This window comes from Mytilus edulis, chromosome 9 (genome assembly GCF_963676685.1).
Source record: "Mytilus edulis chromosome 9, xbMytEdul2.2, whole genome shotgun sequence".
Taxonomy (NCBI): Eukaryota; Metazoa; Mollusca; class Bivalvia; order Mytilida; family Mytilidae; genus Mytilus; species Mytilus edulis.
The window spans coordinates 65,209,749-65,281,837 of record NC_092352.1 but is presented as its reverse complement, the minus strand read 5'-3'; the positions used below and the strand labels follow the sequence as shown (position 1 = coordinate 65,281,837).

At 33.0% G+C, this 72,089-nt stretch overlaps 1 protein-coding gene across 3 annotated transcripts; it reads left to right on the top strand.

The window, feature by feature from the left end:
- Positions 1-15,067: 15,067 nt before the first annotated feature.
- LOC139488818 (prostaglandin reductase-3-like) lies at positions 15,068-64,663 on the top strand. Of its 3 annotated transcripts, none has more exons than XM_071274750.1 (13): positions 15,068-15,476; positions 20,447-20,582; positions 27,728-27,815; positions 44,424-44,519; positions 45,509-45,607; positions 50,020-50,059; positions 54,420-54,448; positions 56,895-56,969; positions 57,636-57,707; positions 58,218-58,279; positions 60,256-60,358; positions 63,335-63,520; positions 64,251-64,663. In XM_071274750.1, exons 2-13 carry the CDS (start codon positions 20,452-20,454, stop codon positions 64,299-64,301), a joined length of 1,032 nt encoding a protein of 343 aa, XP_071130851.1. In that variant the 5' UTR covers positions 15,068-15,476; positions 20,447-20,451; the 3' UTR covers positions 64,302-64,663. The 3 variants fall into 3 exon arrangements, with proteins under 3 accessions (XP_071130851.1, XP_071130850.1, XP_071130852.1); XM_071274749.1 differs by having other exon boundaries at positions 15,373-15,480; XM_071274751.1 differs by having other exon boundaries at positions 15,389-15,476; positions 27,728-27,864; positions 44,403-44,519.
- Positions 64,664-72,089: the final 7,426 nt, after the last annotated feature.

Below are 72,089 nucleotides of genomic sequence, written 5' to 3'. Positions count from 1 at the left end.
ATATGATATCGAACAGTTTATGCGCTTTTGAAACTGACACTGCGAAACCCAATACTTTCCCATATAAGAGTTATCTCCCCGAACACTGTTTTTTTTGTTATCGCTTAATCTTCACAACCGTTTAAGAAACCGACAAATTTATTTTTCCAAATGGCGCGTTACATCCTCAGAACGTTCTGGTTTTTTTTTACCGAAGCCTTATAGAGATTCCATATGAGAGTTAATTCCCCTTTTGTTTTTGAAATTTTGAAATGTATTTTAAACTGGAAAACCATAAGTGATAGAGACCTCGGGTCTTTTGATTTGAGATCCTTGGTCCAAAAAAACGAAAATTAGGTCAAGGTCAAAGGTCAAGGTCGTATTTTTGATTTTTATTGGTCTTTGATTTCCCTATAACTTTTGAATGGTTATAGATACAGAAAATTTTCATAGTGAAAAATGTTTGGTACCTCAAGGGGCAACTTTGTTACATTTCGACTGCATTGGTTTTACCATTGTGTAAGGGACATAATCCCCATTGATGGTTTATATAAAGCCTGCCAACCAACCAACCAACCAACCAACCAACCAACCAACCAATCAATCAATCAATCAATCAATCAATCAATCAATCATGATCAATCAACCAATCATGATCAAACAATCAATCATGATCAATCAATCATGTTTCCGTCTCATATGTTTAATATAGGGTTCAAGATCTTCTTTGCTTCTTTTTCGCTGTTTCAATTGACCCTATCCAACGTGTTTAACCAACCAACCAACCAACCAACCAACCAACCAACCAACCAATCAATCAATCAATCATGATCATGATCAATCAATCAATCAATCATGTTTCCGTTTCATGTGTTTAATATAGGGTCCAAGATCTTCTGTTTCTTTTTCGCAGTTTCAATTGACCCTATCCAACGTGTTTAACCAACCAACCAACCAACCAACCAATCAATCAATCAATCAATCAATCAATCATGATCATGATCAAGCAATCATGATCATGATCAATCAATCATGATCGTGATCAATCAATCATGATCGTGATCAATCAATCATAATTCCGTCTTATGTGTTTAATAAAGGGGTTCAAGATCTTCTTTGTTTCTTCTTCGCAGTTTCAATTGACCCTATCCAACGTGTTTAACGAACCAACGAACCAACCAACCAACCAACCAACCAACCAACCAACCAACCAACCAACCAATCAATCAATCAATCAATCAATCAATCAATCAATCAATCAATCAATCAATCATGTGTCCGTCTCATGTGTTTAATATAGGGTCCAAGATCTTTGTTTCTTTTTCGCTGTTTCAATTGACCCTATCCAACCAACCAACCAACCAACCGACCAACCAACTAATCAACCAACCAATCAATCAATCAATCAATCAACCAACCAACTAACCAACCAACCAACCAAACAATCAATCAATCAATCAATCAATCAATCAATCAATCATGATCATGATCAATCAATCAATCATGTTTCATGAAAAATCGAAATTCAATATTGTTCTTGCGTCACTTCTGAAAAAAAAATCCACATGTACTCTGAAACTACAAGTACAATCGACCTCAAAATTTGCAGTCAGCAGGGCATACATGTACTAAAGGTTTATAAAAAACTTGTTGCAGATATCTCTCAAAGCTTTTCCTAGAGAACATAAATGGCAATGCCGTAAAAATCGCTTGCTAGGTCCGTAAATCTCAGTAAAAACCTACAATAAAATGTCCGCTCCGAGATTGAAATACTAATCTGTGTTACAAACAGGTGCTGAAAAATGTACATTATCAGAAAATAATCATTAAATGTGTTTTAAAGTTACACCGGATCGATTAAATCCAAAACATGCACTGCCCGTGACCTGTGATCAAAATGTCAATTTCCTACAATGACAAAAGAAATTACATTGTGTACATTCCATCTCTACACATGTTGTCTGTTTAACGTCCCGACCTAAAAAGAAATAAAAAGACTAAGTTTTCGTTATTATAAACCCGTGTCACGTGATGTCGCGCGCGCTGTACCTAAAATAAAAGAAACACTTTCCAAACTAAACATGAAACTTCTCCGGTAACACAATACTATAGACCCCTTACACAAACAAACAAACAAACAAACAAACAAACACAAACAAACAAACAAACAAACACACACACACACACACACACACACACACACACACACACACACACACACACACACACATCAATCAATTATCTTTTTAAGGGGGTGAAAGACCGTTCACAATTGCTTTTTAAAAGCAATTGATTTATATTTAAGGTCTTTCCTTTTACTAAAGGGAAAGACCTTACTGTATTTCTTCTGATTATTATTATTATTAAGGTCTTTCCTTTTACAAAAGGGAAAGACCTTACTGTATTTCTTCTGTTTATTAAGGTCTTTCCTTTTACAAAAGGGAAAGACCTTACTGTATTTCTTCTGTTTATTATTAAGGTCTTTCCTTTTACAAAAGGGAAAGACCTTACTGTATTTCTTCTGTTTATTATTATTATTATTATTATTATTATTATTATTATTATTCTTTTTCCGCCAAACTTTGACAAATTTAGCCGCGTTAACCGTAAGACGTGTCGCTTTCACGTTCACACTTTGTATCGGTGTCATGAATACCTATCTGGAACTCACCCTGTTAGTCGAAATATTTTGTCGGTTCGGAGTAATCCCTCCGAAACCCAAAAACCTTGTTATCGTTCCAACACCGTAACCGTAATAGGTAGAAAAAAAATGAAGGGTGAAATTTGTTCAGGACCAGACCCCGGTTCTTCGTTACACTTGGATCGAAAAGATTCAACGACTCATTGGTAGGGTTATGCCCCTATGAAAATTAACCGGTGTCGGTTGGCCACCAAAACTCAAAAACCGTAAGTCGTAGACACATAGGATCCTCACCAATCATCATCATTTCATGTATCTTTAAAAAATACCTCAAGGTCAAATTTGTATGTTGACCTTGACCTTTGACCTAACACCTTGTTATGGGATAATCTCAGAAACCATTATACTTACAGAAGTTTTAAATGGTGGAAAATGTTTGGGCCATTATGGCACAACTTTGTTACATTTTGACCAAAGAGATTTGACCTTTCTATAAGGGGCATAACCCCTGTTTTAGGTTTTTGAAAAGACAAAATCAGCTTTTACTGTATAACCAAAGGTCCTAGACCCTTGGGGTCTTCAGTAATGGCATTGGGGACCAATGACCTTGACAAAGGTCAAAAGGTCAAAGGTCAAGGTCATGTCCCAGATAGCGAATTTAGTGTTTTTAACCTTATTTAAAGGATTTTTAGTGTGTTTTCAAGCTTTTTAAGGTTGACCTTGACCTTTTCAATACATTCTACGTCTGTTGGAACATGTATTTTACATTAAAAAAGGAAAGACCTCTCAATTGTTCAAGAACAATTGACAGTTTAATTATTATTATTATTCTTCCGCCAAACTTTGACGAAGTTAGCAGCCTAAACCGTAAGACGTGTCGCTTTCATGTTCACACTTTGTATCGGTGTCATGAATACCTATCTGGAACTCACCCTGTTAGTCGAAATATTTTGTCGGTTCGGAGTAATCCCTCCGAAACCAAAAAACCTTGTTATCGTTCCAACACCGTAACCATAATAGGTAGAAAAAAAACAAAGGGTGAAATTTGTTCAGGACCAGACCTTGGTTCTTCGTTACATTTGGATCGAAAAGATTCAACGACTCATTGGTAGGGTTATGCCCCTATGAAAATTAACCGGTGTCGGTGGACCACCAAAACTCAGAAACCGTAAGTCGTAGAGACCTAGGATCTTCACCATTCATCATCAATTCATGTATCTTTGAAAAATATCTCAAGGTCAAATTTGTATGTTGACCTTGACCTTTGACCTAACACCTTGTTATGGAAAAATCTCAGAAACCATTATACTTACAGAAGTTTTAAATAGTGGAAAATGTTTGGGTAATTATGGCGCAACTTTGTTACATTTTGACCAAAGAGATTTGACCTTTCTATAAGGGGCATAACCCCTGTTTTAGGTTTCTGAAAAGACAAAATCAGCTTTTACTATATAACCAAAGGTCCTAGACCCCTGGGGTCTTCAGTAATGGCATTGGGGACTAATGACCTTGACAAACGTCAAAAGGTCAAAGGTCAAGGTCATGTCCCAGATAGCGAATTTAGTGTTTTTAACCTTATTTAAAGGATTTTTAGTGTGTTTTCGAGCTTTTTAAGGTTGACCTTGACGTTTTAAAATCATTCTACGTCTGTTGGAACATGTATTTTACATTACAAAAGGAAAGACCTCTCAATTGTTCAAGAACAATTGACAGTTTAATTATTTTTATTATTTTTTTTAACATGATTTCAAAATGGCCACCCAGAGCCGCCATTTTGATTTTCTGAATTGGGTCCATAGCTAAAAGTGTTAGTTATGACCTTAACTAACACTCTGCAAAGTTTGATGCTTTTACCACAATCTGAGCAATTGTTTCACAATTTGACTGGACTATTTGAAACTACTAGACTAGTACGAACTAATTTGGCAATAATCTTCTTTCTGATATCTAGTGTAAAAGATATGCCCGATGATCCCATCTGTCACCGAAATGGCTGACATGCTAAAATTAGAACAAAAGAGTAAAATGCAAATTGTAGACTTGAAATCTGAATTCGTCGTATAGGAGTTATTGTTCGTCAATGAATTTAATCATTTTGTCCATTTTTACCTATTATCTTAAAAATCATAATAGATCAGGAAAACTCTGATAGCATAAATGATCAGTAAGACAACGCCAACAATGAAAAATAATTAATTCAAATTGCTGTAATCAGCAGACGATTCCTTGTAGTAGATATTGACTGTCCTTAAATGACGATTTTTACATTTTTCTTCATCTATTCTATTATCTTAACAAGCATAAAAGATCGATATAAACTTTATTAGCAAAATTAGTCAGTAAGACACAACTTATCTTGAAAACTTGAAAAGATTTAGAAAAAATTTAAGAGCAAAAATTACCAGCAAGACAAAGACAAGACAAATACTTTATTAGAGTCCCACCTTAAAATTGACATACATTTATACATTAATAAAATAACAATAAAATTTAAAACAACATGAGCCTTTCTAAAAAGAGTTATGAGAGACTATAAAAAAACATTTCTACAAAGCACATTATATAAAATACCTTTTCTTTTTAATAATACATCATAGCAGATTTTGGCTAAAAAGTAACACACATTTTCATCAGTGAATAAAAATTTGAATTTATTATCATCAGACAAATTAACAAAATCACAATTAAAAGAGCTAGCATGTCTAAATAAAATAGCTCGTAAATCTGCATATACCGGGCAGTTAATTAACACATGTTTCTCATCTTCAATAATGTTATTTTTCTTACATTGCTCATTAAAACATAATCTATTGTTAACCATAATGACTTCATATCGACCAGTTTCTATTTTCAGAGGTGCAACACCACATCTAAATTTAGCATAATGCACTCTTATATTTTCCAGGCATATTAATACATAAATATTTTTCTCTATTAAAACAAGATCTTTACAAATAAGTCAACAAGGGCAAACTAACTTTCAGTAACACCGAGTACTCTTATATCGGTGCTTATTTTCATATTTATTGTTTTTATGCTTCGTGCCGATCTTTTGAGTTAAGCCTTATTTGAATATACTTGTTCTTGTGTTGTGCTGTTACACCACTGTTCCCGCCTACATGACGTTTGTAGTTTATTTTCGACTACTGGGTTGAAATATACCTTTAGTGTCTTTTGCCTTTATTTCACAAACATGTTTATCGCCGTCAAATTCGTTATGCGTATGTTGTTGGCTCATATCTGTGACTTTTTTTTAGTAAATTGTTTTGTTATAAATAATGCCGTTAGTTTTCTTGTTTGAATGGTTTCACATGTTTCATGTCGATGCCTTTTACAGCCTAGTATACGGTATGGATTTTCTCGTTGTTGAAGGACGTATGGTGAAAGTTGTGAACATTTAGTTTGAGATACCAAAATTGGTAACGGTATAACCACAACATATAATCAAACATATATGTATGTAATTAACTTTTAAAATAAAACTAAAAAGAAATACCTTTATAAGTCAAATTTTCGAACCAGTATTTGCAGTTCTGAGGTCATTGTTATTATTATCTTTAATACTTTTGCTTTGTTTACTTTGTATATTGTTGCTAAAATAAAGAATATAATGTCCACACTTCATTTGTTATTGTAATCGATAAAACAAAGGAGGTGAAAGAATCATTTAAAAGAAATCATTGTTATTGATGAAATATTATCAAGTCAGTAATACGATCCTATTGTGGCATATATTGTTACAGAGGATGCGTTTACAAAAAGTAAAGACGGTTAACAAATTTAATTAAATTTACGATAAGGAAGAAGAAAGTAATTAATTATATCTGCATGTGTGAATTGTCTTTGGTTTTTGTCAACTATTTTATGAAAATTTGAGATAATGTAAAAACAAAAGAGATAAAATAATTTATTCATGCATTCGTATGTAATTTGTAAGCATTGATAATTTTATGAAATAAATACCATATCAGGGAAATCCATATACAGAAGGTTGTGATATATCTATTTGCTAAAATATGTGACAGTTAATCATCGAATGTGATAGGTGACTAGCCACGAGATTTCTAGGCGTATGGGGTACTTTGTCATGTTAAAATATAACCTATTTGTTGTGATAAAAACGAAACGAGCCTTTTTAAGAATGTCAGCATAATGCAACTATTCTATAACGACTCTTTATTATTTGTGTATCTTAGTGAATAATTTCTTTCAAATCATCTGGAATACATAAACTCTAAGCAGTCCACTATGACGACCTTTATTATCGAACGTACTAGTTTATAAAACACAAAACTAATCTATTTTATTGGTGCTTAAAAATCTCCAAAATCGTATTTGAATACAAATTTCAAGTGCATTAAATTTACTACATTGCAAACAGATCTCTTTCAGAAAATGTTATTCTTGTTGTAAAAAATTAAAGTTGGTATACAATTTGTCAAAGAAAGAGTACGATGAAAGTTAAACTTAGAAGTTTTATGACCGAACACCTCACGGCTAATTTTGGTCTTTTAAAACTTGAAAAATAAATAAAATACTCTCTGATTTAGGCATTTCGCACAGAACCAAAGTGTTGCAGATTTTTGTAAGCTGTCGTCAAGGTCAAAAGGGAGATTTTGAAAAATCATAAACTTTGGAAGTTTTGGACAATTTCTCGGTGGTTTCTCATGATAACTGTAAATACAATTGTATGGCATCCTGCTCTGGGAATGTGGCCAATTCAGCTTGCCATATTTATGGCTGATTGTTTGACAGAGATTAGTGACGTTTATAACATGTAAGAGAATTACCAAAATCTACGGAAAGTATGGACAAAAATATTTACATTCAATAATAAGCTGTGTAATAATATATGACAACACGTTTATAAATATTTTGGAAAGTTTAGATAACATTCCATAAAGAACCAATGAGAAATAAGTACTATTAAGTTAACACCCGGTCCATGATTCAATGACAACATAATGAATTTCATTATTAATTATCTACATGTATACCCAAACGAAAGTTGGAAACATAAATATAGTCTTGATGAAAAATTGTCAGCATTAACGCGATAGTATACTTTTTTTTTTAATTGTTAATTGGTCAATTAGCACAAGAGCAATATCATATTGAAAACGTCTGTGCCCCTTTTCTATAGAACAATGAACAACACACACAGTGGAATGTATAGAACTTTACCAAAACTGACAAACAAACACGATTCCTTACAATCTATTTTTATCGCTTTCAATCAGATTGTACTTGTTAAATGTCAAATCAATCATGTTAATCAGCTGGTGCCCCGTTACGATGTTGATGCAGGTGTCTCAGTTGACGTCAGTTTCGATTGACCTTAGCTCCGGGTTCCGGGCTCCTGTAATTTAGCTCCTGTAGAATATTTATTTGTTCAGAGTCATTTAACCATATTGTAACAGGTTATTAGAGTAGTATAAAAGAGAGAAATAGTTGTAGATACGATATACGATATACGAGGAGATTTAGGATTATGTCACCGTATTGTTGAGCCTGCAGTTAAGATGTTGTAAACTTGTATTACTGTTACATGTACTTTGGATTTTTAATAATACAGTATTGAACTTTTAATCGACTTTGTGTTTATGTAAACTTACAAGACTTCGTTCAGAATACACCAGGATCCATTTATTTATTTATGTGACCAGGATTCCCTTAATCACGCTACCAGAGATTTTTAGGGTTACCCTGTTAAAGAGTATACTTGGCATTTGTCGTCCGTGGACGTGTGAAACGTAGACACCAAACAACAAAGCACAAACACAAGAATACACACTCTAGTTTAAGTCCTCAAACTTAAACACTTTTTCGTCACATTACACAAGAACCAGACATCAATTTGCACGTTCATTCGAAAAGGAAATGCAGCGTTCACTCAATGCCTATATCGTTAGTGAAAAAGTCGGATTACTATCCTCAATGATCTGTAATGTCTAATCATTGTCTGAACGCAGTCGTTTACGTTCGTAATAGATTCGTACGGATCGGGGATGTCCCGGAGAGATAGGCCAAGCAATTGGCACTCCCGACAGTTAAGATAGGTACACACTGCCGATCAGATCATGTCGATCAAACCCGATCAAGACAGATTAAGTGATCAAGAGACGGGCCTGAATCAACCGACAAGAATGTTCGGGGTTGTCGACCGTGCTCGTCATCGATCTGACTATATACCCGAGAATTTTTGACATGTCAAAATAATTCGAGTAAGGATCAAGAACCCAGTTATACGAGAAGAGATATGGAATTCGAAGAGTAGCGGTCGAGATCGTGTACAGATCGAAGTTGGTCGGAATCCAAATATTTTACCGATCAGTACTCGATCATCTGGACCTTTGCTCGAGTAATATCCGATCATTTCCCGATCAAGGTGAACCTGTTTGATCTGTGGTCCACATGAACTCGAACAATGCCTATCGCATCCAGATCACGGCGACTTCTATTATTATTTTTTTTTTTAATTTATCCAAGACCAACTCGGCAATGTACCCAACCTCATCATGACCACATTAGATCTGTCTTCGATCTCTACTCGGTCATATACGAGAACACATGATTGCTATACGATTCTTAAACGGTGTGCAGATCTTCTCATACCTTAAAGGCTTTGCGTCCGAAAAAGAATATTGTCACTGTTTATTTTTAACTGTACAAAAGATTAACTCCGCAAAAATTCCTCCATGTTTGTTCTTTTGCAAGGAGGTTTAAAATTTTAAAAGAGAATCAAAAGATAGCAAAGGAACAATCAAACTCAAAGGTCGAAAACAAACCGACACAGCCATGTCGAAAAACGAAAACCTACGATAAGACAAACAGCACTCTACTAACACAACATAGAAAACTAAAAACTTAGCAACACGAAACACAACAAAAAAACGGGATGATCTCAGGTGCTCTGGAAGGACAGTATCCTGCATTTTGGCCATTGAGGATTCTTCAAATACTAGTTTGAAAGTAATAGTCTATTAGCCAATTATCGATTTGATTATGTTATTACACACCTTTTACTTCCCTTTGTAAATCGTAGACTGGTTCTATGCCGGACAAAATTGGCGTTTACCCACTCAAAGTGTGATAAGTTGAAAGTGATAAGATATCAGCGTTTAACTGTGACAAATTTTTATAGAAAAATAACTCCTGGTATCAAAAGTATTTAGCTAAGGTGGCAGGTACCAGTTTTGGTGTACCAGAACATGTGTCACACGCAGAATTTTTTTTATAGTTAAGAATTGAGGTATATAATTGCGTCATGTGGACTGAAAAAAATAAATGAATGTAAATTCTAGGCTATTGTACTACACAAGTAAGTAGTTGCATACACAGGTTGGGGATTTCCTTCACATATGGGTCCAATCAGATGTCAAAATTGTGGTCTCCTCGCTTGACGGCATCCAATCAAAGTGGGGGAAAAATTCAGTTTTATGTAAACAAAAATATCTTGAGATTTTGATGGTAAGGATAGGTTCGGACAAGGCTCTAATTCACTGAATATCCTTTATCTCTTGAATTTTGCCTAAATTCTTGTCGGCTTTTATTCAGGATTCCGCAGGTTAGGATTAGATTGGTATCCGAGCATCACATTTTTTGCCTATTTGCAATGCATTTATAAATTTTAAAATCTCCATGCTGGACAGACACCCAAATTTAAAGGTTTTCTATATATTTACATAAGCACGCACACATCTTAGTTCCTTGAAACCATATATTTTATTTGTATATAAGCTTAAATGAATTTTCAAGAAAATAAAATCATAAATCCATAAAATTCTAAAGATTTATTGTAAAATAACTGGTTTCTGCCACCTTAACAGAAAATTAAATGTTATAAAATGATTTGAAAAACTTCAAGGTAACGCACATTACATTTGCTCTTTCCGTTAGTTCTCCATTGTCAATAAAAATTAATGTCCCTCCTAAGGGAGACAACCAAAAAAGGGTCTCTAATTATAGGATCAATTACGAGAATTGGCAAAAAGACTATTGTACGATAAATTATTCATTTTAAGAAAGTTGATGACTGATTTAGCCTTCAATGCTGGTTGATAAGAACATCAAGCTTATTTTTTACCCATTGTATTTTACCCACTGTTTGTCTGTCCGTACTTATCGTAGGTTCAGACATTTTTGTAGTATCAAAATAAGAAAGTGTGGTATAAATGCCCATGGGACAACTCTCCACAAGACATTTTCATTATCATTATCTATCCACGTCTCAATCATTACAATAGTCCGAGATTACTCAGAGTAATCTCGGACTATCATTATCATTACAACTGAAAGGACGTGCCGGGTTTTCGGGATACGAGATTCGGTGACTGGGTCATTAAATACACGTGCAATTGTCGGTACTAATCAGTTTAGATATGTTTATATTGAGCAATATCATTTGTCGCGAAAGGAGTAGGTCCGGTAAGACCCCTTTTTGGCCCCAAAATATAACAGTTTTACAAAATTGTTCAAATGTAAACTTTAAGTTATTTATTGGACAGTTGAATGCTTCTGCTACATAAATATGGGCTGTTTTTGACAATACAATGCACATATATCGGGTTGTAGCACCATTAAGTCATGCGAAATTACTGAAATCTTCAAAATTCTATCATTTTAGTTAAATTTTAGACAGTTTCCGTGTAAAACGAAAGTGGCCGCATTCGTGTTCATCCTTAATATTGAAATGTAAGTTGTATTTTATGATAATACATAACATATATAAAGGTTGTGGATGAACACGGATGCGGCCACTTTCATTTTTGACAAAAATCATCTGAAAAGTGACGTTTTTTGGAATATTTTAGAGATTTCTCATATTTGAGCTTGAATCGGATCGTTTTTAATGACTAAATTAGTTAAAATCTTTCACAAAAATTGAATCAAGTGAAATAGACACTTAAGTGTTTAAAAAGTGGTCAAAATCTTTCGTCAGATGAAACTGAAATTTGAGGCCAAAATGAGTCCTTACCGGACCTACTCCTTTGAAAATATGTCATAGTTCTTATATGCAATATGTATGTGTTTACTTTCTAACGTTTTACTGCTTTATTAAGCCAAAGAACTACTGGTTTCAACAAAAAAAGAAAAACTTAGAATATGACAAGGTATTTTGGCATGGTGACAGTGAGAATTTTTCTTATCATATTTGATTTTTTTCTGTTGTTTTTTTTATTCATTTGATTTCAGTGAGAGCAAATGATATTGCTCAATATAAACATATCTAAACTGATTAGTACCGACAATTGCACGTGTATTTAATGACCCAGTCACCGAATCCCGGACCCCGAAAACCCGGCACGTCCTTTCAGTTGTAATGATAGTCCGAGATTACTCTGAGAGCCCGTAAATCTAAAGGGAACCAGCTTTAAGATATTACAAAATAAGATGAACCGATGCAAACATATTTAATTTTGCATAGAAACGATTTAAATGAGAAAAAGAAAATGACACGTCCTTATGTCTACAGCAGTCCACTCGGAGATACGGTAGACTGTGACTTTTTGGTGGTTTTCTATAAAAAAAAAAAAAAAAAAAAGTATCGCACCGGTCGCAACTGGAACGGTCACTTTCACAAATGTATCTCGCATAGTCCTTGTGAGTATATAGCCTACCATTTCCCATTTCCAGGAACCAACATGAGAGGTGAAAAAATAAACGTTATGTGTATATCTACACCCTAACACCATCGTATTCAAACTTTTCGATAAAGTGGTCTTCATTTCAATCACAAATATTCGCTCCGGTCGCAACCGTCACCGTAATTTACTATAAAAACAAAAATAAAAATGCTTTTTGTTCAATATCTCGATTTTCATATCTCATGATATGTATGGAAAATAGTTATCTTAACCCCCCCCCCCCCCCCCATATAGGATGAAAGTCAAATATGCGGAATTCAGGGTGTTTTTAGGTGGGGAAAATATGGAGAACATCGCTAAATTGTAACTATAAATAGCTGCTTAATAACAGATGGCTCCATCGGTAGTGTATAGAACTTAAGAGAACTGATAATGAAAGATTGTTTTGAAGAGAGCCTCAGGGTTAATTTTCACACAGATGTCTTACATTTCTTGTGTTGAAATATTAAATTTTAAAATTTCTATCATATTTTTTTTAATTCATAGAGTCATTACGGATCGATTTTTCATGATCATAGCGAAAAAATGTAATTATAAGTATTGAATGCTTCTTTTAGTAATTTCATAGGGTTGTAAAAGCGTTGACGCACACTTTAGAATGAAACGCTTCCGCACCTTATAAAAAATGTACTTCGGTCAACGCTTTTACACCCCAATGAATTTACAAAAAGAAGCATTCAATTTTTAAATGAAGCCCAAATGTTGCGTGTGTAATATACACATAACGAAAAAAGCCATTGTAGAAAAATTTCAGAACAACACAAACAATTTTTGGAAACCTTGAACAAGAAAGTTTAAAGTTGAAGATGGTATTATATTATGTAACAATTGCATACAGCAATTTTGTCGCCAATCCACAAACTGTGTAGGTACTTGTACTGACATTGTTACCTACGTCACTGCAAAAGGTACATAAGACATCAGAAAATAAAACAACACCACAGAACAAATCAATAACACTACAAATCGTGACTCAGTGTAGGTAAAGGTTAAACATCAAAGTACTGAAGTACTGAACATCGGATGACCGCAAGTTCTTATGGATGGTCCGACAAGCAGCTTGTCTCAGAAAAAAATCACATCTCTATACCCGACAGTTAAGTTAATGTACAGATATACATTTTTTCTGGGACAAGTTCGTGCGTGGATTATAAATTAATGGCAGGGAATTCAACCTCTCTGTAATGACTATTATATTGAAGTGATACAAATCAGTATACTCTTGTTTCTTGTTATATATTATATTCATACTTGTATATTACAGTTGCATGTATATACAATTTTCATGCATTTGTATATCATTCTATTCTACTACATCAATGATAGTGCAGTGCAAGTGCATGTTTGACACTCTTCTGTAATAATTCGATTTTTCTATTAGAATAGATTTGAGTAGGCATTCGTATTTTCCCGCAAAAACGTTTAATCATCCATGCAGAGTTATTGTTCCTCGAGATTGCAAACGTTCTTAAGATATTCCTCCGCGTGCGTGTGCATAGATATTAATGAGTTTTTACTTATATGTATATACATACAACAAAACATTTTGATATTATTAATTTATCTTCTTTAAAAAGTATTTGATGAATATTCATTGAAGAAATGTATTTATAACAAGCGATAAGGAATGTTAGTTTGCACTTGATGATATCTGTGTATTCATCGTGTTTATAGATCGGCTACAAACCCTAAACTAATATTACGTAATAATTTAATTTTGGATGTAACGCATCTTCTGATTGGCTGACGTTATTTTGTTATGAGCACATAGACATAATTTTGTCATGTGACCGTGACGTCATCAACGTTTTTTCATGGTTTTCTACGGTTTAAGGAGGTAGACCTAGGTTAAGGGAAATAACTCTTAAAATCATCAATATGTTTGTGTCAACCATTTTTAAAAATATATTCTAAGCTTCTAGGTTACATAGATTATTTTCAATCTGTTTCAGGTAAATGCTTAAAATACATTGATGAACTTGACTTTTACAAACGTACTGATGATTTAAAGAGTTATCTCCCTGAACCAAGGTCTACCCCCTTAAAATGGAATTTAGAATTAAATTATAAGAAATGACTGTATTATTTTTTCTGTCTATTCGAAATAACATAAAAAATGTGGTGCACACTGTTAAATAACCCGCTACGCGCGTTATTCAGTGTGCACCACATTTTTTATGTTATTTCTTCATAGACAGAAAAAATATTACAGTCATTCCTTAAATGGAAATCTAGGCGATAGCAATACTCCGGAATGCACTCACGGTCATCCGATGTAAAAATCAATATTAGTTTTGATAAATCAAAAAATCAATAATCTTGGCCTTGTTTTTTGTAGGAATACCTGTTCAAGGTATGAAAATTGATGATGTGACGTATTTTCATTTACTAAATATATATATGTAACATCTATCGGGCTATTTAAAACATGATTTACCTACCTAATCAAATGAAAAGAACTCCGGGGGAAATGGCCCTACCTCTTTCTTTCAGCCCTCATAACTTTGTCATTTCTTTGTCGTTTTTCATCGTAGTTATTGACGACGATATGCTTTCAAATTTCGAGTCAAATGATATTGTACAATAAAACCATATTTTAACTGATTTTTTTTTTTCTATGGAAGTTTTTCACGATCTTGACTGGCTATACAGCCCTTGAACGGTCGGTATTGATTAGTACATGAAACTGATTCGTAACAATAATTACAGCTGTATTTTGATGACCGAGTCACCGATTACAATCACGTGACATTAGAGATTCTGCATATCACATGGACTGTTCGCGATATCAACCTGGTACACCAGAGGGCCATATCAAGTGAGGGATAAACATGTCGGTTTCTTTATACTTTGATAATTTTCCTCAGATCGAATTGCTATCCTGAGAAGGCTTATTTTATATCGAGCAGAGTTCACTCTTTTTCTCATATAACCTCCTTGCTACGACCAAGTCGATCTCAACTAATCAACACACACTTACAGAAAAGGCGGTAACATTTTATGTATAATTATCGTCTTTCGTCCTCTCTCCTTTTCATATAACCTCCTTGGTTATACTATTCAAAATATTTAGAACAAGGAAGGATACCACACCGACATTCAAGTGCTTGACAAAGAAGATAATTTGTTTCCGGGTAAACGATAATTAAAGTATGTAACGTTTATAGTACAATGATCCTAGTGGATTGTCAAATAGCGGTCATTTCATGGTAAGTAAGTATTACAAGAATTCGAATTCAGAAACTGTAACGCATTATTATATGACGTTCTATGTTTGTTTGTTTTCTTTCGTGGTGACGACGCTGAATTGTGTTAAAAATGATGTGGATATTTTGATCTCTTAAATTGATGTCAAATTAATATTTACGTTTTGACTTTATATTCAGTGATCATTCCCTAGGCATTGAATTAGGAAGGTACAGAAACATTCCAAGAGCACAAAGATTATGTAAAAAATGTGAAGTCCTAGATGATGAATATCATTTCTTTTTGTATTGTGACATTAACATATCTTTGCGTTCTAATCTTTTTGCTTATCTAAAAGACTATGTACCATTATTTCAGCATCTTGATGCATTCAATAAACTTAAACACATTCTAAACCCCATCCCTGAACTTGTTTGTCATATTGGAGTCTTCATTAAACAGTCTTTAGAACTGAGGGAGTCAGACCCGTGTCAGGCAAGGTTATGATGGTGTTTTTTACATACATTTATAATTGAACTCTAATGTTCTTTTATTCCATATATTGTATTGTATTATTTTGTATTTATACATTGTATTTCATTGTATTACATTGTATTTCATTGTATTGCATTGTATAGTATAAAATTATTGTTTCATTGTATTGCTTGACCCTCATGGGTGTAATTTTGCAATAAAGATATTATTATTATATTAAATACAAATAATAATTTTCAGGACTTTGGGTTATATTTTTATAAGACATGACTCACAATATAAGTATGTACTTTGACTTATTATTTGTTTTGACTAAAGGTGCATCATAACTTTTTCGCAAATATGGCCGTATTTACACTACAAATCTCACTCTGAATACAGACAAACCAGTGTATCTAGAAAAGCATTTTCTAAAAGCTATCATATCGCATTTTATCTTTCATAATTCTATCCTTTAATTTCGAATGATGTTTTTTACTGTATAATCTATGCAAAATGTGTCATTTTGTCACAACTTGAGAAAATACTCGGTGACCTATCATTGTTTATTATATTTTTGAACATATCACAATATGAACTACGCTTTGGCAAAGAAAAAGTATGAACACATTTTAATTAAAGTTTATCACGGACGACACTCGGCTAACCGAGGGATTGGTCGGTTAATCTATATTGAGTATGCGGCTATATGGGCGATTGGTCTGTTAATCGGGTTGGTTATACGTCTGTTAAGAGTAAAACGCTTAATTTAATGTTAAACTCTATTAATATACAGATTTTTGGCATGTTATAAGAACCAAATCAAAAAAAAAAGAAAAGTGTCTGACAAAATGATATCTATCAAAGAACATTTTGCACTTGTAAAAACATTTCTTAGTCTGCGCAGTTTTCAGTAAAACTAAAAGGCGTCGCGCAAGTATGTAGTATTAATGCTTATACGCATAGCAATTTTTTAATAAAAGGCGAAACAAACAAATTTATATATCATTTAAAGTACAAAAAATAGTACTGTGGTTCTAAAAAATAAAATGACATTAGTAAATATTTCATAATTGTAAAATAAGTGAATAATACCACGTTTTAGTGAAAATTATGGGAATAGTCTGTTAATGGGTTGGACAATTGAATTTGTGTCAGTTAAGAGTTATTTAGCCACGACAATAATTTTGCTACCTTTATATTTTCCCCTTGAAAAATTAAAGAATGAGATGTTCCTGAATAAACAAAAAAGAAAATTAATACGGTGCCACAGTATCCTAGAAAGAGCATTTTTATTTTGACTTTCTTTGCATTTTATTGAAGGGTGTGTCACTTCAATACAGCGTGATATGGATTGGCCTCTGGAATATGCATGAATTTTTTATTGACGTTTTCAATCAGCCTTAATTTTTGTGTCTGTTCGAAGTAGCACGTTCTCAATTCCGACTGAAAGTGTCTTTCTAATACAACACAGGGTACATATAACGTGTTCTCGTTCTCATATGAACATGATATTTGTCACTGGACGTTAAACCCTAATACGTCAGTATCATCCAATTGGTTCTTTTCTTCTATTACTTAATCATATGTTAATTGACATTAGTAAATATTTCATAATTGTAAAATAAATGAATAATACCACGTTTTAGTGAAAATTATGGGAATAAAGTCTGTTAATGGGTTGGACAAATGAATTTGTGTCAGTTAAGAGTTATTTAGCCAAGACAATAATTTTGCTACCTTTATATTTTCCCCTTGAAAAATTTAAGAATGAGATGTTCCTGAGTAAACAAAAATGACAATTAATACCGTGCCACAGTATCCTAGAAAGAGCGTTTTTATTTTGACTTTCTTTGCATTTTATTGAAGGGTGTGTCACTTCAATACAGCGTGATATGGATTGGCCTCTGCAATATGCATGAATTTTTTATTGACGTTTTCAATCAGCCTTAATTTTTGTGTCTGTTCGAAGTAGCACGTTCTCAATTCCGACTGAAAGTGTCTTTCTAATACAACACAGGGTACATATAACGTGTTCTCGTTCTCATATGAACATGATATTTGTCACTGGACGTTAAACCCTAATACGTCAGTATCATCCAATTGGTTCTTTTCTTCTATTACTTAATCATATGTTAATTGACATTAGTAAATATTTCATAATTGTAAAATAAATGAATAATACCACGTTTTAGTGAAAATTATGGGAATAAAGTCTGTTAATGGGTTGGACAAATGAATTTGTGTCAGTTAAGAGTTATTTAGCCAAGACAATAATTTTGCTACCTTTATATTTTCCCCTTGAAAAATTTAAGAATGAGATGTTCCTGAGTAAACAAAAATGACAATTAATACCGTGCCACAGTATCCTAGAAAGAGCGTTTTTATTTTGACTTTCTTTGTATTTTATTGAAGGGTGTGTCACTTCAATACAGCGTGATATGGATTGGCCTCTGCAATATGCATGAATTTTTTATTGACGTTTTCAATCAGCCTTAATTTTTGTGTCTGTTTGAAGTAGCACGTTCTCAATTCCGACTGAAAGTGTCTTTCTAATACAACACAGGGTACATATAACGTGTTCTCGTTCTCATATGAACATGATATTTGTCACCGGACGTTAAACCCTAATACGTCAGTATCATCCAATTGGTTCTTCTATTACTTAATCATATATTGTTTACAAATCATTCTAAAGAAGTAAACGCAAAGGAGCGAATGCAGCTACATTTGGTTATTTTAAGTTTCAATTCATTTTATTACGTTTAGTTGCTTTTTTCATAAGTGCGAGGAGAACTACAGTTGTCTATGGTGGCCGGTGAATTCCATTCACGTTTTCGCGTTTTCACTTTTCATATTCTATAGGGCGAAAACACGAAAACACGACATCGCGAAGTGGAAAAGGCGAAAACGCGAAAATGCGAAATCGCAAAAAGGCAAAATCGGTTTTGCGTTTTCACCATATAGAATATGAAAGGCGAAAACGCTAAAGCGCGAAAACGCAAAATGGCATTAACCTGCCACCATAGTTGTCCGCATGTAAACTTCTAGAATTTGTCACTAATATAAGTACATCGCAATCCGTTACTGTATCAACAGTCATCGGTGTTTAATGTGAGTATTCTTAAACAAGTATTATTTTTCTCTCGTTTTTAGCAATGTATCACTCTCTACTGTTCTTATCTATTATTCTATATTTTGCGTTTCCATCCAGATTCTCGTGTATACCAAGAGGGTCCGGATTGGGGGTATTGTTTATTTCTGTATTCTTTAAATTGTTATGTCATGTTTTTCTACATTTTATTTATCTTACTCATTATTGTTTCTTTATTTTACATATTTTGTCATCCCAATATATTTTACTTACTTATGTTTATTTACATTACGACGTTTATCTCTGATTTATATACTGGTTACCAATGTAGGTTACAAATGTGTGTCATTCATGACAGTTAAACAGAATCAACATGATATATGCCATCATTCTTGGATGAAATTAATAGTACTTTAATATTACACTTTTTGAAACCATTTTTATCAATATTCAATTTCATGTGTTGTTTCCGTATATGTTATGTTTCGTCGCTCATGTGTTGTTTTCGTATATTTTAGCCGCTTGTCTTGAGCCTACCCATTTGGTCCGATAACACCCCATATAGCAATAAAATTATACTTTCATTAACTTTTAATATGCCATTCATAACTCTTAACAGACCAATTAACAGACCAGGTTTTATACATCCGACCCATTAACAGACCAGGTTTTAAATAAAGATTGATTTATGTCACCAAAATACAGATTTTCGTGTAGATTTTTCACACAATGATATCAATATGGTTAACAAACATAATGCCTTTCTTTTTTCGATGTTCAAAATATTGAATGCAAGTACATTTAACCAATGTGTCATTTTGTGTATATTTTATGTGTGTAAAATGTGTATAAATTTATTGATGAGTAACCCGCCTTTTCATTTTATAGATCGTACATCGAAGCTAGAAAAATAATAATGACACCACTGAATTCAGTACTTTGAATTGTTTTGTTAGACATGAATACTTTTTATGATGAAAATATATTTAGAAAGTTATACAATGAAACATGCTGAACTTTCAATGATTTTCTCGATAACACCTGATTAACAGACTTTAGCCAACCCGATTAACAGACCAACCGCCGATATATCCGCATACTCAATATAGATTAACCGACCAATCTCTCGGTTAGCCGAGTGTCGGCCGTGTTTATGCCCTTTTAAACTAATGCCAACTAACTTGAATAATATTGAATAGTTGATAAACGTAGTGATATTTTTTAGATGAGTCGACATAACGCGGTTATCTTGTCTCATTTACTATCAAGGTTTAAATATATACACATGCTTACGTTATCAGACAACCAAGTAATTCACCTTCTTCTAAAAGGTCGATGAATTGACAAAAACACCGTCATATCATTTTTCTAATTGAATTTTAAAACTTCAATAGTTAACCACATTTTGAAAATCGCATTTTGTAGGTAGCATGGCGGACTTACCAAGTACTTACAAAAAGATTGTTGCTGTCAAGTTTGGGACAAATTTCCGAGATGTGACAAAGGTAGTTGATGCGCCAATGCCAGTTCCAGAAGAAGGTCAAGTCCTGGTTAAAAATAGGTAAGAAATGTAAAAGAATATTGCACTGAATTTATATTTATCTGTGGATTCATTATTATTCGTTGGATACCAATTTTCGTGGGTTTCTTGGGTACATGGGTTCATGTGAACCACGAATTTAAATGTTCAACGAATTACAAATTTATAATAGGCTTTGTATGCAGAGGTTGGCAAACCACGAAATCAAATATCCACGAAAATGCAAGTTTTCCTCAATCCACGAAAATTGATACCCACGAAAATAAATAAATCCACAGTATTCAAAATCTATAAAAACTGTTATACTTTTACATCTTAGTTCTAGATTCAGGTGTGTGGGTGAAGTTACGATTTTTTCAAATTGAATTATCTTTTTTCTGCTTAAATTATTTGTGTACTCGACTTAACTAATATATAGATATATTTTTAAATGATATACGAAAAGAGTAAATATTATAATTTCTGTATTTGCTCTACTTGTCGTATTGTCAAATGATATTTCAAACGGATGGTATGGAATATTTCATGTATACCTTTCGTTGCTATTTGTCGGTAAATGATATAATCACGAACATCACTTATTTGACTTAATATCATTTACAATACTTGCAAATGATAGTTGTGTGTGTACTCGGTTTGTAATTAAACAAAAACACGGCCGACACTCGGCTAACCGAGAGATAGGTCGGTTAATCTATATTGAGTATGCGGCTATATCGGCGGTTGGTCTGTTAATAGGGTTGGTTATACGTCTGTTAAGAGTAAAACGCACAATTTTAATATTAAAATCTCTTTAATATACAGATTTTAGGTACATTATAAGAATCAAATCAGAAAAAGAAAAGTGTCTGACAAAATGATATATATCATAGAACATTTTCCAACTGTAAAAACATTTCATAGTCTGCACAGTTTTCAGTAAAACTAAAAGGCGTCGCGCAAGTATGTAGTATTTATGCTTATACGCATAGCAATTTTTGTAATGAAAGGCGAAAAAAACAATTTTAGATATCATTTAAAGGACACAAAATCGTACTTTGGTTCTAAAATATAAATTGAAATTAGTAAATATTTCATAATTGTAATATAACGTGAGTAATACCACGTTTTAGTGATTATTATGGGAATAAAGTCTGTTAATGGGTTGGACAATTGAAATTGTGTCAGTTAAGAGTTATTTAGCCACGACAATAGTTGTGCTACCTTTAAATTTTCCCTTTGAAAAAGTTAAGAATCAGATGCTCTTAAGTAAAAAAAAATGACAATACGGTGCATGAGTATCCTTCTAGTAAGATCATTTTTATTTTGACTTCCTTTGCATTTTATTAAGGGGTGTGTCACTTCAATATATGGATATGGATTGCCTGCTGGAATATGCATGAATCTATTATTAACGTTTTCTTCGGCCTTAATTTTTGTGTCTGTTCAAAGTAGCACGTTCTCAAATCCGTCCGAAAGTGTCTTTCTAATACAACACAGGGTACATATAACGTGTTGTCGTTCTCATATGCACATGACATTTGTCACTGGACGTTAAACTCTAAATCGTCAACATCATCCGATTGGTTCTTTTCTTCTATTACTGAATCATCTGTTGTTTACAAATCAGTCTAAAGAAGTAAATGGAAAGGAGCGAATGCAGCTACATTTGGTTATCTTAAGTTTTAATTCATTTTATTCCGTTTAGTTCCTTTCTACATAAGTGCAGAGGAGAACTGCAGTTGTCCGCATGTAAACTTTTAGCATTTATTACCAATATGAGTACATAGCAATCCGTTACTGTTTCAACACCCAGGGGTGTTTCATGTCTTTATTCTCAAACAGTTATTATTTTTTTCTATCTTTTTTTTTTAATGCATCACTTCCTACTGTCCTTATCTATTATTCTATATATTCTGTGTTTCCATCCAGATTCTCATGTATACAATGAGGGTCCGGATTGGGGGTGTTGTTTATTTCTATATTCTTTAAATTGTCTGTTACTTTTCTCTACATTTTATTTTATCTTACTCATTATTATTTCTTTATTCTTTCTATCTTCTAGCATCCCAATATATTTTACTTACTGATGTTCAGTTACATTACGACGTTATCTCTGATTTATATACTGGTTAATACCAATTTAGATACAAATTAGTGTCATTCATGACAACCTAAACAGAATCCACATGATATATGCGACCATTCTTGGATGAAATCAATATGTATAGATTATAACATGCCCTTTTTTTTTATATTAGCCCTGGTATCATCCCGAGACTCTTATATCGGCCTCGAGGCTTTAGCCGAGGGCCGATATGGGTCGAGGGATGATACCAGGGTAAATATGGAAAAACATGTTATAATCTTTAAGCTATTTATCACATATTTAAGTGTTGCAGAAAAGAGGGGAAAAAAGTTCAATTATAACAATTTAATGAAACATAACAGGTAAATCTTAAAAATTTATCCGTATCCGTAACAAATATGTGATAAGATATAAATAACACATAGCTGAGAGGGTGATAGAGCAGATTGGGTCCCGAGAAAACATTGTCAACCGCGGCGAAGCCAAGGTTGACAATGTTTTTTCGAGAGATACCGATCTGCTCTATCACCCTCTCAGCTATGTGATATTTGATTTATTATAATGAATGTCCTATCATCATTTTATTTAACAGATGAGTTTTATTATAAAGTATTTTCTATGTAGTCACGTACCTGACAGCGTAACGGGTATTTGAAAAATCATCAGAAGTGAAGTAAATAGACAATAGTAGTGCATTGCCTTGACATATAAACGATACAAGGATTAGGCCCGAAACGGGAAAAAAACTCTGCTATCAAGAAAAAAAATATTTTCAATTGTTGTTATTTTGTTATTGTTATTTATTTTATTTAAATTTTGGGTAAATACCCCTTTCAAAAGGCCTCATATCTGGCTGAGAAATATACATCACAATGAACATGATGAAATGTACATCACCAGTTGAAACCCATCGATTGTGAACGAATGCGTTTAATATCAACAATAAGCATAACACACAATGATTTATAGGTTTTAAAGTAAAAATATTAACAAGTGAAATACGTTTTTCCAACAATTGTAAAAGAAATAAGTTTGAGTCGTTCCACGCTTCGTTGTATTCTAAATTAGAACTTTAAGCATTGTCTATAAAATAACTTGATGTAGATTCAATTCATTGTCGTTTAAACTGCCGATTTTTGATATGTCTAGCCGAGAGGGTGACATTCCAAAAAATTGTCACCCGCTCAGCCATGTGATAGAGTAAATTAACACCTTCGTATTAGGCAATCAAAACGTATGGCATTTTAACATGATGTATAATAATACTTTAATATTACACTTTTTTATATCAGTTTTCAATATTCATGGCCTAAATTCATTGTTCATGTCAGTGTTTCCGTATATATTATGTTTCATTGCTCATGTGTTGTTTCCGTATATTTTAGCCACTCGCCTTGAGCCTACCCATTTGATCCGATAACACCCCATACAGCAATAAAATTATACTTTTATTGCCATTCATAACTCTTAACAGACCAATTAACAGACCGGGTTTTATACATCCGACCCATTAACAGACCAGGTTTTAAATAAAGATTGATTTATGTCACCAAAATACAGATTTTTGTGTAGATTTTTCACACAATGATAATCAATTTGGTTGACAAACATAATGCCTGTCTTTGTTCGATGTTCAAAATATCGCATGCAAGTAAATTCAACCAATGTGTTTTTTTGTGTACATTTTGTGTGTGTAAAATGTGTATAAATTTATTGATGAGTAACACGCCTTTTCATTTTATAGATCGTACATCGAAGCTAGAAAAATAATAATTACACCACTGGATTCAGTACATTGAATTGTTTTGTTAGACATGAATTTTTTTTATGATAAACATATATTTAAAAAGTTATACAATGAAACATGCAGAATTTCCAATGATTTCCTCGATAACACCCGATTAACAGACTTTAGCCAACCCGATTAACAGACCCACCGCCGATATAGCCACATACTCAATATAGATTAACCGACCAATCTCTCGGTTAGCCGAGTGTCGGCCGTGAAAAAGACATTTAAAATCATCAGCAATTATAACAATCACTCTAATTGGGCGTATTGCATTTGCGCCTATTTTTGAAGAAAAAACCCGCAGTGATTCATTTGCGCCCGAGGGTTGTATTTCATTCGCGCTACTAAATAAATGCATATCAAATTAATCGCTATATGGCAGTCAGCAGGGTTTTCAGAACATCTGAGTTGTTCGACCTGCATGTCAGTTAACTGCTAGTAGTCTGATGTTATGTATTATTGTCATTTTGTTTATTTTCTTTTGTTACATCTTCTGACATCAGACTCGGACTTCTCTCGAACTGAATTTTAATGTGCGTATTGTTATGCTTTTTCTTTTCTGCATTGGCTAGATGTATAGAGGGAGGGTTGAGATCTCATAAACATGTTTAACCCCGCCGCATTTTTGCGCCTGTCCCAAGTCAGGAGCCTCTGGCCTTTGTTAGTCTTATATTATTTTTAATTTTAGTTTCTTGTGTACAATTTGGAGTTTAGTATGGCGTTCATTATCACTGATCGGTATATATATTTGTTTAGGGGCCAGCTGAAAGACGCCTCCGGGTGCGGGAATTTCTCACTGCATTTAAGACCTGTTAGTGACCTTGTGTTGTTGTCTTCTCTATGGTCGGGTTGTTGTCTCTTTGACACATTCCCCATTTCCATTCTCAATTTTAGTCAAATGCGTTTTGTTAAAATATACCTTTTCACCATCACCTTTGTTGGTCTTTTGGAAAATGTTCTTTGGGCTGTATTTAGACCCTCTACCAAAAAATGTGTTTTGTATGCAATTGTATAAAAATTTCGTTTTTTAACTCTTTAAACCTTGTTTTCAATTAAGACTTGTTTACTGGTATATATTTTCGTTTGGACTTCGTATTATATTTGCCTTCGGGTTAACATAATGCGTTCATCCTGTTTCGACTCTTCAAAATTCAAGAGTCAATCCTAAATTGAGGTCAATTATATGGCCTTCAAAATACCGTTTCAATTCCTAACATCAGCGAAGAGACATTATTGCCGAAAATTAAAATCCGGATATGGGTACCAATTTTTGGCATCATTATGTAAGTCTTATTATTTTCTATCGTTCACTAGAGAATCTGTCAACTTGCAACCATCGTCTGATTGGATCTGTTTCTTGAACACGACCAATAACACAAATGGTAGCTCACACTTTAACTCAAATTAATATTTCAAACTTTGAACTTGCACAACAACACTAATTACAAATAAAGAGTTTATATCCATACTGTATAAAATGTTAATTACATGTGTCAAAATATCTAACATTTAGATCCGCCTATGGCTTTGTATTTAAGAATTGAATGCTCCTTTTTATAAATTCATTGGGGTATAAAAGCGTTGACCGAAGTACATTGTGTATGCAGTGCGGAAGCCCTTCCTTCTGAAAATGTGCGCACGGTCAAAGCTTTTACAACCCTACGAATTACAAAAAGAAGCATTCGATACTTATAATCACATTTTTAGCTAGGATAATGAATTTAAACACGATTTCTGTCAAGTTTTTCTTTAATTTACATGTGCACTTTATGGTGGGAGTTCGGGTCATCACGAATGTTACATATCATTGTGTAATTCAGAAGGACGCGAGATTGCTGTTAGCCATTTGAAATAACATATCATATAAATGAAACATAGATGCAATGCAATTATATATCCTTTAAATTACATTTATTTTATATGAGCCTTTACTGTGAAGTATTGAAAAATTTATGTAGGCTTGATGTACGTTTTCATTTCTAAAATACGTTTATTTTGAAAGTGTTGGTCTTTCAAATTTGTATTACACGACAGTCAAAATTCGTTTTGAGAATATTAGTATGTTCAATTTAGGTAGGTACATGCATTGCATTGATATATAAGGCGAAAAGATCGTGTATTACGTCAGTTGAACCTGAATATATCATCAAGCCATCGTATCTAAATCTTGAACACATCATTATTTGTTTTCGATAAGTCAAGTTTAATTTGTTAAACATTTTCAAGTATTTAGTTAAAGTCATAAGAAACCTCAAATCAAAAAAAATTAATGCATATGATTTTTATAACTCAATGGATAGTTTTCATTATAAAACTTATGTACATATATTAGGGAGCCTTCATTTATTCATTTATTTCTTATTTTCTGATATCAGAAAATGATTTTTTGATATCAGAAATTCTATTTTTTGATATCACAAAATCATTTTTTGATATCAGAAAATCTATTTCTTGATATCAAAAAATAATTTTTATTTTCTGATATCAAAAATTCGAATTTCTGATATCAAAAAATCGATTTACTGATATCAAGAAATGAATTTTTGATATCAGGAATTCGAATTTTTGATATCAGAAAATATGCTTTATTTCTTGATATCAAGAAATCGAATTCCTGATATCAAAAAATGGAATTTTTGATATCAGAAAATGGAATTTTTGATATCAGAAAATAAGGAATAAATAGTAAAACGGCGCCTCATACATTATTAAGTTTGAATAGTTCTGTCTTTTTGAAGAGGTTAAACATACCGCATCAACTCTCACTCGGTAATTGATGAAGGGTCTTGAAGACTGCTGTTTGTCTTTTTGTGATGTTTTGTTATCTAAATTTGTGTCGATTTTTTTATTCATATTTTTGTTACCTTATGTCCTTTTTTAATTATAGTTTTCTTGTTCTACGTGGGATATAAAATGCATTTTCAAAGTCAGGAGTCTATAATAGACCATTTGTTACGTGTGTGGTTTGCCAGTTTTTTTTATGTTATTAAGTTAGTCGTTTAATTTATTTTATATTTTTTTCTCTCGCAAAATATGTAGCATTTTTTTCAAAAATATATTCCAAGACCATGGTTACTAATTTCTAAGATCGAAGACATTACAATACGAATTTGAATAGAGTAAACAAATCTATTTGGCGTGTAATATACTTCTATTATAGACAGTTTTAATTCGGCCCTAAAAGAACAAAAAACAAAATGTACATGTTAATAAATTGTTTTGATAACCTCAACTATATTTCTGTCTTTCTATTTCTAAAGAATGCGATAAAATATAGATGTGCTGTACATGTAATTCTATTTGTAGATTTGTTGGTATAAATGCGTCAGACGTTAATTTTACCGCTGGAAAGTATGATCCCAATGCTAAGCTACCTTTTGATTGTGGATTTGAGGTAAATAAGGGAGACTTGAACATTTTTAAAAGCAGAGTTTTGTATGACAGTAGACCATATAAGAGATAAAAGGGAATTTTTCAGCCAGAAAAACAAACATTCACATATATTTTATTGATTAAAACAGGATTTAAAGGGATGAATAGGGTCATAATACCAATACATGTATACATCTCGACGTAAAAATGTCTTTTGTAAATATCATTATCAGCATTACCTTTGCATACAGTTTAAGTACGATTATTTTTAGACAAGTACATTTGTATGTCCAAGTATTATGATATACTGAGTGATCACATAAACACATTCTCTACATATTTTTTCTCTCTTTTCTATTAAAAAATTAAACCGACAAATCTTGAAAGTTGACTAAATCTTTTGTACGATTTTGCAGACTTCTTATGATATACCCACTGAACATTTCATTTTTTTGAGAATTTTCGATTTTCGGATGTACAATTCTATATGCACAAAATGATGAACTGTTTTCCTTTACATTTGGTTCAAAATTTTCACATATGAATGACAAATTTGATATCGATAGTTGTGTGATTTTGCCCATTTGAGACTTATCGCAACTGAAGTGTCTAAACAAAAAACAAAAAGGTCAACGTGGGACGAGCTGTTCTAGTTACATATATATTCAAGTAGCTGAAGACTGCACCGAAAGCATATTTTTGTTTTTTTCAAATGAGAGATAAACAGCGGCTTGTAATATGATGTGTTGCATTTTGAATGGTACTCAGTATACTGGTATTAAAAATTGTTTAGTGTAGGTTTTACGAGAAATATTTAAGTTAGTTTTTGAAATGGAAAAGCATTGTTTATATAGTAATATTTAGTAATGGTAGTTTTTGTACATCATTTAGTAATCATTGATCCAAGAAGTAGTAGGAAACGAGAGTGGCTTCCACAATTGAGAGTGTGGATAAAGTGGATTTGTCTAATCCCCTCTAATCTTCTTAATCCAGCTTATGGTACGATTTAAAGCACTATAATCTTCTCAAACCAGCTTATGCTGCAACTTTAAGCACATTATTATGCAATCAATCGGATTAAAATAATCCTTATCTTTTAATTTATATTATTGATACTCAATGTTTTGTTCCCCCTTTTAATCCTGATTGGAGTAAACGATTGCTAATTAGGTCTTTCCACTTTTCTGTGGAAAGACCTATTGTATTTGTTCTGATTATTATTAAGTCTTTCCACTTTTCTGTGGAATGTGGAAAGACTTATTGTATTTCTTCTGATTATTATTTTTTTTTCCCGCCAACTTCTGAAATTTTTTTTTTGCAATATGTTGCTTAGTTATTTCTTGTATTGTATCGTATAGTTTATGCGCTTTTAAATTTCACCCTGCTAAGCCGAACCATTTTCTTTGTAAGAGTTATCTCCCTATTCACTGTTTATCAAGTGAGTGCATCTCCTTTGTAACAAAAAAAGATATTGACAAAATTCTTTTTACAAATTGTTCGTTACATCCTCAGTAATTTTTGGCTTATTTGGATCGAAGCCATTCGATGAAATGTTATAGGAATTATCTACCTTTACAAAATAAATTTGTCAGTATGTTTTTTTAACTCATAAACAGTCAACCGTATAACCCTTGAATGTTTTTATTTGAAATCCCTAGGTCCTAACTTAGAAAATGAGGTCAAGGTCAAAGGTCAAGGTCAAGTTCTCAATTGTGACTTTTGCTTGTTTTTGCATTTTCTTCGACACTTTGAAAGATAAAAGAACAAGTGCAAAATGTCTGCTTTATTGTAATGAAGATATGCTACATTTAGTCTGACATAAGACATAAGACATAAGACATAAGACATTTTATTTCACTAAAGCCCCAACATGGGGTATGTTAGTACAATATTTTTTCTGATACAATTTATAATGGCATCTTATAGGAGTTGGTGCCCCTGAAATGTCTTGATATGAGGTTATTTGATTCTAACTTCAACTAAGTTCATTACAAAGCCATTTGACCTTGTACAAAAGGTTAGGTGACAAATGACCTTGAAAAAGGACTACCGGAAGTGACCTTGAGAAAACTGGAAGTAGCCTTTTTTTTGCAATTTTTTCATATAAAAGTACTCAGAATCCATATATTTTGTCATATAGATACATAAACTGATTACTGAAGACTAAGAATTACTTCCAACAAACCGGAAATGGCCAATGATATCCGATTCTACATACAAAAGTATATAGAAACTATATTTATTTTTGGAATCAGTGTAAAAGAAGCTATCATATGAGACCGGAAGTGACATTCATTTCACCTGAAGTAGCATATTATCTCCCTTATATCACTCAAAAATAATTAAACCATTATTTATCACATCAGTATGAAGAAACTATCTTCTTATCAAATTTCTTTGATGTGGAAAGGTTTATAATTTTTTTTTTTTTTTTTTGCGCCAAATTTTGTTCTTGCGATAAATGTTTGTTTCGAAATATGTCACTTACATATTGGTCATATTGTATCGTATAGTTCATGCGCTTTTAAATTTCACCCTGCTAAGCCAAACCATTTTCTTTGGAAGAGTTATCTACCTATTCACTGTTTATCATCAGAGTGCATCTCCTTCGTAACAAAAAAAGATATCGACAAAATTCTTTTTACAAATTGTTCGTTACATCCTCAGAAATTTTTGGCTTATTTGTATAGATGCGGTTCGATGAAATTTTATAGCAGTTATCTACCTTTACAAAATAAATTTGTCGGTATGTGTTTTCAACTCATCAACTATTAACCATATAACCCTGGCATGCTTTTATTTGAGACCCCTACGTCCTAACTTAGAAAATGAGGTCAAGGTCAAAGGTCAAGGTCAAATTCTAAATTTGGACTATTCCTTGTTTTGAGTTTTTCTCCGACACTTTTAAAGATACACATTAAAGAACAAGTGCAAAATGTTTGCTTTATTGTAATGAAGATATGTCAAATTTGGTCTGATACAATTAAATGGCATCTTATAGGAGTTAGTGCCCCTGACATGTCTTAATATAAGTTTGATTATAACTTCAACTAAATTTAGTATAAAGCCATATGACCTTGTACAAAAGGTTAGGTGACATATGACCTTGAAAAGTGACACCCGGAAGTGACCTTGAGAAAACCGGAAGTAGCTATTTTTGCACTTTTTTCATATCAAAGTACTCATAATCCATATATTTTGTAATTTAAATACATTTACTTATCACTAAAGACTAGTAGTGATTTTCTGTAAACCGGAAGTGGTCAATTATATCCCGGTTTACAGGCAAATGTATATAGAAACTATATATTTTTGGAATCAGTGTGAAAGAAGCTATCATATGAGTAACATTTACTTAACCGGAAGTAGCATATGATCTCCTTTAGTTCACTTTCAAGCAAAACAAAACCATTATTTATCGCATCAGTCCGAAGAAACTAGTTTCTTTTCAAAATTTCCTTGATGTGGAAAGACCTTCAATTTGTTTTCGGATTAGAGAAACAACTCTTAATTGATATCCTAGATTAAAGGAATCCCTTTTAATAATTGACCAAATGTTTGCAGATAATTAAAATCCATTTGTTTTCGGACTTAATTAGCGGATCCTTTGTTTGAATAAAGGGAATTAATTGTAACGGAAGGAGAGACAGACTATTTTTTTACAGGAAATACTCTACACCACAGATTGCAATATAGAAGAAATATTAAAGAACCGCTAACTTTATTTTTTTACAAACTAGTCGAGATAAGGATAGTTAAAATGAAAAAAAGTTTTTCTTTCTTTTTCTTTGTAAATTGTTGATATTATTTTCTTTCCTTTCTCGATTAGTTTGTTTAAAAATAAAACACCTCGTTGTCTCATCTATATATAGTTTCTTTAAACACAAAATAATAACACATTTCATTTGTTAAACATTAATTTTAATTAAAATATTCTAGATTGTATTTGTTTTTAGTTAAAACATTTAAATTGCAACCATTTTTTTTTCTTCTTTTTTATTGTGAATATACTGTTTATGTCTCGTTGCACATACATTTTCTTTTGGGTTTCCTAATTAGTTTCTGGTTTTTTTTTGTCTTTTTGTTCCGTTGGATGTATTCATTGTCACTATCTTCACTGTATTCATCTGTTTCTTCTTTCTCCTTATTTGCTTCTTCTGTTTTCTTTTCTTTATAAGGGGTAGACTCGAATCGGTCTTTGTTTGTTTGTTCGACATTTCTAAACAAACAATTTGGAATGTTAGTAGACTTCAGAAATTGATAGAATTGATGTATAACAGCTGTTAGTTTTCTATGACCAATTGGAACTGTTAAATCACGTATCAAGTCAACGATATGAGTGTTTGAAATAAATTTTCCGTCAATGCAAACTTCACCTTGTTTGTCACACAGACAGCCTCGAATTTATGTTTAGGAATAAGAATCATTTCCTTCGTCATTTTCAGTGAGCAAGCACAATCTTTACTTCTACAAAATGTTCTATAGGAATAAGATTTGAACGATACTATAAAAGAAGTCTTTTTCGATGTAAACGCTGGGTGTTCTCGGCAGTGATTTTACGAATAACCGTTTTGTACTCCAACAGTTTCTTTTCAAATAGCGGAGATAGTGTAAGACCTCCATGTAAAATGTTGTATATACATTCTAGTAGGATATTAAATTGTTCGTTATTCATCGTTTTTATCATTGCTAGTCTTTGCTGATCCTCAGCGGAAGCCAATAAGGAAAGAAAATTAACGTGTCTCATCACTTGCTTACTCATAGCTTTTTAAGTATTATTTCGGAAGAAAAACCACACAGTTCTCTCCAATGAATATATTTGTTCTAAGTAAATAAAGTTTGCCTGTGTGAGCGCTCAAATCAAGGTGTTTGGAAAGGTAAATGTGAATGATCTTCCTTTGACATGGTTTGAGTTCTTCTTTTTTCACATATGGTTGAAATCAAAGTGTTAGTTCGAGTTTTATATGTTTGATACAGACGTATATTTTTTTTATTTGGTTTGTTTTTGGTTGTGTTTAAGTTTTGATGAAAACAATTTTGTCAAATCAATGATGTTAACCACTCTTGCAAAAAATTTCCGAATTAGTTTTCAAACTTAATGAATTACCTGAAAGCAAGTAAATGACCACCAACAATGTAAAAAAAACTTTAAGAAATACAGCAGTTCTATAGCGAAGAAATTTTAAAAGACAATATATATATTTGAATATTTATTAGACAAATAGAAATATCAAACACAGAAAAATAAATGTCATATAAAGTGGTTGTGTAATAACATAATCTAAATAGGACAAAATACAACAAACAGTATTAGGTATGAATTTAGTGTTCTACTTTGATCTGACGATTTTCCGTTATTTCAAAATAGCCAGAGTTTTCGGCTACAATGAGTAAAGAGACAGTTTCTAGTGAGGGTGATGCAAAATGACATTCAAGTCTTACTTTTCCTTGCTTTACCAGTGACAGATAGTTGACATCTGAAAAATGAGGTTGTAAATCAAAACAGAATAAAGCATATCCATTGTTGAAGTCCGATCTAGTTATTTCATTCCCCGCATCTCCGCCCCACTTTCCACAGTTTTCAAACATTTTAACGTATGCTGCAACATTTGTTGCACCCCTGTCTTTGTTGGATTGTAGTTTCAAAAGGAATTTCATCTACAGGAACTAACTCCATCACAGTACAAAGTTATTTGTTGCAAGTCAAAATGTTGAAAATTCCACGGATTAAGTTGATAATCACCGTTCACGGCGTTTGTCGGAGTTAGACCCATGATGAGTCGTTTTGGTTTCACGTCTTGGAAAACGTTCTCCAACACTGCATTCGTACTACCCATCATAAGAGTAATATGTTTCATTACTGTTTTTGTATAGGGATATTTAGCATTCGTTGATTTCAATGCTTCCGAATGAGCAAAAATGATTGCAAATGAATTGACCTTAATTTTAAACACTTTAACGACAATATCTTCAATGAAAACATCATAGTCAGCATCATCTTCGCTTGAAATCAGACAGAAACTCGGTCTACTTCTGAAAAGTTTCAATTTTACGTCAACCATATTCAATAAGTAACGATCCATTTCAAAAAGATCGTGAAACAACATTCCTTCCATATCAAGGCTCTTAGAATTCCTATCAGTTTTTTCCTTTCGTAAAGACCCGTGTTAGTATCAAAAGAGTCCATGTGTCCACTTCTGTCCTTATAAAACAACGCACTCGTTAGTTGTGATGCTTTTGCATCTTGTCCATAATCGAGTAGCGTTTTCATCATGCATTTGTACGAGTAGTTGGTATTACTGGATGATACCAGTGAACCTTGTAGGTAACAGTCGACCTGAGAAAAAAGTGCATAGAAAAATCCATTTACTGGTGCCACCTTTGAATCTATAGCAATATTGTCTCCATTGCTATGTTTTACACGCAACTTAACATACAGTTTCGACCGTCTGAGATCGATGTATTCTAGTCCGTTCTGGGCACACAAATTAAATTATATTGGGTTGTAGGCTGTTACTTGTGATGTAGGGCGACATTCTTCATACGAAATTGACTCAACTCCTAACTGGTATGGAGGTTTCTCGAAAACTTCTAATTGTGAAGGAATAGCTTCTGTGAAGTTGTTCTGTGATGTTAGTAAAGCCATTTTTAATTCATGTACTCTGGAAAAAAACCGTCTCGTTTTGGTTCTCTTTTCTTTTTGCATACACCAACTCCACTGCTGATTGCCTTATCACTGGTCTTTCGTTTACGTTTTTTTCCTTTTATATGTAAACCCTAATCTTCTAAAGACTCTTTAGCCATGTCGACCATTTTCGCACTTGGACTAACTAGATGAATATTGTACTTTTCATTAGATTTCGACGAGGTTGACGGCGATTTTTGATTCTCAATAGGTATCATAAAAGACCCATTACGTCCGGTATTTTTAATGTGCGTTAAGCCCCAGTCCCACTAGACCACGATCGCACCACGCTTACCGCGATCTAAAATGAATTTAGATCGTGGTGAGGTCGCGGTATGAGCGGCATGAAAATGTAAATTTTCGTTGCTTTCACGATGCTACTACGTCCTCTCTACGCTTCTACAAAGATCCCGCTACGATTATACCACGTTCTCACCGCGCTTATTCTGCGACCTCACTACGCTTATCAAGATCTTTCTACGCTCTTCACGTTCTCACTACGAGCATACCACGAGTTATCCGATTGCAACACGATCTTGCTGCGATTATAACACGTTCTTACCACGATTATACTACGTTCATAGCGCGATCTTACAAAGTTCTCAGCAATAACGTCAACATCGTGTTCCATATCAATACAGTTCAATTCCTTCTGTTTCTGATTAAATCGTAGATTTCTCGGAAACAATACAGTCATGCCACCAAAATCTACCAGAACACATGGGCATGGTGGTAGGAGTTGATGTAGAGGCAGAGGGAGCAAAGTAACGAATCGTGATCAAGCAGAGATGTCGGACCGACCAATCCAACCTAAATTACAACCTATTGCTGGTCCATAAAGCTCAATGACGATATTTTAGTGAACGATAGCAGAGATGACATAGATGTATCAATATATATAGGAAGATGTGGTATGAGTGCCAATGAGACAACTCTCGATCCAAGTAACAATTTATAAAAGTAAACCATTATAGGCCAAGGTATGGCCTTCAACACGGAGTCTTGGCTCACATCAATCAGCACGTTATAAAGGACCCAAAATATTACTAGTGTTAAACCATTTAAACGGGAAAACCAACGGTCTTATCTATATAAAAACGAGAAGCATGGTTGAGCCGTTAGAGCAAATGGATAATTACATTCAAACAAACAAAATCTAGGGAGCTTTTTTTTATATATTTTATGTGAAAATGACAACGAGAATGATGGTCGTAGTGTGAACGTAGTCAGGTCGCGAGCGTGATGAGGACGGCAAGGGCGTGCTAGAATCGTACTATGGTCGTGAACAGCGTGGTATAGTCGTAGTGGAAGCGTAGTTGGGTCGCAGTGAGAACGTGATGATCGTAGTGGGGTCGTGATAACGTCGCTGTGCGATCGTAGCGCAGTATCTCCGAATAGAATCACGCTTTCGCTACGCTCTCGCTACGATTGTACAGCGACCGTTGCGATCTTACTACGATCTTAGTGCGCTCTCACTACGCCTCTACTACGACCTGATTTCGCCACGACCGCACCACGATTGTTTTGAACATGTTCAAAGTTGGCCACGCTCTTCACGATCTTGAAGACCTCACCACGACCGTGATACGACCTTACTGCGATCTACACGATTGCACTACGATCATCAAAATTTGCATTTTTTTCACAGATCGTAGTGCGATCGTGGCCTAGTGGGACTAGGGTATAATATACGTTTTGTTATTCCCCTGCACAACATTTTAATAATATTTCGACCACTTCTCCATCCTTGGAATGTACATTTTGTCTGCATTCATCGTTTACACTTCCCCTTTCTTTTTCTAATATGAAGTGTACAGGACAAACGTTGATTTAAAAATGACGCTTGTTCTCCGATTTCGTCGAAAATATGTATTTCTATGTCGCGGATTTCAGTTTTTTTCACAGGTACGAAAATAGGGTTAGAACAAACGTAATTCCATGTATTGTTTGGTGTAGGAAATACACGTCGTAAAAGTGAAAACTCATTGTGGAACAGACTTACACCCATACACGCGTCACAAAAAATGTATAGCTCGTGTTTTTTTTTTAACAGTTGAAATTTTCTCCTTGGAATAAAAATCCAAAACAGCTATTTCCCACTTTCCTTCTAAATACAAAGTGTCACTTAGGTGAACCTTGAAATTTGAAGGTATATTTTCAGGATAATACTTATTTGATTGATCATTGAATAAGAAAATAATGTGATCCTCCTCAATATCATCGTTTGTCATGATAATGTTTGAATGTCTTCCTCGGGAATGTATTGGTTATATTTATCAGGCCAACCTTGAAACTTACATAAAAACTCGGTCTTTCCTCGCCTTTTACGCTTTTTAAGAACTTTCTCTACAACCCAGAGTTATCCATCTGATTTATCAACAGCCTGAAGTTCAGCAGAATAATATTCACCTGAAATCACCTCATCGTTATAAAAAGAGCTCAATTGATAAAGCTTGATGTTCTGCTTTTTAAATCTCCGTACACTTTGAATATCTCATCCGTCCATTTTTGACTATAACTTCTGTCAAAGATGTGTCGCGTATAAGCAATTCTAACAAGAGAACCGATTTTAAATTTGTAACTCTTCCGCCATTGCAATCTTCTTTTTCTCTTCAAATCTGCTTCGGTTTTAAGTTCTTTTGGGTTTTTGGTATTTGCTCGACTCATCTTATCATGAGAATTTTTTTTATTCAAGTATTGTTGAACCGGTGTAACGTCGTTGGGTGCAATATAGTTTAGGGACCTGTATGGTGTTGTATTGTAGTTCTTTACAAATTTTTGCAAATTTTCAATGTACCAATACGTTCTCTTTTTAGTAAAGTAACGATAAAATTAATTTTTTATGGTTTGTATCACACGCTCTGCATAGTTTGCTTTTATCTCGTTCTTAGTTACAAAATGTCGCACTCCCCTTTCTTTGAAAAGTTCTTGAACAACCTTTGACTTGAAATATCCATCAACGTCCGAGCGGATCTTGTCTACCTTTGCTGTTTGCAGAATTGTTTCCAAAGCTTTAGCTATGTCAACACCTTTTTTACTCTTTGATGGTTGCATCCAAAGACTTCGACTAAAGCAATCGATGGCAACTAGTATAAAATTATATCCAGAGTTACATTGTGATAAATTACTTACTTGCATTAGGTCGACGTACATTAAGTTACCAATTCCTGTTGTATACACACGTAATCTCCTAAAAGAACGCCTGGGAGATTTTTGTAAGGAATAATTGTCTTGTTCATTTAACCATCTCTTTATTTTGTGGTAACCAATTTTTTTCCCATCCGCATTATCAATGTGATAAAGTTTGCTAGCTGAGGAAAAAGAACTCGGATTTTCTATATTGTAATACATTTGTTCACTTCATCGTCCATCGTGTTATACATGTTATACTGAACTTATAACCAAACAAACTCTTGAGAAACATACATAAAAATGAAATTTTAAAATCAGTGAAAATGTCCAATAAAATTCTATTTGTCGTCCTCATTTTACCATGATAAATAAGTGTATACCTTTGATCACTATGCATGTATGTTTACGTCTCATTGTCTTTATTCCACTAGAGCACATGTATCACCAATAAACACTTGTTACTATTATTTAACAAAAGAACCACTGGTTAGAGTTTGAGAGTTTTTTTTAATGCTTGTATTTATTTTCTTCTTCTAAACTATAACAAGTTGAGAATATGTACATTTTTATTTTCAAAACAAATATAAAACAAGATAAAAAAAAACAAGTATATAATCTGCAGACACACACTACAAAGATTGTTAACAAAAGAGAAACAGGAAAAGAAAGTATAAAAACATTTTCTGACTTTGTCTAGCGTGAAAAGTATGAAAATATATTTGAGATCATCATTCAAATTGTCCAGTAGGAACATGGAGATTGGGTAACATAGCACAAATGTTTTATTCTTCTATGAAGACCACGAATAATTTATAGAATATTTGTGTTTTTTTTCTTTCAGTCTTGATTTTAACGCAGTAATATTTACACACCGCTTAAAAATGAAGAAAAGATTTACACAATTGTGTAAGGTCCATTTAAAGACCACCCAATTTATTAAAAAAAAAAGAGTCTATAATTTGTTGGTATGCTTGTTGTTGTTTGATTTGATTAAAATGATTGGGTGTTTTTTAATAATAAGTTTTTTTTTAGTTCGTACTAGTTACTCATTTACCAATGAATATGTATGTTCAATATGCAATATTTGTCACTGTACTTTTAACAAACGTTAATAATACCGATGAATATGTATGTGCTATATGTAATATTTGTCACTGTACGTTTTACACACGTGAGGTGCGAAACTGTATTCTAGTAAAACATGTGCCAATGAATATGTATGTAATATTCGTCACTGTACGCTTAACAAACGTCGTCTTTTCGTCTTTTTATCCTCGATGTTGTCGGATAATTTTTTTTTCAATTTATGAATTTGAATGTCATTTTTGTATCTTTAGTCCCTCTTTTAAGACTTTTTTCATAAATTCCATTTAATACAAATAATGAATGAGATAGAGATGATTTATAACGCTTTCGTGTTCGAGGAGCGAAAAGGGAGAATGTATATATATATTTGTAAGTTAAAAAAACAAACATTGATTAAACTATATCATTTGTGTGCGGAAAAGAAGGAAATTGAACAGTGGAAGAAGGATCTTCTTTCCCATGTGTTCTTTACCTATCAATAATTGAAAGAGAAAAAAGATTTTTTTTGACTTTTTTGAAAACATATTTAAAGGTATGAGTGATAAGCGACGTGGTTTCTTTATTATACTTAACAACATGGAAGAGACAAGAAGTAATACGGAGAGCACACAAACGACTTGGTGCTTCATGGGAGAAAATATACTCAAAGCAGAAATCGTGTATTTCTGTCAAATAATTATTGTAATAACAATTGTAATAGCATCACTTGTTAATATCACAATGCAAAATGGAAACACTGAATTATGGATAAGTTTATTAAGTGGGTGTACTGGGTATATTTTACAAAATCCATCCATCCGAAAAGTTTAATTAAAAAACATAGCTATGCATGCACGAATATGGTATGACTCTACTCATGAATATTATTACGTCAACGCATCCTCAATCATATATGGATAATAATGTTACGTCAACGCATGCTCAATTATACCTGTATTTAAATCACCGTATATAAAAACACCACAGTCACCATGACTCAGTGTCAAATTGATATGGTGACAGAAGCAACCAAATATGATTACGAACAGCTCGACACAAATTTATTGAAGAGAGAAGCTGTGTTTACCATTGACGACGAAACTAAAGTAATCATTAAGAAAACAGGAAGACGACTACAACAAAAGACATTCATTCATATCGTTGTAAAGGGTAAAAAAATCAAAATCAACAGAGACGTGTGGTTAAAATTGTGTAATTTGAAAGAGAGTATAATGTTTCTACATTCTTTTACTGAAGATCACTAAACTTCATTTGTTTTGAGAACAATCGTCATGTCGAGCATGGAGAAGAAGCTTCTAACTACAGTCTTGATCTATTCTTTTGCCGAGGTGTTACAGGAATTGATTACAAAGAAAACGAAAGAAACGTGTTCTGGTTGCCAAGTTGAACACCCCAGTCAACATAACCACGAATGTTTGATGAATGGAGAGCAGGAGCACTTGGAAAGACATTTTGAAACAGCATGTCGTTCGTTTTTACTTTTAGATGTGTTGATTAAATTCAGAGAAGACGTAAAAAAAACTGAACATGTCTTCAGAATTTGTGTGCAATTCTACTTAACGTGATTGTATTGGACAGACTACGTAGTCAACCAATAAAAGACAGTGTTTACCGTTTAATGGAAAAAAGAATCAAATCACGTGAACACTTAATATGACATTTTTTTTTCATTTACTAGTATATTGTACATTGTTTGTAATTTTATATATTATTTATATTCTTGTATTCGTGTTTGAAATTTTGTGCGTTCAATAAATATTTCATAACTTGTTTTCTTTTTAAAATTTGTTGCTAGAACTGAGACTTTTCTTTCACGATTTGGTTTTACAATATTGGTTTTTATTATTCTATGGTCAATTGATTTTTAACAGTTTTTGCATTGTTGGTTGAGAACCGAAGCTAAACACGTCAAAAAGGAACACCGAAGCTAAACACGTAAAAAAAGGAACCATACCAAAATATAAAATAGAAGCTAAACACATGGAAAAACCATGTAAAAAAAAAACCCAACAAAAACTACTTATGTATCAAACATATAAAACTCGAACTTAAACTTTATTTCAATCATTTGTGGGGAAATAAAAACTGAAAAAACTCAGACAATGTCAAGTGGAGATTGTACCCTTTTACCTTTCCAAGCACCATGTTCTATCTTAATTGTGGGACCGACACAAAGTGGAAAAACTATGTTAACTTTTCGCATAATCAAACAAGCTGGAGGTATGTTTTCAACCCCTCCTGTAAAAATTGTGTATTGCTATTCTGTTTATCAAGAATTATTTGCAAGTATTGAAAAAGAAATAAACAATATAACTTTTCATGAAGGTTTACCAAGCAGTGATCAAGTGGATGCATGGTCAGAAAAAAGGGAACATATGCTTCTGGTTTTAGACGATTTGCTCGCAGCAGTGAACGATGTGGAAGTTTTAAATTTATTCACGGTAAAATCTCATCATCAAAACATAAGTCTTTTAATGCTTACTCAGAATTTATATCATTCTCCGGGTAAATTCATGCGCACCATTTCCCTGAATGCATCTTACATTATTTGTCTGAAAAATCATCGTGATTAACACCAGTTAACCGTACTTGCTAAACAAATTTTACCAGGTCAGGTGAAAAATTTCATGTCGGCTTACGAACTCGCGACAAAAAATAAGTACGGATATTTGACGATTGATGTGAGCGCTCACACAGACAAACTTTATTTACTTAGAACAAATATATTCATTGGAGAGAACTGTGTGGTTTTTCTTCCGAAATAATACTTAAAAAGCTATGAGTAAGCAAGTGATGAGACACGTTAATTTTCTTTCCTTATTGGCTTCCGCTGAGGATCAGCAAAGACTAGCAATGATAAAAACGATGAATAACGAACAATTTAATATCCTACTAGAATGTATATACAACATTTTACATGGAGGTGTTACACTATCTCCGCTATATAAAAAGAAACTGTTGGAGTACAAAAAGGTTATTCGTAAAAATTTAATCACTGCCGAGGACACCCAGCGTTTACATCGAAAAAGACTTCTTTTAAAGTAGCGTTCAAATCTCATTCCTATAGTAGTAAAGATTGTGCTTGCTCATTTAAAATGACGAAGGAAATGATTCTTATTCCTAAACATAAATTCGAGGCTGTCTTACAAAAACAAAACGAAGATCAACCGAAAGCGGAAGTGGTGTTGAATGACATTCCATCTCGAGACAATCACCAACACAATCTGTCTTATGACCAGAAATCGCTACATGATGATTTACAATCGTTAATCAATATCACTATACCATCTAGATATAAAAACAAAGCCTTGCGACTTTTGCTTTACTTGCAAAAACAACCATCTATTAAGTGGTACAAACAAGGTGAAGTTTGCATTGACGGAAAAGTTATTTCAAACACTCATATCGTAGACTTGATACGTGATTCAACAGTTCCAATTGGTCGTAGAAAACTAACAGCTGGTATACATCAATTCTTTCAATTTGTGAAGTCTACTAACATTCCAAATTGTTTGTTTAGAAATGTCGAACAAACAAACAAAGAACGATTCGAGTCTACCCCTTATAAAGAAAAGAAAACAGAAGAAGATAGTGACAATGAATACATCAAACGGAACAAAAAGACAAAAAAGACAGAAACTATTTTGGAAACCCAAAAGAAAATGTATGTGCAACGAGACATAAACAATATATTCACAATAAAAAAAGAAGAGAAAAAATGGTTGCAATTTAAATGTTTTAACTAAAAACAAATACAATCTAGAATATTTTAAATAAGTGTTTAACAAATGAAATGTGTTATTATTTGTGTTTAAAGAAACTATATATAGATGAGACAACGAGATGTTTTATTTTTAAACAAACTAATCGAGAAAGGAAAGCAAATAATATCAAGAATTTACAAAGAAAAGAAAGAAAAAACTTTTTTTCATTTTAACTATCCTTTAAGTTATCTCGACTAGTTTGTAAGAAAATAAAGAAGTAAGATATCTATAATACTAAAATGACGAGGTCCAATTTGTCAGCCGTCATCAGGTAAAAACGGCAAATCCAAGAATTCAACTTTATATATAGCTAATATAGGACATTGGTGTTGATTAAAAATTACACCACTCCAGACCCTTTTGCAGTCCACATAATTAATATTGCCAATAATTAACAAGTTCCGGGTCGAATCCAATACCGATACCAATAGTATATTCACCTGTTACCTATTACCTTATCTGTACGTTCCGCATATCTAACAGGCGCACCACCATCCGGTGTATTTAGGATTTTGCTATATACACGGGTCATAACCACAGGGTTGACACTACTAAATTCAACCATTGTCACATTGTCCCCTATTGTAGTATTTTAATCAGTATGACTTTCTAAGATGACAATACGAATACTAAAAATTTGGACTTAAATTAAGGCGTACAGGTACATATTTCAATTTGTTAGCCGGCATGACGTAAAACAGCGAATCAAAGATCAAATAACTAATATAGGACAATGCTGTTGATTAAAAAATACTCCATTCCAGGCACTTTTGTTTTCCAAATAATTAATATTACCAATAATTGATAAGTTCAAGGTCGACGGGTTCAAACAGAAAGCTTTTTAAAGCAGAGAAAACTGTGCATCTTATAATCGGCATGACTTTATCAGATAATACGCATAGTTCTATACTTTAATTCAGTAACGGACCCGTGATATCACGGGTGTGTTCTAGTATGTACAAAGAAGTCAACAGGACCAAAATGGTCAGTTGACCCCTTAAGGAGTTATTGCCCTTTATAGTCATTTTTTACCACTTTTTCGTAAATTTTTGTAATCTTTTACAAATTTTTTCTCTGAAACTACTGGGTCAAATTTAACCAAACTTAGCCACAATCGTTATTAGGGTATCGAGTTTATAAAATTAGTGCGGTGACCCAGCCAACCAATCAAGATGGCCGCCATTGCTTAAAAATAGAATATAGGGGTAAAAATAAGATTTTGGCTTATAACTCTCAAACAAAAGCATTAGAGCAAATCTGACAATGGGTTAAATTGTTTATCAAGTCAATATCTATCTGCCGTTAAATTTTCAGATGAATTGGACAAATGATTGTTGGGTTGCTGCCAGCCCAATTGGTAATTTTTAAAGAAATTGTGCCGTTTCTGGTTATTATCTTGAATACTGTTATAGATAGAGATAAACTGTAAACGGCAATAGTGTTCAGCAAAGTAAGATCTACAAAGAGGTCAACAGGACCAAAATAGTCAGTTGATCCCTTAAGGAGTTATTGCCCTTTATAGTCAATTTTTTACAATTTTCATTAATTTGGTAAATGTTTGTAAATTTTTACAAAATATTTTCCTCTGTATCTAAAGGGCCAAGTTTATTATAGATGGAGAAAATTGTAAGTAGCAAGAATGTTCAGTAAAGTAAGATCTACAAACACAATTTTGTCATGAATCCATCTGTGTCCTTCATAGACCAAGGTGAGCGTCTAGTTTATATTGTTCAGGACACTATTAATCATATTCAGTGTTTACGGCATGTCCTTTGATCTTCGATGGATGTGTCTCATCTCCCTTTTTTGATATTGGGCAATCTATATCAGATGAAAAGCCTTTAAACTGTTGTACATGTATATACAAAGCAAACTGTTATACCTTTAATGTGTTCCATACTGGCCTTTAGAAGTACATATTTTTTTAATTTATCGTATTGAGTTTATCTTACTTTATTACCAGGGACTTGGAGAAGTTGTTGCCGTTGGACCGGGCACATCGATTACTGTTGGCACACCAGTTATGTATATGGTCTATGGAGCTTTCAGTGAATACAAGGTACAAATGTCAAAACTTTCTTACGTATTCTTTGATTATTTTACGCCGTAAATGACGTATCACACGCACGGACTTCAACAATGAGAAAATCCCATTACGTATAGTCAGCTATAAAAGGCCCCGAAATTACAAATGTGAAACAATATAAACGAGAAAACTTACCTCCCAAGGTATGTACAAACCACAACCACTGAATTACAGGCTCCTGACTTCACTGGGGTAAAGCTGATGACCGTAACTGCATTCACGGTCATCCCAAGATGTCGGATGAAAAATTAGGTCAGTTTCTGTATCGTCTGTTAAAGTGTTTCTATATCATTGTCTTTACCCCAGTGGACTTGGGACAGGCACATTTATTTGTATTTTTATCCATCTGATGAGTTAAGCCTTTTACAACTGATTTTTATAGTTCTTTCTTATGTTGTACTGTTACACCACTGTCCCAGGTTAGGATGAAGGTTGGGATCCCGCTAACATCTTTAAACCCATCTTAATAACTCATCAGATGGTTACAAATAGAAATACATATTTGTTGTACAAAAATTAGGCCGTTAGTTTTCTTGTTTTCAATCGGGGCCTTAGCTGTTATGTTCTCAGATTTCAGTTAATGACAACTATTTTCATTAATAAAACAAATTGAGATGATCGATACCATAAAGTGCGAAAACATTTTACTGAAATTTATTGTAATATCTAGATTTTTTTTATGGAAACAAAATTGGACATTATTTTATGTTATTGGTTATGTGAACCATGCACGACGTCGTTTCTAGATTTTAATTTTCATTTATAAAAGTTTTTTGCATTATGAATATGGATACTATAAATTGCGGAAACTTTAATACTGGGAGCATGATTCCAAAAATATAAGTAGTATTCATGTGATACATGCAACTCATCATTTCTAGTTAACGTGTTTCGTTTCTAACTATAACGCATAGTGATTTGTTTTATTACCAAACAATAGAAAGTGGTTTATATTTTTTCAGGTAGTGCCGACTAACAGATTAACAAAAGTAAAGAAAATAGCTCCTGAGTATCTTCCATGTCAAGTTAGTGCAGGAACGGCTGCCATCTCATTGGATAAGGTCAGTTAATCAATCAATCAACCACTCTATTAATTGATTGTAATTTTCAAGTTATAAACGGGATAATCGACTGTCAGGACACTAGCCCTTGTCTTTGTAAAAATACCAAATAGTTTACAATAAAAGATATTGGGTATGTTTTTTTTTACAAAAACAAGTGCCCATGCGTTTTAAACTGAATTTTACGAAGAATTTCTCAAAGAAGGGTTAAGAAAATCCTAGCCATTGATCCCATTGAATCAATACAAACATCTAAGTTCTATCGATATTATATTAGCATTGCACAAGGTTATGACGTTACGCACGGTAATGCGTTTGTATGGAACGCCGGAACTGTCTTATAGTGTAAATATTTAATGTGTTTTGTCGATTTGCCTTTGCGTCCTGTCATTTCTTCTTTATGTATATGTGCAGATGACTTTATTTCCTGACACGACATCTCTGTGTTATATAAAATAAGTAATTTGTTTGATCAAACAATTGTATGATGCGTTTGTATTAAAATTACGTTATGATATGACTTTAGAACAGCAACCATTCGGCTATACAAAATAAATCCACCAACACGCATATGTGTACGATTCGCTCGTGTATGTAACAATGTTTTGGATTTTAACGAGAGAAATTTATGTATTACTGAAAAATTATTACACCAGGGTTTTCGATATCACAAACTAGTCAACACATTTACTAAATTTTATCATCGGTATAAAGACATCATTCGTAAATATAGCTCAACATGAAAACTTCTAATACGTTCAGGTATTTCACAGGTATTTCACATCCAATTTTTTATGGAAATATTCTTTATAAAGCATAAAGGTGTCAGTATTCACCTCAGAAACTTACAAAACCTTTGAATAGACTTATTAAGGGATATAATTACGATACTGTTGTCAAGTCATTTAAGATTGCATATTTTGGCGTTAATATTGAGTCACTGATAAGGTCTTTGCATCGGAACTAAACACATTTATTCTAAAAACAGTTGTTAGCATGACACGGGTTATGTTCTTCTCATATGTGTTATGATGGTATGATACTAAACCCCTAACGGGAAGGATTGTGCCTGATGTTCATATGATGAAATCATAATCTTTCAGTCAGTTTAATTGAAGTCTGGAGCTGGCATGTCAGTTAACTGCTAGTAGCCTGTTGTTATTTATGTATTATTGTCATTTTGTTTATTTTCTTTGGTTACATCTTCTGACATCAGATTCGGACTTCTCTTGAACTGAATTTTAATGTGCGTATTGTTATGCGTTTACTTTTCTACATTGGTTAGAGGTATAGGGGGAGGGTTGAGATCTCACAAACATGTTTAACCCCGCCGCATTTTTGCGCCTGTCCCAAGTCGGGAGCCTCTGGCCTTTGTTAGTCTTGTATTATTTTGATTTTAGTTTCTTGTGTACAATTTGGAAATTAGTATGGCGTTCATTATCACTGGACTAGTATATATTTGTGTAGGGGCCAGCTGAGGGACGCCTCCGGGTGCGGGAATTTCTCGCTACATTGAAGACCTGTTGGTGACCCTCTGCTGTTGTTTTTTATTTGGTCGGGTTGTTGTCTTTTTGACACATTCCCCATTTCCATTCTCAATTTTATATATATCTACAGAAAGGCCTTGACAAGTTTTTCTTATTTTAAGTTAATTCTATGATAATTTTGCACCTTACATTTATTTTATTGATCAAATAAATCTTACTTTTACGTTAATAATTGCATGTCCGGCTTAATATTTCAGATTGAATGAAATGCATTTTCCTATATTCCTGTGTAATTATGCACATAAAATCTGCGAAATTTGGTACACCAACTTCCTACTAGATTTATATCATAGCGTCATACCCGTTTTTTTGGCATTGACCGAAATTTGAAGAAAGTTCTCAACGAAGAATTCAGCAGAGGAACCTGTCTTTATGTGTTATGAGGAAACATAATCAAATTTCGAATTTTATTATTGTCACTATAATATGATCAAATCATACCAAAACTATACTCGATAGAAAGTTCTGAAAACGGTTACCATTTTTAAAGTTTCAAATGTAAATAAAAACTTTTTCATGAAGCAGAATTTGAATAAATCGCATGTCTAGCCACTATGTCCAAACGTTATTTTTGTCCATCCCTTAGGTGAAATATGTAATATAAATGGAGAATGTGCATTTATAATACAAAAATTACATATTTAAAAGATACAAAATACCAGTTCATACAAATTGCTAAATGAGTCGGGTGTTTTCACAAACATCATGACCGTACATTTTTTTTCGGAAAACATTCCCCATGTCTAACCATTATGTCCAATGGCGTCACTTAGACGTTTCTGCACAGTTGCGTCTTTTATATGAATACACTATTCCGTCAATGCAGTTAAATGATTCCGGAAAATGTTCGTTCCAAAAAGGTCTGCTGAATCAAAATAACACTCAGATTAAAACACACACACACACATAATTAAAGACCCTTTATAGAGACAGTGAAGAAGGGTGGATGAGCAAGGGATTATTTCTTATGAACAAAAGTTTTTACGCAAATCTAAAACACTTTCATAGATTAGAATACGAGATACAATAGTCTTATACATTTTAGTAAATTATATAAATACATATTTGTAATAAAACCATCAGTGCTAACAAGATAGAGAAAGAGCCGTTTAAATAGTCGAACACAAGTGAGTTTAATTTACACAAAAAAAAATCATTTCAACTAAAATCATTAGAAAAAAAGAAATATTCCTAAATTGTTATATATTACCGATTTTTTTTATGAAATAAATACCATAAATGTTTATGTTTGATTTGTCAATTTTTTTTCAGGCTAATTCTTATCTTCCTATGTGTCCCTCAAGCAGCAAGATTATTTTTTTGGCAAAATTTGCTATGCATATGCATTCTTTCCAAAATAAAATTGAAAAAATTTGCATTTGGTTTTACCTCATCACAGATCAGAAAATAAGACACTCCTTTCGAAATTTATTGCCTTATAAATAATAAATTTTTAATAATCTATTCAGCTTATTGTATTTATTTGATAAAAATCGGTCGAGTAGGTACTCCGCAATATTTTTGAATAATAGCACAAATTCGCCTTAGATAAGAAAATGTCAAAGTATATACAGCGTCAAAATTGTCAATTATGCATGTTACGTTTTGCGACGCAAAACCGTGCGTTACGTCATTGCGTTTCTAAAAATGAAGTCTTTACGCGAAATCTGTTGGATGTTTTATTGACACTTTAATCTGGGAGAACATGATTCTTTTATTAGTTTTAATTGGCTGTGAACTTTCAGTTGCAATTACTCTTACATCGGTATTATTGTTAAATAAGTTTTTTTCGTATCAATCTATTGAGTAAACTCATTTCCATTGATTTTAACAGTTTGTTCTGATGTCATGCTGTTACACCACTGTCCCAGGTTATGTGAGGTTTGAGCGCTCACAACTATTACGGCCCCGGTACATTCTTTTTATTCATGCCTTCGTCAGGAACCTTTAATTCAGTTGTTGTCGTATTTGAAATTCCATATCTGTCCTATTGTCATTTTCGCAAACTGAACTGTTATATTAAATTATGCCGTTATTTTGTCTCATTTGTATTAATTCACATTTTCAAGTTTTATAGCTCACTTTAAATATTGATTTTTCTCATTAATAAAACCTTTAGAAATTTATTAATTATAATTGTTTACGTCCAAATCATTTAAAATCTCGTGGATGGTTGTCTCATGGTTGACTAGACTGTAAAGAATTTCTTGTCAATACTAGTCTTATTATTTGGTCTCTTATGGTCAGTTGGTAATCATACCATATCTTCATGCTTTTATATTATATATCATATATGCTGTATTCCACTCAACAATTCTTATTATTTTTGTGCACTTGTATTTGTATACAATTTAATGAACGAGCAGTAATTGCTGGTTTGTAATGAATTACCTGGAACTTCTCTTCAATTTTTTGAGTATGTTGATTTATAAAAAGGACTTTGGGTCCAACCATTATTATTCAAAACACATGTAAAATAAGAATATACAACATAAACTCTGAGTTCATGGTTGGCCTAATTGATGATTAAAAAGACTTAATTTATAACTTGAACTGCATTTTCAAATAAGTAATCCATCTCCACAGTACATTATTTAGAATTTGTAATAAGTTATTGATGTATTGCTTTTAATCCTAATATGAGACTTCCTTACGCTCTGATAATCTTTGCTGTATTCTGTCACTGTTTAATTGTGATGAACAGGTAGGTTACTTTTCAACCAACAAATTTACCAAAATCTGATACAGAAACAAGTTTATCGAAATGGCTACATACAGGTATGTAAAACTTGTTTGTTTCATAATATTATATTTCATTATTTGTTAATATAAAAAAGCATTTAACCTACACACATATCATTACAGCTGGCTGATTTAAAGAGTGGAGAAACTGTGTTTGTTTCTGGTAAGTATATTTTTCTAAATATCGATAATTAGTTGAGTCAAGAATATAAAATTCTTATCATGTGTAACGTGTACACAGGGTAAGCGTGTCTATTTCTATTTAGAATGTGTCCGTTACCAGTTTGATACTGGATCCAAAATTGTTCTATTTACAAAATATATAACAAACAATCTTTATTTATAAATTAACGTCAATGAACCAAAATATGTACAACTGCTCTTTGCAATCTTTAATAAACTATCTATAAACAATTCTACTTTAAAATATATATACAACTGGTACAAATTTGTACTATTACAATTACAAATTTGTCCTGGGTCAGGAAAAAACTTGTCCTCCTGGTACCATAATGTACCCTACAAGTTTACACACTTGTCCTTGTTCTCTTGGTACAATTATGTACTTTACAAGGTGGTCACACAGACTCACACTTGTCCTATACGGTACAATACGGTTCAACTTGTAAACGTACAAGTCCGTATTTCAAAACAGGAACCAACCTGTTCTTTATTACACTTAGTAATATTATCTAATAAATCTAATATAAACGAGACTGCGATCTCGAATTCCAACGTACCGTACCTTGGTCTTATGTCTACGAAGACTTATGACAATCGACCCTGAGCTAGGATTCTCTCCTGCTTATATACCCCAATGGTAGCCGTACCATTATTATAGGAGGGGTGTTCTTCCAAAGTGTCTCATTACTCGTATTGACAGTTTCCTTTGGAACACCCCTTCACGTTTGACTTGACCCAAAGTTTACCCGCGAAACATCTTACTCTTTTCTATGTTTATTAAAGTATCATATAAATATATAAAATAAGGCTTCTGCCGAACTGTAACCAATGTAAACAATTTAACCTTCGATACAAAATCATCACATAACCCACGCCTCAAAAACACATGCGTCCCGCATGTCTAAAACTAACTTTAAAACGGACAAAACATAGAAATACTATATACACATGTTAATTTAGTTAAATGTAGAAAAACTATTTAACAATATAATCTGCCATCCAAGCTGGTTTTCGCCTTGTACGACGCCCTTCAACACTACTTTCCTCAGTTTCTTCAACAGGCAACGTTGACTCATGAATAGCAATGTCTTGAACATAAGGAGTCTCTATAGGGTCGTTTTCAGCTGTATCATTTTCAGTGTCTAATGGCACAAACGTGTTATTATCTGATTCTGTCCTTAATGTCTGTTTATTCTTTTTCTTAAGTCTGTCGACATGTATGACTTGTGGTTTCCCTCTGTATCCACAGTCAACTTTATATGTAAGGTCACCATATTTTTCGAGGATTTTGAAAGGACCTTTCCAGAAACTAGTAAGTTTTGAAGACATCCCAGGTTTCTTTACTGGGAAATACACGTATACCTCATCATCTTTGCGGAAATTTTGGTATGACAATTTAAGGTCGTGATAGTGTTTCTGTCTTCGCATTTGCCCTTTTATTTTACCTCTGACAAAACTGTGGGAGATTTCTAACTTTTCCTTAAGCTCCCAAGCCCACTTATGTGCAGGTATATCTTTAACGGATGGTGGCATTTCATACATGATGTCTAAAGGGGTTGATAGTTCTCTACCTAACATGAGGCTATTTGGCGTTTGTCCAGTCGTCTCGTGCTCGGATGCCCTATATGCCATTTCAGTCGTAAGAGTACTTAGACTTTTCTCCATTGTTTGCATCCATGATGCAATGTCTTTCGTTGGCGAGTCACTTTTTGTAATCTTTTCTTCCCTACCTAACTCGTCATCGTTCATAGTTTGCCGTAAATAACCTCGTCCCTCTCTTACTTTATTTTCGGCTTTATTGTAAGCCTCTAGTTCAACGGCAAGTCTCACGGCATCATTTAAACCTTTCGGTCGCGATTGTTTTATTCTGAGTCGCATTTCCGAATCAACGAGCGCATCAATAAACTGCTCTTTCCCGAGAGTTTCACGTACGTCCAATGGGGCAGTAGGATATGCCAAGTTGGACAATCTCCGAATTGACTGGCCTAATTCGGGAAGTGATTCGCTGGCTCTTTGACGTCTTTCTTTAAACTGAACTCAGTTTGACTAGAAGGCGCAAATCGCTCTTCAAGTGCACTGACTAAATCGGAAAAGTTTTGTCTTTTCTCACTTGGTAAATCTCCAAGTACCGCTTGTGCCTGTCCCATTAACGATACCGCTAAGTATAACCCTTTTCGATTTTCCGACCAATTATTTACAAGTGCACACATTTCAAAATGGGACAAATAGTCTGTCCATGATGTGCTACCGTTATAGTGACATGGTTTAATTTTCACACCAGAATTATCTGTGTTACCAGTATGTCGGTACTTTGATTTGTCAGTTTCGTCTATTTCCCTAATATAACTATTGTCTATGGGTAAAGGCAAAGTATCCCCTTCCCTCAAATCAATTTGGGAAAATTTTACAGTTTTGTGCGTATTCGGGTTGTTGAATGTTGGTAAATCAACTTTTTCATTATCTCCCTTTCTTGACAATGAGGACCCTCTTGATCCCAGACCCGAATCATTTCTTGATACAATATTATATTTTGGACGAACACCTTGATCTTTGGGTGTTGATGAAACAAAACTGTTTCTATAAGTTGTTCCTTCTTCCATATCATATATTTGTTTTGTGTACTCGTCGATTGTATCACCAAAAGACATGTTTGTACTTTAATTTGCGGTTTAACCATGCATACACAATATAATAATGTAAACACAATGTCAAAAATGTACAGTGTAATAAATGTCAATCAAAAACTTGCCTGTATCACTATCGATCGTTAATCCCTACTGTAAATAATAATCGTAACTTAACCGTGGGAAATTTAAAACGTTAACAGGACAATTTTGATATGTGCAAAAGTGAACAGTTTGAACAAAAACGATCTGTGCAAAAGTGAACAGTAAATTCTCACAAGACAGTTTGGATATAAGTTTATAAGATGATCAAATTTGGATATATAATCTATCACTATGGATTTAAAAATGAACAATTTGGATCCCACCGCTATCCACCAAATTATGTAACGTGTACACAGGGTAAGCGTGCCTATTTCTATTTAGAATGTGTCCGTTACCAGTTTGATACTGGATCCAAAATTGTTCTATTTACAAAATATATAACAAACAATCTTTATTTATAAATTAACGTCAATGAACCAAAATATGTACAACTGCTCTTTGCAATCTTTAATAAACTATCTATAAACAATTCTACTTTAAAATATATATACAACTGGTACAAATTTGTACTATTACAATTACAAATTTGTCCTGGGTCAGGAACAAACTTGTCCTCCTGGTACCATAATGTACCCTACAAGTTTACACACTTGTCCTTGTTCTCTTGGTACAATTATGTACTTTACAAGGTGGTCACACAGACTCACACTTGTCCTATACGGTACAATACGGTTCAACTTGTAAACGTACAAGTCCGTATTTCAAAACAGGAACCAACCTGTTCTTTATTACACTTAGTAATATTATCTAATAAATCTAATATAAACGAGACTGCGATCTCGAATTCCAACGTACCGTACCTTGGTCTTATGTCTACGAAGACTTATGACAATCGACACTGAGCTAGGATTCTCTCCTGCTTATATACCCCAATGGTAGCCGTACCATTATTATAGGAGGGGTGTTCTTCCAAAGTGTCTCATTACTCGTATTGACAGTTTCCTTTGGAACACCCCTTCACGTTTGACTTGACCCAAAGTTTACCCGCGAAACATCTTACTCTTTTCTATGTTTATTAAAGTATCATATAAATATATAAAATAAGGCTTCTGCCGAACTGTAACCAATGTAAACAATTTAACCTTCGATACAAAATCATCACACATGTAACAAACGAAACACGCGGCGTGTTTTATTCATATGTTGCTATATAACCAAGAAATTGTCATTCGGAAAAATAGCGAGCTCCAACAATAATAGGGAGTGCTTTCTTTAGCAACAACCAACGTCAATATTAACGGATAGCAACTTCTAAGGGGTGGTTCCATTTCTCAGTCTGTTCTGTAAGACTTCGTGCATTATGAACTAACGAATCATAAGTACCTGACTTTAATATGAGCAAATTAAATAACATTTCGGACAGTGCCTCTGTGAAGATCAAACACATACTATCTTTAGTAGAGCATGGAAGTATTATGTCAATATAATACTTCCATGGGTAGAGCAAAGTGTCATCGGCTGTTTAACTAAAAAGCGTGTCATATAAATTAATATAAACACATTTTTTTATTTCAAAGAAAAATGAACAAGAAGAATATTTATTTCTTTTGAAATTCCTGTAAGGTATATAGAGCTGATGAATTTTAATCATACAATTTCCCCGACTTACAGCTGCGGCAGGTGGAACTGGACAATTTGCTGTATGTATTATGCTATCATATATACCATATGCTTCTATTTCTTTCCCTGTGACTTTTTTCTGCAATTTTCGTGCATGCAAGGATAATTCTTGCTACTCACGTTTTCGACTCTGCCTGAATATTTTGTACACTTTCTGGATTTTTAGTTGGCTATGCATTAAACAATTAACCAGCTACCCTATGCAATGATTGATAGATAGTTGGTATGTTATCCCACTTTTAACAAACTTATTGGTTATATCATGGCGTGCAGCTTATATATATTGATGTATTGTATTCCCGGAGAAAAAACGCCGACTTTCGGCAGAAAAAAGGACGACAACAAATTAAGGTACCGTAGTTAAATATTGACTCTAACAGCATTATGTATGCCTAAAAACATTCTTATTTAGTTGAAATATATAAAATTGAATAAAAATATTATGGTAGTTTCTGTTAAGGGTGAAGTTGAACCATTGTTAAAGAGTTACGTGAGCACAACCAACAGACCTTACTCTTTAACAATTATGGTTCAACTGCTGGACGATACATTGTGGTTACTTTTTTTCAAATGAATACAATGATATAACTGATGGGTTTAAACATTGAAACTCATACATTTTATTTTCCTCTAAAATCTAGATTTATAAATATTATTCATCAGCACATTTGTTCTTGTGATATATAATCAATATGAACATGAATGCTTCATCTCCTTTTCGTATTACTTTAAACAAATAGATTTACACACATCGATTTTATTTAAGAAACTTTGCTTAGAAAATTAATGCAATGAGTTAACAAATCCGTATTTTCAAATGGTAACTTAAAATTAGTAGGGCTTGTAGCAAACTACGGAAGCGTATTAGCGCCACACATTTTTTTTTTTAATTTTTCTTCCTATGTTTGCGTTAAAACGCAAACCTTTGCGTTATAACGCAAATATCTTGATTTCAATTATTCATTAAGTTTTTTATATATGTCCGTCTGTCATTCATTTCGGATGTACTAGTAGATAAAAAAAGAAACATACATACAAAGCCAAATCATTATAATAAATATGCATAGGAATAATGGAATACTTGAAGTGCAATTATACATAAATTAAGACTGATTTGTGCATCAGAAAAGTATATAATTTAACAAGAAAATAGATATAGTTTAGTATATAGTCATATTTAAATTGAAAGATTAAAAATAATGTCATACAATTGTGAAACCTCCAAGTCAAATAGACAAAATGATCTTTCTGCTTTAAAATGAATTATTAATAAGGAAACATTTTTTTTAAATCTCAGAATATGATCAAGATTCTTCGATAGAAAGTCATTGAATTTTCCTTTCAATATAATGAAGTATTTTTAAGATGCTTGGGTATAGCAATTTGAATAGAGAGAACATAATTTTATTAATAAAACATCTTCATTCTATACATTTATTGCCAAAGGGTAGCTTGTTTGGATCTAACCTACTTTACACAGTTCTCAAACGAGAGCTTACTTTGGAAGTATATTTATATTCGGTTATAGCTATATTAGCAGGGTTGATTTTTTTCTTAGGTATAACCTCAATTTACTCAATTTTCTTTGTAATATATATACTAGTATAGTAATATGGATATCGTTTCTGGGGACCTTTGTAGTTTGTTGTTCAGTGTGAGCCAATGCTCCGTGTTGAAGACCGTAATTCGGCCTATAAGGTTTACTTTTACGAATAGTGACTTAGATGGAGAGTTTTCTTATTGGCACTCATACCACATCTTCTTATATTATTCTGCTCATTATTATATTGATTATCATTGATATGATCTAATTATTCAAGCATTTTACTTTGCAATGACTACAAAGGTGATAAATTTTAATATATACAGCCTCCTCCATTAATAACTACTGTTTCCTTTGAATCTTAAATAAGAAATAAGATAAAACAAATGTTTGCGTTATAACGCAAAGGTTTGCGTTATATCGCAAAGGTTTGCGTTATTTCGCAAAGGTTTGCGTTAGCGTTATAACGCAAACATAGGAAGAAAAATAAAAAAATAAAATGTGTGGCGCTAATACGCTTCCGTAGCAAACTAAGTTTATGACGTATTTTTATAGTTTTGGAATGATGGTGGTAACGTTTATTGTTTATAAGATCATTGGAGTTTACTGTGACTTCCAATTATAATCTAACATCAACATTCGTTTTATACCGACACTTTATTTTCAAATTTTATTTTATTTCAATTTCTGTTGTTACTTCTTTATGAAAATTCGGATCAGGTGCCATTTTCAGATTCATTCACTGATTACATCAGATTACATAAGAACTTGATATGAAATGCATAGGTTGGAGTTTAGAAGACCATTTTTTTCTTGAAGGTAGGTATAATTCTGAAAAGTATTTCACGCTTCAACACATGCATATTGCTATGTTTAACAGTTATATTTATTAGTAAAATAAAAGAAATTCGTTTTATTTGTAGGTACAGTGGGCCAAAAAAGCTGGTTGTCACGTTATAGGTACTTGTTCCTCACCAGAAAAGGCGAATTTTTTAAAAGTTAGTTGACCCTCTAAACATCTCCAATAGAAAAATTATTGCAATACCAACATTAATTGATATAAACAAACAGTAAAGCAAATTTGACTGATACGATTCTGTCATTTATTTCGAGTAAACAAATGTATACGGACCAAAAATACAGTCTTACTTGAGCGAAAAACTGTTTCTTATCGGCTAACAAGTTCCCGTGTGAATGATTTTAACTAAATCCAAAAAAAAAAAAAAATGGAAACGCAAAGTGTTAGATAATAAGGCAGATGTAATATTCAAATTATGCATAATAAAAATTCGGTATGATTTTACAACAAGCACAATTTTCTTAAGAATGTTCGCTCCTTTTGTTTTTCAAATATTTTTATGACATATGATAGTTTAAAAGCCATATTTGAAAATGTTATGTAATCCTTGTACTTTTTTCATAGTTTTTGAAAGAAAAAATGAGCCAATGTTATTTTTTTTAAATACATATCTAGAGAGAATAACTTCCTGTCAAATGTGTAAAGGCATATATCTTAAACACAAGCTCACGCACTCTTTATTTTTTCTTCTTTTTTAGTTCCTTTATTCGTGATCTTTCAATTTATAACAGTCTTTTATTAATCATGTTGTTTTGAAACAGAGTAGGCAATTGTAAGGTATACACTCGTTTCTTTCCTCTTTTAGACCCTAGGATGTGATAGAACAATTAACTACAAAACAGAAAATATAAACGAAGTTCTGAAAGCTGAGTATCCGGTATGTATTTTATTACTTTTTGTCATTTAGAAAAGTGATAAAGAGCCCAATATTAAAGTTATGTTAATGATGATAATAATGATAATAAGTAAGAACAGCAAACGAAGATGATCACTCCTTAAAGTACCCATAAGGCCCTCAGCGAAGAGTAAAGAAAAGAGGTAACTTATAGGCCAATTTTCCCGGAATTTATTTCACACCAGGACTGTTTTCAAAAGTTCTCCAATATTTTCTAGAAAACAGTTAGTACATTAAAATTTGGATTTTATGGTTATTACAACATGTAGCTGTATTTTGTGCAAGTGATCGAATTATGGATGCCTAAGATGACCAAAAAATGCAATTTATGTTATACCATGCACACAACAAAGAGAACTAAAACAATGAACCCTTGCACATGGATTGTTTTGAAATTTATTATTGAAAATGTATTATACTTGCAAGTGCAGGTCTCTAATTGAAAAAAAAAGGAAAAACGCAACATAATGTATTGTATTTTATGTTTTGTAGAATGGTTTGGACGTTGTATACGAATCAGTTGGGGGAGAAATGTTTGAAACCTGTTTTAATAAGTACTGATTATTTTAAAATATCTTTACGCTCACATGAAATCATGTAACATATAAATAAGAGGACGAGATACATTTGAAAATGATTTCTAACATAAGAGGATTACTAGCAAATAAACTTATTAAAACATGTTAAATTTGGGAAATACCCACTGTGAAATACACATTATTCAGTTGAAAATGAATAGTAAAGACAGGTAGATTGGTTTAATTATAATTGTTGTTTGCTTACTCCAGTGAAATCATATATTCCATTGGTATATAGTTTGAGAACAATTTAAAAAGTACATCATTTAATATATTTGTGGTATTTATCTGAGATGTCAGAAATGAAAGGGAAAAGATACCGAAGGGAAATCCAAACAAAAAGCAGGGAAAAAAACTTACAGTGTCATGAAAACCGACGAAAATAAAAAAATAAAACAATAGTATACACAAACCACAACATTACAAACTAAAGACCGAACATCACAAACCCGGTAAGCAGGTTATTTTCTATATGTGACACCCGTAGTGTTGCTCATATAAGTACAAACCCAGTGATAAGTCTAACTTTAGCTATGGAAACGACAATTGTAGCATATCCGTCGTCATCTGTGAAACAGATATTCCATAACGTTTAACCAACGCGTGATGGCGTCCGTAAACATATGGAAGGGATTATTTTAACTTAACCACCTGGAACTCTTGGTTGAATATCTTCCTTATTAGCAGCAAAATACTATCACGGAAATTGTGATAGTAAATGCAAGCAATGTAATATCGTATCAACTTGAAAATATACTATTTTTATTATAATATTCGAAATACAGGCGATGCTGAAATGTATTTACATATGAATGGTTAATTTACAATTAGAAAGCTGAAATCGTCTCTTTTTCGTTGTTAAGTTTTGTTCTCAACCGACCCTCATTATTAAATGATGTAATTATAAGGGACTTAGATTTATCTGTCGTATTCTTTATTTCAAGTTAGATGCAGAGATGCGTCCAACAAAATCACTATACCTTAAATTATTTAGCGAAAGGTTATGTGAAGTTAAAGAATAATGCTAGTTTCTTTTAATTGTTCATAAAAATGCCCGGTATAAATATATAAAAAAGATGTGGTGGGATTACCAATGAGATACTATTCATAAGAGACCAAATGAAACAGAAATTAACAACAATGGGTCACTGTACGGCCTTCAACAATGAACTAACCCCATACTGTATATTAGTAGTCAGCTATAAAAGGCCCAGAAATGACCACTGAAAAACTAACGGCCTTATTATATACAAAACATGAACAAACAAGAATGTGTCCCAAGTACACGGATGCCCAATCCGCACTATCATTTTCCATGTTTAGTGGACCGTGAAAATGGGTCTTAAAATCTCTAATTTGGCATTAAAATTAGAAAGATCATATCATAGGAAACACGTTTACTAAGTTTCAAGTTGATTGGACATCAACTTCATCAAAAAACTACCTCGACCAAAAACTTTAACCTAAAGCGGGACAGACGGACGACCAGACGAACGGACGAACGAACGGACGGACGAACAGACGAACGGACGGACGAACGGACGGACGGACGGACTCACAGACCAGAAAACATAATGCCCATAAATGGGGCATAATAACAAATATGTATCACAGCAAAAAACGACAACTAGTACTACTGAATTACAGTCTCCTGACTTGAGACCGGCACATACATACAGCATGTGGCGGGATTTAAAAGTCATTTTAACATGAATTAAATTGCTAATACACCAGAATGAATTTTAGAATTCACCTATCGTTAGAATGCGTCTAACGTGATATTGAAATCAATGTATGCATTTATTTGGTCTGACTGCAGCTGCTTCCGAATTGAAACCGACACGTTTATTTTCTACATATACGAAACATATTATTTTAGCATGATACAATAATAGAGAGGTAAATATGTTGGATACACATACAGTAGATACATTTATTGATTTTTATTTAAGTTTGAAAGTGAGAGGTCGGTTGGTGATTATTGGTTACATAAGCAAGTATGGAACAGACACATCGTCACAAGTTATGCCTTTCTTGGCATCATTACCACAAAAGGTAGGCATCACCATAGACATTGATACGTTTAATACATTGTACATCTTTTACTCATCGAAAAGTAAATGTTTACAGTTGTCTAAGGTGTATTGTTTGTCGCTCAAAATGTACCATGACTATCAGTTTCTTTAGTAGGCTCTATATGTTTAAGGTGAATTAACTTGCCTCATTATGCTATTTGTACCAAAAACTTTTCCTTCTTTTTATCATGATCGTATATTCAAATTAATAATTCATATTGGACTTTGGAAATTTTAAGTATTATGTAATAATAACAGTTTTGAAGCTTTGAAAATATTCCATGTAGAACATTACCTCTAGATTTGTCGGTACGAACGAATACATAATGGATGTATAGATAGCTTAAAAAGGACGCTTACAAACATGTTTAGGACCAACACAGATATATGTTATTCTGTTGTATGTCATATTTGTTTCCGTTATTGTTTTGTCATTTGAATTGTTTCAAACTGTGTCATGTAAGGGCCATAACTTGCTATACGGTATGGGATTTGTCCATTGACGAAGGTGTATCTCTGCTGGTATCCATGTCATTTGAACTTTGGAATAGTGAATTGTTTTCTTCTTTTAATAACTAAACTAGAACACACCCGCGGGCATATACAGCTTGTAAACTGTTGTAAAAGATATTATGACTGGAGAATTTCATATAAGGTATCAAAAGCCCTCTCCCTTTCTTCCCAAAGTCCGTTATATGTGTTTCCTTTCTGTTAAATTCAATTATTTTTCGTGTTCTGCCCTTATACCACAATTATTTTTCCCCTTTGCTACAATGCATTTTTTTGGTAAAAGTCAAATTAAATTAAAAATTTGCATCGCTTCAAACATGAAATAAATGAAACTGCTTATAGACCATTATTATTTTAATAAAATGTGCTTCTAGGACAATCCATCAGTTCTTTTCCTTTTGAGAGCCCTATTAACATGCCAATGGTAGGATTTGAATCTCGTATAAATGGCTATGGCTTATTTGAGGGTAGGTCTGAAGGGCCCTGATTCCGAAATCCCGGGCTTAAAAACATGAAATCCCGAGGTGCGTATTTTAACGAAATTCATATCCCGAAATCCCGAGCTTAAAAACACCCGATCCCGACGTCCCGAATAAGTCCTGCCTTCCTCTAATGTCTACCCCACTTTCATTTTGGCCAAATCGCTACTTTCAAATTCAAAAATAAATTTTTATGCCCCATTTATGGGAATTATGTTTTCTAGTCTGTTCGTCTGTTCGTTCGTTCGTCCGTCCGTCTGTCCCGCTTCGTGTTAAAGTTTTTGTCGAGGTAGTTTTTGATGAAGTTGAAGTCCAACCAACTCGAAACTTAGTAAATATGTTCCCTATGATATGATTCTTCTATTAATTTAAAACCAAATAAGAGATTTTACCCCATTTCACGGTCCACTAAACATAGTTAACGATAGTGCCGATGTGGCATCCGTATACTATGGACACATTCTTGTTTCCACATGTTTTACTTATTTCAATATATATGCAACTGGTATGACCCCTTAGATAGTGAATATTTCAAAACAAAGTTGACATTTTAAATCCCGTTTAAGCAATTTCAGTTCATTGTCATTAAATACTCTGCTGGTATATTATAGTTGTATACTCGTAGTTTACAGGTGAATAAACGCGAAAACATAATTGTCTCTAAGGAGGTATAATAGTTGTGGTTCTTGCGATCTAAAAACCATGATATGGAGAACGCTCTGATTGGCTTATTTATTTTTGTAATCTATCATACGATAATACGATTGGTTGTTCTTGTGCATGTTTCAAACCGGAAGTCTTATCTATGACTAAAAGTCAGTCTGATAACGGAAACAATATCCGGACACCTATTTTGTCGTTTTTCTCCCAAAATAACTCAATCTGAATATATAATCATAAGAATGGATGACAAATGCGACTATGCATGTTACCTAAATAACATAGAGGCATGATGGTTAATTTATTGTGGAAGGAAGAGAAGCGACACACAAAATGAGGTCTTCTCGTTTAATAGTAATAGATGTAACTATTATTGAAATTAGAATTATATGAATGTATATATTTAAGGTAGTTGATATTTTTCCGGCTAGCCCCAAAGTAGTAAAAAAATGTCTTTTCTTCCGACCATCAGGAGTAGCTTTTCTTCATATTATGCTATTTTCAACTGGCTGTTTGTTGGATTGTGCCGATTTTCCGAAAAATTAAACAGGTTAACAAAAAGAGATATTTTTTTTTTTAAATTAGAGAAAAATGGTACGGAAATATAAACTGCCCTCTAAAGCAAGATTGTCTAAAATACATTATCTTTTTATTGAGAAATAAATACAATAAACTAGTTGAAAAGGGGTTTATACCTAAACAATATCAGTGTATGTTCATAGATATCCGTAAGTGAACCAATGATTAATATAGTATACTATATATATTTCCTTGGCAGAACTTACAAATCATGCAACCAAGTATATTTGATTTCGTCTTTTTCAAGCGAATTGTTCTTATACGTTTTGACTCCAGTGATACAAGCAAAGGTAATGATGTAATTCAGCAATTTCAGCCCTTTTATGTGCACATGCAGTTGTTCTGGAGTCTGTCTTATTGAATTATTTTTTAAAGCAATCACATTCTCTGTTATCTTTAGCAAATCTATTGATATAAAACGGGCTCTAGCGTCCATTGCATTCGCGCGTTTGCAATCCGAAATCTCATCTAAGTCACATTTTCCACGTAACATGACACAGTTGTTTGTGCGTGCGAAAACGGATGGCTGGGAAAATAGAGATTTCTTTCTTTCTTCCGGCTAGCCGGAACAATATACAGTGCGTAAATTTAAGGAACATTTGTTTTATGAAAAGTGAAAAAATAGAAAGTAAAAAGTTGGTTTCATGTATTAGTATTATATTAAATAGTTTTGACAACTTGTATTGTCGATTTGAAATCATATCATATTCTAAATATTCAATTTGAAGGTGCTGACAAAGTCTTTAAGTATTCTAGGATTTTTTCTTCCTCATTATCCTGTTGAAATGTTCACGTTTCCGGGAAAAATTGCTGAGATGTACAACAATGGTCAAATAAAAAGTTTGGTGGACACCGGTAAAAAATTACCAAATGGACCCTTTGTTGGTATTGATAAAGTAGCCGATGCTGTTGAGGTATAACAAATGTTATATTAGAAGTTTATTAATAGTTTATAATTACTGTAAACCAACTCACTAATTTAGCAATTTTAAAATATAGGAAACAGTGCAAATGAAAATTGAGTAGAATACTAGTATAGAAACCTCTAAATCAGAATTTTAATATCTAGTAGTAGAAATTGGAATTCTGGTTTATACTTTTTAAAATTATTACAACGTATAACGATGTAATTAGGATATCTAGAGTTATGTCAGTGAGGATAGAAAAAGAGACGACTTACAACTTAACAATTAAAAATCCTTGGTTTAAATAGTTTTATTAGCATAATTATATGGAAATAAGAGATCTGACACCAAGACAGCTACTTTGCGAAACATTTAACCAAAAAGAAATCTAAAACGGATTTAAAAAAAGATGCGTGTCTGTACAATCTGTTTATCTCTATTTAGCCGCGAGTGAAAATTGAAATAATTTAAACAGAGACTGTAAACAAATCATTCTACAATCTTCACAAAATCATAAATAAAACTTTCAAAATAATAACTTTGAACTACCACATATACACGCGGTGGGGTTAATATTGTATTAATATCTTTCTTATTTACATATTTCTTTTATTGTGGCTGTGATTCCAGATCACAGATAGAAACTATTAGGAACAAGAGGTAAAATTATACAACTGACGTATATGCAGTCTGTATTTGCCTACTGTTTACTAAGTTTCTATTGTTTTTTTAATTTCAGTATTTATACACTGGGAAGAGTCTTGGAAAAATAGTTGTGGAAATAAAATAGATTTGGATATTGTATTATAAACTAAAATACATGATTGATTGTGTAATATGTAAAAAGTAGAATATATATATTTATAAGTTTAAAACATTTTATATCTATTCAAATGACGTTAACACAGAAGAAGGATACCACATACTGCTGGAGTACTGATTGCAATCAGGATAATCAAACATAGCGTTAATAATACTATAAATTTAGAGAAAAAGACAAAACGCTCGCAATAAAAACCATCAGTCCAAGAAAAGAAAAAATACCAACTTAAAACATTAGGTTTTCAGAGCCTGTTTCGATAATCTTTGTGCATCATCGACAAGGGTCACTCTTACCAATCGTAGACTAGAATAAAACTCAGATCATAATTATTTTTTTTTGTCTTTTATAGTTTCAAGAAAATAGGCACACACATGAAGAAATGTTAAAATTGACACTAAGGGTCAAGACAAATAATAAGGAGTCAACTGATAATTTTGGCCATGTAACTTATTTGTAGATCTTGTCGAGCTGTCGATTTGTTTATACCCTTATAGTTTTCAAGATAATAGACAAAACACTAAAAATCGGTAAAATTAGTCATTTATAAAGAGTATTACTTTTATAAGAGTAACTTGAAGAATTATGCCATTAGACTTATTACATGCAGTAGATCATGCTGATCATTTTAGCTTTTTAGCTCACCTGGCCAGAAGGGCCAAGTGAGCTTTTCTCATCATCCGGCGTCCGTCGTCGTCCGTCGTCCGTCGTCCTGCGTCCGTCGTCGTTAACTTTTACAAAAATCTTCTCCTCTGAAACTGCTGGGCCAAATTTAACCAAACATGGCCAAAATCATTATTAGGGTATCTAGTTTAAAAATTGTGTCCGATGACCCGCCCAACCAACCAAGATGGCCGCCATGGCTAAACATAGAACATAGGGGTAAAATGCAGTTTTTGGCTTATAACTCAAAAACCAAAGCATTTAGAGCAAATCTGACATGGGGTGAAATTGTTAATCAGGTCAAGATCTATCTGCCCTGAAATTTCAGATGAATCGGACAACCCATAGATAGGTTGCTGCCCCTGAATTGATAATTTTAAGGAAATTTTGCTGTTTTTGGTTATTATCTTGAATATTATTATAGATATAGATAAACTGTAAACAGCAAAAATGTTCAGCTAAGTAAGATTTACAAATAAGTCAACATTACCAAAATGGTCTGTTGACCCCTTTAGGAGTTATTGCCCTTTATAGTCAATTTTTTACCATTTTTCGTAAATCTTAGTTATCTTTTACAAAAATCTTCTCCTCTGAAACTACTGGACCAAATTAAACCACACTTGGCCACAATCATCATTTGGGTATGTATTTTAAAAATTGTGTCCGGTGACCCGGCCAACCAACCAAGATGGCCGCCATGGCTAAAAATAGAATATAGGGGTAAAATGCAGTTTTTGGCTTATCACTCAAAAACCAAAGCATTTAGAGCAAATCTGACATGTCGTAAAATTGTTTATCAGGTCAAGATCTATCTGCAACAACAAAAGAAAGAGAGTTTTTAACGACCTCAGCTGGCTATACAACCATTGCACAATCAATAGAATTTTGCAGAAATCATTAATAGGATAGATTGCCCTTATATGATAATTTTTTATTACCTTTTTGTTTTTTTTTGGCAACGTGGGGGGGGGGTTGGTTACGCAACAACAAAACTACTTCACAACTTTCTCATTTCTTTGCATTTCTTGTTAGATAAATTTTACAAAAATTCTCCCCTGAAACAACTGTCGAATTTAAACAAACTTGTTTTAAATCACCACTAGGATGACCCTGCCTGCCCACATGGCTGAAATAAAACATAGGTTTCAAATGCACTTTTTAGTATTATATCTCTGAAACTAAACGACAGTACAACAGTTGCATTTATCATGCAACAATTGTAAATAAAAATATCAGGTGAGCGACACAGGGTCCTTGGACCCTCTAGTTAAAGTTTCTATCTATTCGTTAAACAAAAAAAAACCTCCATAATTAGAAAAGGGATGTCTTTCATTTTAAAATTAAGAATTTCCTTGGTTTAAATTAGGTTCCTATTAGATTGAAGACATTAGAAAAAAAAGTCATTAAAAACTAAATAACTACCACGATCATACTACGATCATACCACGTTCATATCACGATCTTATTACGCTCTCAGCAATAACGTCAATATCGTGTTCCATATAGATAATGTTCCATTCATTCTATTTTTCATTAATGCGTAGATTTCTCAGAAACAAGTCATGCCACTAAAATCTAACGGAACACGTACTTACATTATAGTGGAAAGAAATATTTGCCATCTGTGTGCCAAAACATCAAATTCATTTTCCTCTACTCGTCTCCCTCTGGAAATTATGTAGTTTGTTATCGCTTGTTCTTGTTCTTTTGACATTCCATGTATGAAATAGGGCTTTATCAAATATGTCCTCAACCCAAATGCTTCGGAACCTAATAGAAAGTGTGGCATTTTCTGATCATCACTAGACAATAGATCCGGTTCTGGAAATCCAATTGTCCCATCTTCTAAATATTCCTTCAGCTCAGATGCATTGTATATTTAGAACTGTATCCGCCAACATCAATAAAAACAACATCGTAGTCAGCATCAACCAAGGCCAGCAGTACCAGTGATAAAAAAACACCTTGTAATTGTGGTAAAGGGATCCAGTTTTATGTGGCCATCTTATAGCAACATTAATCATATACTTAGCATGGATATGATAGCTTTTGCATATGTGTAATGAGCGGAAGTACACAAGCCATAATTTTCCACCCGGTCTGATAACCCATATCAGAGGCATCTCGTGCACAAAACTCATAACAGTGCCTCTCGTGCAAGTTATTCCGGTATTTCCGGTACCGTTTGTTTTATTATGACGTCAACGTTTTACGGGAACTTTTGTGAAGTCCATTAATGGCGGACAAATAGCGATAAGGTGTATTGGATCCAGTGGTAAATCTGCTTGTACAGAACCAGCTGTTATTACAAAAAAACAGATGTAAACATGGCTAAATCCAATGATATAGATTTTTAAAATGATGATTGTTTATCATGTATTTACAGGATCTATGTTACCATAAATATATATATATATATGGAGGTAGTGATGTTATAGTTGATGACTTCTTTGTAACGTTTTTTCCTGTTTAAATTATTTCATTTGTTTATTTGCCTTACATAAAACAATTGTCGGAAGTATATGATAAAGAGATTAATACATGGCCTTTTCCATATCGGCCCGGGTATCATCTCGACCCATGTGGAACGTTTCATCTCTTCTGAAATTTTTTGCAATAGCCCTCTGATAATTTGGGTCAGTTATACACACAATCATCTTCTTCATTTTTTCATCGGCAAACCTCGGGTAAAAATGTGCTTTATTATTCCGAGCAACTCTAAAGTCATACTGCAAGGTCGAATAGGACAATGTCTTAAAGTAATGGCAAATTTAAGACCAGGCGACAATGCTCTTCTAAATAGAGAATATGTCCTCTTTATTCATAGACCATCTATGTTAAGAAGTTCATCGAATATATTTGATGGCAAAATAAAGAAGGAAGGTTCATCATCTGTTCAAAATGACCAAACTGGAGTCAGCTTTCGGTTCATAACCAATGACGAACCCAACAAGACCTAGATTGTAGTGCGATCGTGGCCTAGTATAACTGAAAAGATTTCTGGTGTGGTAACATAAGACGGGTATCTATACAAAATGTCTTTATTCATTTATTCGTCAGTGAAAAATGAAAACAACACGCCACAAAACCCTCGAGTACGAAGCACACCTTCGGATTCACAACCACCAAGTACGCCCAAGGGCAAATATTTGATAGATAAGGATGTGCAAGAACTGACAATTGTGAAAATACTTTAAACAGAGACTATAAAAATCATGCAATGGGTTATGCATGTCAATGATCAAAATAAAAGACGATATCATTATACTAAAACAGTTTCAAAATTGTCACAAGCATAGATAGCAGGCTCAGTGTAATAAATCTTCTGATATGAATATGGACAAAAAGGAAAACATTTAATTCCCAAAGAAATGCCGATTGAGAATGGAAAATCCCGTTTATCATACGGAACAAATTCTTGTGAAAATAATGATATTCTAGTCAACGAGTACTCGAGTACTTTAGTATCGCTAGGTATTACCATTTATTTCTATTCGTTATATTTGGGGTTTTCCCTTATCTATTTCTATCTTTAGTAACTGTGGTTTGTAGAACAAGTTGTAAAACAAGTTTGAAGAACTGGTTGGATAGTATCTATATATAAGTCTTTAGTGAGTACTGCACGAGCATTTCATAGGCGGGAATACGGGTGGGGTATATAAGTCCGATACTTGGATAATTTGTATCGAGGTTCTCACAGTAACTTCAAAGTAACAACACGTTCTGCATAGTATATCGAAGTTAAGTACTGCGAGCAAACCAAACCTACATTTTGACTTGCCTCTTATTTCGCCATGTAGATAGATTAGAAATGTTTTAAATTCGGACGAATTTATGAGGGAGAATTTAAAATGTTATTTCAACTGATCGGGCTAACGTTTTAATTTTCATAAGGACAGTCTATTTGAAAATGTGTGTGATAAGGATGATGACTGTTATAATTACAATTGATTTCTAATCACCTATCAGTGTCACCAAACGGAAATACAAATGGTATAGGAAGAATAACTGAACTCTTCATTCATGAGTTTATCCCGAAAGACCTGTCTTATCAACACTGTAGTAAGATCATTGAATATTGTTTTTATTGGTATAAATATTGATTTTGTTATCAGTAAATTAAAAGCTAACTAAATATTACCAGTATGTTATATACATATATATATTCATGGATCTACAATCTGTCGATACCTGTAACTTAGCATTGCACAAGGTCATGTTTTTCTCTGGCTGTTTATGACGTCTTTACGCTAAATCCATTGGATGTTGGATGTGTACGGATTGATTGTTTAGTCTTAGATGCATGATTTTTTATTAGTTGTTAGTGGCTTTGAACTAGCTGTCAGATAACTGCGAGTACTCTCAGTTCTGTTCATTGCGTCTTTTTGTGTCGGGATGTATAAGTACCCGGCCACGTCTACTTGTATTTTTGTCCATCTGATGAGTTAAGCCTTTTTCAACTGATTTTTATAGTTCGTTCTTATGTTGTACTGTTATACCACTGTCCCAGATTAGGGGGAGGGTTGGGATCCCGCTAACATGTTTAACCCCGCCACATTATTTATGTATGTGCCTGTTTCAAGTCAGGAGCCTGTAATACAGTGGTTGTCGTTTGTTTATGTGTTACATATTTGTTTTTCGTTCATTTGTTTACATAAATGAGGCCGTTAGTTTTCTCGTTTGAATTGTTTTACATTGTCTTATCGGGGCCTATTATAGCTGACTATGCGGTATGGGCTTTGCTCATTGTTGAAGGCCGTACGGTGACCTATAGTTGTTAATGTCTGTGTCATTTTGGTCTTTTGTGGATAGTTGTCTCATTGGCAATCATACCACATCTTCTTTTTTATACTGTCTAGATGGACTGATCATAAATAAGCAAACCAGGATAAACCCCGCCCAGTCAAGTAAAATAAATCAAGTGATAGTACCGAGTATGGAATATAAAACTGATACTCGATTAATCGGTTAATGTTAGAATGTTATTGCCTTCTTAAAGATTTTCTTTGTTTAATAAAAAAAAATATTAATCAAAATCAATCAAAACTAAAATACTCTTCGAATGTTTTCGTTTTATTGTCATATAGTTTTCCCTCGAACAGATGTAGATTACTAGAGCACATTTCCAAGCCTAACACGTTTAGCTAATTGTGTCCTAGTTATTTCAACATTTCTGTTACGTCAGAACAAATATTTTCAACAGAAGGTCTGTTAGCAATATAACAAAGTTTAGAAATCGATTCGTCCCCAAAATAGTTTAAAAGATAATATTCTATGGAAGAACAAATTCGTTGCACCCTCTATCCACCCATAGAGAGTTAATGCATCAGTAACTTTAATTATCACCCCTTTGTTGATTGTTAAATGTGTTTATGTACGATTCACAAATATGTTGTCTGAGTAAACATTTTTCTTTAGATGTTTATTAATTAATTGATTAAATAATTGCCATAATAAGAGCTATTTATTATGGTATACAATTCTTGTGACTTTCATCTTGTCCTAGGTAAAAATGTTGAGGTATTGACGTTCTTAAGACCCACAATAATAAAATGAGTATATATTTTTTCACGATTTTGTTGATGTTTTTTTTTATCCAAGCAAGTACTCGAGTATCGCTCGAAAAATCAAACGAGTACACGATTAGTTAATCTTCACCGAGTTGAAATTGTTTTGTTGTTGTAAAAAAGTTACTGTTAATAAAGCTTTAAAATCAAGCAAAATACATATGTATTCCAATCAGAGTGATACGTATACATTGTCTACGCAAGACCTTTTTAATGCGTCTGAACCATGCTCGATCTACTAGTCTGAACCATACTCGAGCAAGTCTGTACCATACTCGACCTAGTCTGAACCATACTTGACCTAGTCTGAGCCATACTCGACCAAGTCTTAACCAACCTAGACCATTTTTTTGTATCTTATCAATTTAGGAACTGGGAAATTAAACAATTTCAAATTATAAATGTATTCATTATAGCATTTAAACCACAATTTCTCAACAAACATAATATTACTTTAACACCATATTTATCAACAGTTACACATATATATATATATAACCTTTAAAATAAAAATAATAGAAGCTGATCAAAGTATGTCAAAACTGAATTTTGACTAATATTTTCAATGTTATTCAAAAATTTTGAATCTTTTAGATATATTTTATGGTTATTGGACAATTTTAATCATTTAAACTTAAGCCTAGTATATATTTAGGGTGTCAGTTGAGTAAAACAAATAATCCAATGAATTTTTGTTTTTTTTAATAAAATACATATACATGTAAAATAGTATATAAAGCAAATTAATCAATTTAAAAAAAAATGACACCTTTGTTTTGTAAAACCATGAAGTTATAAAATCATTATAATTAAACTTTCATAGCAATCCTTGATAACCTTTTAAAAAAGGAAATGTGTTCCAAAGTTGAAGTAATTATACCCCACGCAACGAAGTTGCAGAGGGTATAATGTTTTTGACCCGTCCGTCCGTCCGTCCGTCAGTCCGTCAGTCCTGTTTCTTGTCATCGCAACTCCTCTCAAACCACACAACAGAATTTCACGAAACCTTTTCAGATAATAAGGACATACTATGTAGTTGTGCATATCGATGGGAAATTGCAATTCAATTTTTTTCTAGGAGTTACGCCCCTTTGAATTTATTTACTTTAATGTACTACTGCAACAGTTTGTCATCGCAACTCCTCTCAAACCACACAACAGAATTTCACGAAACCTTTTCAGATAATAAGGACATACTATGTAGTTGTGCATATCGACGGGAAATTGCGATTCAATTTTTTTTCTAGGAGTTACGCCCCTTTGAACTTATTTACTTTAATGTACTACTGCAACAGTTTGTCATCGCAACTCCTCTTAAACCACACAACAGAATTTCACGAAACCTTTTCAGATAAGAAGGACATACTATGTAGTTGTGCATATCGATGGGAAATTGCAATTCAATTTTTTTCTAGGAGTTACGCCCCTTTGAACTTATTTGCTTCAATGTACTTCAGCAACAGTTTGTCATCTCAACTCCTCTGAAAACACACAACAGAATTTTATGAAATTTTGTAGATAATAAGGA

Excerpts from the sequence above, each read along its gene's own strand:
- LOC139488818 (XM_071274749.1), top strand. Across the intron at positions 20,583-27,727 it reads CAAGTCCTGGTTAAAAATAG|ATTTGTTGGTATAAATGCGT; the intron begins GTAAGAAATGTA and ends TTCTATTTGTAG. Across the intron at positions 54,449-56,894 it reads GTGGAACTGGACAATTTGCT|GTACAGTGGGCCAAAAAAGC; the intron begins GTATGTATTATG and ends TTTTATTTGTAG.